Consider the following 72,089-nt stretch of genomic DNA (forward strand, 5'->3'; position numbering starts at 1 on the left):
AATGGATATCATATTGAGACTATGAATGAGGAAAATCATGAGTATTTATGTATCACAACTCATGATTCAAATAAAAAGGTTATATTAGAGAAGTTGCCCTCATTTTTATCTGGATTATATTATACTAAGATTAGTGCAATTGAATCACATGCCACTGTAAACCAGAATTTTACTAGCCCAAATGAATTCATAACTTGGCACGACTGATTGGGTCATTCGGAAAAAACCATGATGCGGAGAATTATTGAAAACTCCCATGGACATTCACTAAAGAACCAGAAAATTCTTAAATTTAGTGAACTTTGTTGTGCTGCATGTTCTCAAGGGAAGTTAATTTTAAGGCCATCACCAATAAAGATTGGATTTGAGTCCCCTGAATTCCTAGAAAGGATTCAAGGTGATATATGTGGACCTATTCATCCACCATGTAGATCTTTTAGATATTTTATGGTCCTGATAGACGCATCTTCGAGATGGTCACATCTGTGTTTATTGTCTTCTCGCAACCTAGCGTTTGCGAGATTACTGACTCAAATTATTCGATTAAAAGCACAATTTTCAGAAAATCTAATCAAAGCAATTTGTCTTGATAATGCTGGTGAATTTACTTCCCAAGCTTTTGATGCTTATTGTATGGCTAATGGAATAAGTGTTGAACATCCAGTAGCTTATGTTCACACACAAAATGTGTTATAAGAATCACTTATTAAACGCCTCCAATTAATTGCTAGACCCTTACTTATGAGAATAAATCTCCCAACTTTGTTTTGGGGGCATGCTATTTTACATGCCGCAGCACTTATTCGATTGAAGCCAACAAGTTACCATCAGTTCTCTCCTATGCAATTAGCTTTTGGCCAGCAGCCAAATGATTTCCATTTAAGAATATTCGGGGTGCGATATATGTTCTCATTGCACTACCTAATTGCACTAAAATGGGACCCAAAGAAGATTGGAGATATATGTTGGATATGATTCTCCCTCTATAGTAAGGTATCTTGAGATACAAACGGGGGATGTATTTAAAGCCCAATTTGCGGATTGTCATTTTGACGAATCAAAATTTCCAACATTAGGGGGAGTAGAGAATAAGCTTCCTGAAAAGGAACTTAATTGGAATGCATCATCGTTGATGCATTTAGATCCTTGATCAGGGTAATGTGAACTAGAAGTTCAAAAGATTATACATTTGCAAAGAATAGCAAATGAATTGCGTGATGCATTTTCCGATACAAAGAGGATAACCAAATCTTATATACCAGCGGAAAATGCCCCAATTCGAATTGATGTCCCAGTTGGACAAATGTTCACCGAAGCAAATACACGCCAGAAGTGTGGCAGGCCTGTCGGTTTCAAAGACAAAAATTCTCGAAAGTGTAAAGAGATAAATACTATTCCTGTTGAAAAAGACATAGTAAAGACACCTGCAGTTGTCCAAAATTTTGATATAGTTTTAACGCCAGAAGACGTTCAGGTACCTGAAAATTGTAAAAATGACGAGATCTCGATAAATTATGTCTTTACAGGAGAGAAATGGGACCAAAATAAGACAATTGTCAATGAAATATTTACATATAATGTGGCATTAAATATCATGCATGAAAATAAGGATCTTGAGCCAAGATCAGTCGAAGAATATCGACAAAGGAATGATTGGCCAAAATAGAAAGAAGCTATGAAGGATGAATTAGACTCACTTGCAAAATGTGAAGTCTTTGGACCTGTAGTCCGTACACCTGAAGATGTAAAACCTGTTGGATACCAATGGATATTTGTAAGAAAACGAAATGAGAAAAATGAAGTTGTACGCTACAAAACTTGACTTGTAGCACAAGATTTTTCACAAAGGCCCGGTATAGATTATGAAGAAACATATTCCCCTGTAGTGGATGCAATAATATTGCGTTATTTAGTCAGTTTATCCGCATATCATAAATTACATATGCATTTAATGGATATGGTAACAGCCTACTTATACGACTCATTAGATCGTGATATCTATATGAAAGTCCCTGAAGGACTGGTATAATCGTCTTATTGAGTGTCTGGCCAAAAATGGATTCAAGAATAATGATATCTGTTCATGTGTTTTCATAAAGAAATCTACATTTGAATTCATTATAATTACTGTGTACGTTGATGATTTAAATATCATTGGGACTCATGAAGAGATTCCAACAATTATAAAAACTATAAAAGAAGAGTTTGAGATGAAAGATCTTGGAAGGATTAAATTTTGTCTCGGCCTGCAGATCGAGCATATAAAAAATGGGATCTTTATTCATCAAACAACATACACAGAGAAGATCTGGAAGAGATTTTATATGGATAAGTCACATCCATTAAGTATTTCAATGATCGTAAGATATTTGGATGTGGAAAAGGATCAATTCCGTCCTAAGGAAGAAAATAAAAATATCCTTGGTCTTGAAGTACCATATCTTAGTGTCATTGGAGCACTAATGTATCTTACTAATAATACACGACCTGATATATCATTCGCGGTGAATTTACTAGCAAGGTATAGTTCCTCTCCAACCAGAAGACATTGGAGTGGAATTAAGTAAATCTTTCGATATCTTCAGGGAACGGTTGATATAGGATTGTTTTATCCCTATGGATCCAAGTCACAATTAGTTGGCTATGCAGATGTAGGATATTTGTCTGATCCACATAAAGGGAGATCTCAAACAGGATATGGTGGTACAGCTATATCATGGAGGTCCACAAAACAGACGATTGCAGCAACATCTTCTAATCATGCTGAAATACTAGCGATACATGAAGTTAGTCGCGAGTGTTTTTGGCTCAGGAGTCTAATCCAATATATTCTGTCATCATGTGGACTGATTGATCATAAGATAGCTTCAACTGTCCTGTTTGAAGATAATACAGCATGCATTGCTCAATTTAAGGGTGGATACATCAAAAGCGATAGAACAAAACATATTTCTCCCAAATTCTTCTTCACGTATGATCTTCAAAATCAAGGGACAATTGATGTTCAATAGATCCGCTCAAGTGACAATCTTGCGAATTTATTCACGAAGTCACTCCCAAAATCTTCCTTTAAAAGATTGGTACATGAGATTGGATGCGCCAATTTCAAGACATTAAATGATGTCGACAAGAGGGGGAGACTGTACTCTTTTTCCCTTGGTCAGGTTTTTTTCCATTGAATTTTTCTTGACAAGATTTTTAATGAGGCAGTCTCCATCACAAAGGATATTGTACTCTTTTTCCTTCACTAAAATTTTTTTCCCATTAGATTTTTTCTTTAGTAAGGTTTTAATGGGGCATAATCGTAAATGGACATCCAATGGAGAGTGTTGTGATAAGGATCAACGTGGATGTCCATTCTCAAGAAAGAATGAACTTAAATAAAAGTTGAAAAGAAAGACCCCATACATGTATAAATAGGGGCACATATCTGAACCATCATACACAAGCAATAAAACAATTCTCTCTCCTTCCTTACCTTACAAATATTCTTCTTTCTCTTTTATCTCTGTGTGGTTTTAAGCTACAATACTATAATATTAGTAAATATATATAGATTACTTATATTATAGTGAGATAAAAGCATATTTATATTTCTCTATTTTATATTTATTATATATCTTCTTTATTTATTTCACAACACAAATAAGTTATTAAAACAGAAACATAAAGAATAGAGCTAAGTTCAAGTCCAAAACACGGTCCATAATGAGAATCGTAGAAAGCATATTTAGATCTAGATCTCAGATCTAGATATCAGAAAATAGGAAAACCAGAGATAATAATCGAAAAAAAAAAAAAAGAGTAAGGATGAGAGGAGGAAGACAGGTGAGAGGAAGAAAGGGTGGTGGGAAGGTATGGACGACGAGGAAGAAAAGAGGAAGAGAAGAAAGGAAGGAGGTTTAAGGGGAAGTTTACATATTGTACACAATTTATAACTTTATTAAAATGTCAATTTTACCTCACTATTTCGGCATCACCACCGCCATTTCTACCTTTCTCACTTTTCTTTTAGAGTTATCAAAAACTACTACCATCTTCAAATCAAATCCAAATGTTTAGGGTTTAGGGTTTTCTCACTTTTCTTTTAGAGTTATCAAAAACTACTACCATCTTCAAATCAAATCCAAATCAACAAAAACTCAAATCCAAACTAAATTCAATATTATAAAATCAACAACAAAAACTCAAATCCAAACTAAATTCAATATTATAAAATCAACAATAAAAATTTCGATCACATCCCAAGTGAGAAAACAATGCACAAATCCAAATTAAATTCAATATGCAAAAAATCAACAAAAAAATTATCAATCTCATCTCAAATGAAACAAATACAGATTCAAATTTTTTAATAAAAATAAAAAATTTCACAGAGGTAAAATAAATCACAAAGGAGAGGAAGGCAACGAAGACCATATCGGAGCACAAGGATGAGACATGAGACTACAAGTTAAGGGAAGGAGGAGACAACAAAGACGCAAAGAGAGTAGGAAGGCAAATGCACTGCGGAAAGAAGACGAAGCAAATGCATACAGTACAGATCTACTTCTAGTGGCATCCAGTCCTCTTCTTTGTCGCCATAGATCTGTGGTGGTTCCTCGTGCTGTACCAACGGTTGTTCCCCATCATCGCAAAGATCTTGGAGAATAACAGAGGCACATTAGGGACGGCGGGACAGAAGAGACATTCTCCCTTCGAGAAGACGAACTAGAGAGGTGTTGGAGGGTGGTACCGTCGATGCCCGAAGTCGGTGGTGGTAAAAGGCAAAGAAAGCTACCTGCAAGAGAGGAGACAATGAAGAAAGGCTGGAGGAGAAATCAGGTGAAAGATGAAAAGAGCATGGTTGAGATTCTTGAAATATTAAGGGATAAAATTGTAAAAAAAAAAAATCAATCCCAGTTAGAAATTTGTGTCTAACATTTTAGAGAGATAAAATACAATGGATGATTGTGTATAACCATGCCCTTCATAATTTTGTGTCTCGGCAAACAAACACAAGACACGTATCACCGTGTCCATATCTTGAAGAACATGTATAGGAGAACAAACACAGCCTTAGCATGCATAGGAAAAATAAGGAAAAATTGTTGAGACATGCACAAATAACATTCAATCGTTGAGACATGTATATCAACTTCGCAGGCGTGACAGAAATAAGGAAACACCATTAACAAATAACATCCAAAAACTAATGCCAGAATCAGTTATATGAATATTGCAATCCTGGTCACCAGCGACCTCAGATTGAGGATAAGAAAATTGGTTGGCAGGATTTGCCACGTTCATCAGACATCAGCTGCGGTTAGCATTCAACGACTAAAAATATTAACATCAGAGTATGTGTACTATGGTAATTCACATCTCAAGTGTCATGACAGTCAACAACTTAGAAAACACCATTTCCTACAGGAATTGTGATCTGATGTTATCAACAACTATTCAGTGGCCTGCCCTCTGTACAACAAACAATATGGACAGTTCTGGTCTTCTACTAGTTTGTTTCCACCAAACCGGGATTGGGGGCCTGTTCCGACGACCCTGGAGTTGGAGCTGGTCCTAGCAACCCTGGAGCTGCGGCCTGTTCCGACAACCCTGGAGTTGTGGCTTGTTCTGACAATCCTGGAGTTGAGGCCTGATCCCCCCTTGGACGAGGCTTACGGAAGTACTTGCCGACGAACGATTCAGCAACATCCGGATACTTCTTCGTTATGAAGTTGCCTAAACATTTACGATAAGAAAAGTCCCTTTTTTCTCCATCCTTCAAAACCACGTAAAAACATTTGCTTTCCTGATAAACGCTGTGTTTGTCAATCTGAAAAAACAAAATATCTCAGAAATACGAAAGCATAGCGCACGCAATAATCAATTTATACACAAACGTATACATAGATAAGTAGCACATGCTTAACACCGATAGAAGATTTGGAAAAGAAATCGTCATTTAGCCAGTGCAACTACAATTCAATTATAAATGTAACTGAAAGCTGAAATGGCAACAAAGGAAGAATTTGGTTACCATGACATGTTCAATTCCAGCACCCATTTTATTTTCTTTATCTGGATGGTGTTCAAACACATTCTCAAGTATAAATGTTTGATCATCTGCTGCTAATGGATCCCCATCATTGTACCTTCAAATACAAATTTATTATAAGAAAATAAGATATAAAGGTAATAAAATGGAAACTAATAATGTAAGCTTATGTATGATGAAGAATGATAAGTTGGTTGTCATAGGCACATAGCTAGTAGCGGGTTTCTAAAAGCAAAATTAGCAAAATAGTGGTAGTGATACCACTTCCATAATATGCGCCTTGCAATCAACATACTTTAAAAACCATGGCTATAAAATAAACTAGGCATAAGACAACCCGGTACAAAAGCATCTCACATTATGCAGGGTTAGGAGATATTTGCATCAGTAAGTGATTACATAGTTTGAACCCGACCTTAAGGTCACATGAAGACAACTCAAACTAAAGTATGCCAGGAACAAACATCAACCTCAAAATATGGCCACTTACAATCATCTCTCGGCTTGTAAACTCAATGCATGATTATTTGCATTAATTTGTCAGAGAGAGAACATACCCTTCTTGTTGCATGATTCGTCTGATTGACTGCATAATGGGTTCAATATCCTTCAAAACCTCTTGCTCCTCAGATGTGTATATATCCAACCTTGATCCAGGTGTTCTAGGAGGGCGACCCTTGTTCTGCCTGTCACCAGCATTTGAACCCCAACCTTGAGAACCTTCGAAACGATTTTTCTTGAATGATTCCCTGCCTCGTTTTCCCCACTGAAAACTTTTGTCACTGTCGGCATTGGCTGAAGCAATTTGTGATTCCCACCCCTGTGAACTTGCAGCTTGATTGGATTCATTCTGGGTATTCCATGGTCGGTCTTCCTGGGACTTGGGTCTTCCCCAAGAGCTATTGTCAACAGGCTTCTTAGCATCCCAATTTGATTCAATTTCCTTACTCTGGTTCACATTCACATTCTCAGATTTATGGGCCCAAGCATTGGACTCCACCGGTATACCATCATCTCCGACCTTTGGTTCACCTTTGTTGTTATTACTTCCCCATGATGACCATTCACCAGACCTAGATGTATCATTTTGAATAACAGCTGCTCTGACCTTATCTTCAGCTTTCCACTTACGAGCTCCCCAAGAATTCTCTTGGGCTCCCTCAGATCCACCATCTTGCATTTGAGATTTATTTCCAGCCCTTGCGTGCCAATCATTTGAACTTGCTTTTGGCTGATCTGCATTCATGTCCCAAGCACCGGACTTCTCAGACTTCCAAGAATCCTCCTGAGCTTGAGATTTATTTTGGCCCCAATTGGACCAATCACTTCCTTTTGTCTGATCTGGTTTCGCACCCCAAGCACTCGACTTCTGGTTATCATTTTGAGCTTGAGATTTGTTTTGACCCCAACAGGACCAATCACTTGTCAGTGTCTCATCTGGTTTTGCACGCCAAGCACTGGAGTTAGGAGAATCATCTTGAGCTTGAGATTTATCTTGACCCCAACTGGTTTTTGTCTGATTTGGTCTTGAACCCCAGGCACTAGAAGTCTGAGAATTATCTTGAGCTTGAGATTTATCTTGACCCCAACTGGTTTTTGTCTGATTTGGTCTTGAACCCCAGGCACTAGAAGTCTGAGAATCATCTTGAACTTGAGATTTATTTTGCCGCCAATTCGACCGGTCACTTGATCTTGTCTGATCTGGTTTTGCACCCCAAGCACCAGACTTCTGAGAATCATCTTGAAATTGAGATTTATTATGGCCCCTATTTGACCAGTCATGTGATTTTGTTCTTGCTGGTTCTGTGTTGGCATTCCAAGTATCCTCTTGGGCCCTTTCAAAACCACCATCCTGAATTCTCCTAGATGACCAGTCATTTGACTGTTTCTCATCCTGTTTTGCATTCCAAGCACTGGAATCGGAAAAGTCTTTCTGGACAGATTTTAACTTCTGATTCCAGGAACCCTCTGGGGCTTTTTCAAATCCACCATCCTGTGTACCAGATTTGCTTCCACCCCATGCTGACCAATCATTTGATGGTGTTTTTTCCCGATCTGTATTTGCATCCCAAGAACTTGGCTTAGTATAGTCTCCTTGATTAACATCAGACATCAACTTCTGTGGCCTCCAAGAATCTTTTGGTGCTCTTTCAGATCCGCCATCATGTATTACAGATTTGTTTCCAGCCGATGCTGACCAATCATTTGGTTTTTCTTTGGCTTCACCTGTGCTTGCACCCCAAGCCTTGGAGGCACTGTCTTTTGTTTCAGCTTTATTCCCTCCTCCCCAGGCTGACCAATCATTTGTTTTTTCTTTGGCTTCACCTATGCTTGAATCCCAAGCCTTGGATGCACCATCTTTTGTTTCAGTTATATTCCCTCCTCCCCATGCTGACCAATCATTTGATTTTTCTTTGGCTTCACCTATGCTTGCATCCCAATCCTTGGATGCACCGCCTTTTGTTTCAACTTTGTTCCCACCTCCCCAGGCTGACCAATCATTTGACTTTGCTTCATTTTGATCTGTATCCCAACCATTGGCTGTTGAACCATTCAATAGGTCACAATTCTCTTCAAAAACAGCTTCAAAACCAGAGTTATGCTGTGGGGACACAGCAAAGTCTACATCGTCTTCGTCTAGCAAATCATCAATGTCTTCACCCAAACAAGCATTATTTTCCTCTTCGCCATTAACGCTTTTGACCATGTGAAGAAAATTGTAAACATCCATCCCTCGAATCTCCTTTGAATTTATCTGCAAAAGAAAAATTCAATATTGAAAAATATATATATAAAGAATCATAGAACTCCAACCAATAAGGTGGCTTATTAAGTCCATTAAATCAGAGTTTGATCATACTTCATTCGCATTCCATAGAATATCAAATCTTGATCCTGTACCAACTGCAACATGTTTACCCCAAGAACAGGAGGCAACTATGCTTGATAAAGAGTCCGTATGACATTTCTCAGCTGCTCGCTCAAAACATTTTCTAGGTGTCTGCATAATCATATATGCAAAGTAAGATAATTGATGACATGATAAGTCTTAAGGCTTAAAAGCTTATTAAGGTAGAGACTTACAAAGAGTGTTGCATCAGTAAAAGGTACTTGAATGTTTAATTGACGAGCAAGAGCTTTATATCCACCCGTATTGAACCCAACCAAATTTCCACCACATGTCATACTGCTAGCTAAAAGAACAAGATGCTCACGGAGAACACCTTTTGCCACCATTTTCACAGATGATGCAAGACGCTGCAAACAGCTAGAAGTGTTAAAAGAAAGGGCAAAGGTAGAGCACAAATATAGGGGCTACTGAAAAGTAGACAGGGCTACCAAAGAGTAGATTATGATCAAACAATTTGACATCATTCTACCATCAGTAGTGCAGCCATAAAGAACAGAAAGATTCTTGCAGGAAAAAATGACTTCCTCAGCAATGAGAACAGAAAAATAAGTTGGTAACAAGAGCTCTTGCAGAGCTGACAGGAAATAAGCACAATATTAAGTTCTTGAATTAATACCCTAAATATGGCCCCAATTAAAAACAAGCTTGTAAATAACTACATATAATTCAATAGTATCTACTTTACTTTCTGTTAGTTTATTAACGCAAACCTCAATCCCCAACTAAGCATAGAAATCATTATTTTAAATATAAGCATAATAGAGTAAACTCAATCAAGCAGCAACCATCAGTTAGCATTTAGACACTCAATATCACTATCTAAATAATTTCATGTACTGTTATTTAAAAAAATAAACAAAACCAAAAGCAAAGTGACCGACATATCTCATGGAACCAGCATATAAAAAAATAGTGATAAGGTTTATGTTATCTTCGCAGTGAATTTAAAAATAAGCACTATATGGTAATCCTTAGCATTAGAGAACTGTTTCAGGCAGTCATAAAATAAGTAGGAAATGATAATATAAGCAGCCACCTCTAACTCACAATGACAATGCTGCACATCTCATGAAGTACACTAGGAATAATATATAAACTTCAGAAAATAAATCAGAAAACAAGAAACTAAATGATGAAACACATGTTCACTTCATACAATATCTTTTCTTTTCATTTCTCTTTACTAGGAGTCACCCATACAATATCTGCCTTGTAATATAGTTGAGTATATAATTACAATTTGAAACTCAATGCAGAAGCTACCTTAAATTTAATATATAATAGGAACTGAAAGCAAATGGTCCGATCAGTGCCACCTTAAATGTATTCTTAATTCATTATACAAAAAGAAGCGGAGCAGAGGGAAGATCTGTAAACAGTATATTATATTATTATTCAACACAAACATCAGAATTTTACCTGAATTGCTTGATCAAAAGTACATGAGATCCCAAATAGCTCCTGAATTTGCTTGATTGCATAAGGTATCGAACGCCTTGTATCAATCAAGTGAATAACAGGAAGGCAGGAGTCAATTACAATCCTCCAAGCATCACCACTTTGTTTAACAGCTGCCTTCTCAAGAGCAATATCTAGCGCCAATTCACCATTTGGAGATTTACCGGGGTTTCGAACCCATGTGTTTGTGTCCGAATTAACCCAGATTATATTCGCCGAGCGAATTCGAGGATCACCTTTTTTCCAGTGAGAGAAAGTCAGAACAAAATTGATTAAAGAGTGCAAGTAATAATGAAACACATGACAGTAAATATATACACTTCCTATTCGAGGGTCACCTATGGTTTTTCTAGATCCTGCTTCTACCTTTAGCTATTGGACTACCCTCCATCTAATATACTGGCTATGCTGGAAGTTTTACATATCTCCTCGAGATATGACTGAACAACCCAATATGAGATTCTTCCAATTCTTTTCCCCCCCACAATAACCACTACCATGATTTCTCTATATAACGCAATAAGTCCTAATCCTTCTTTAGTGCATCCACTCATTGAAAGCAACATCCTGTACTTAACAACATTAAGCCCATTTTCTTGTTGGCTTTTGACTATCCAACATTTAATCCCAGTCTTACAAATTCCCTACAAAAGATTTTTTTTTTTTTAGCTTAAGCAGTAGTTCTTTATTATAAGAGATCTGTCAAGAAAAGCTGGAAACAAATTATGCACAAAAGATAAGGTAAAAACTCAAATTATTTTCTTTTCCACGATTCCATAATAATGGATATGGTTGCCAACCTAGAGAATGGGGAATTCTAGCTGGATGATAGAACTGCTAAACATAAAAAATTGGTAATACTGGTGCTAGGCAAACAATTAATGCAAAAAGTAGTGTTAGAGCATTTTATGGAACCAAAGCATGAATTAAATTTTCCATGTTAGCACATCCTCTTTCCCCCTTTTACATATTATTCTCGTTATGGGAGAGTTAGGAATCAGTTTGGATTAGTAGCTAACAGGTAAAGTAAGACAGCTTAACAATCGTATCAAATTTAGGGTTCTGTAGACATTATCAACAATTCCCAGTTCAATCCAAACTATTCTCCCTTTCTCTATGGAACTGCTAATAGTTCTATCACTGGTATCAGAGCCTTGAACTTGTTCTCGGTGGAGCTTCAATTGTGCATACTGGAATGGAAAAGATGAATACTAACAAAAGTTTGAGAATCTTAAGGCCAAATTTGGAGCAATTAGAAGCAGCAGGAGGAGCAAGCACGTTCCACGGCTCCTTAATAAGTTGTTTGGGTGCAACTCGAATACCTCACATAGTCACATGGTGTTTCATACGAGGCTTATATATATAGGCTGCTCTCTGGCCATTTGATTGAAGATACGATTTGGGGGAATGGCAATGTTTGCTACAATTGTTGCCTTTGTTCTTAGGCACATGAAATAGACATGAACTTGCATTAGTGAGCATGAAAGCTTGATGCAACTTGTTTACACCATCTGCCAAGGGAAAAGGCCAGAGACTTCTAAAAGTCATCAAATATTTGATAGCAACAAGGCTTTTTTTCAGGGAGCATGCACATTGGGTCAGGGTTGTCACTGAGAGGGTGGAATTCACAGTTAATACAAGTGACCAAAAATAAAAAACAATAGGTGCATTTGGTTAGTGTATAATATCAGATAAAATCAAGAACGAAATCCTAAAATAGTCAGAAATCATTCTCATATTTTTCATGTTTCCTAACCAAAACAAATTATTCCAACAAATACATAATAAAAGATAAAAGAAACATAGGACTTCTTTAAACTAAAACCAGATGAAAATACCTTTGATTATTGTTTCAAGCAGAGCTGGATAGACTGTGTCAGACAGAATGTTTGCAGTTACATTTAACTCATTCATATCATCATCTTGCCAAAGGAACGTTACACACGGTGCTGAAGAATGCGAGCAAGAGCAACACTCACTGCTAAAAATAACAGAGATATTATATTCTTAAGTCCAAGAATTTTCAATAACTTGACATTTCAATGTCAAGAGCAATGATTAGTAGAAAAAAGCACGAAATTAGAGTGTATAGAATATATTATCTCTTTAATAGTTGGGGTTATTTCTTGGGGAAGCGGGTAAGGAAACAGATATTTGAATCCCCATCAAGAAGTTTATGAGGCGAAAATCTAGTCAAATAGAAACCATTCTCAAAGTTTAAGTGACACAAAAATTTGAGAGAAAACTTAATGGGTTTCATCTCTGCAATATCGAATTGACATACGCAACAGAAAATAGAGTTGATTTTTTTAGTACATTATGATGCAATGATTCCATTGAATGTGCTGATAGCTTAAAACAGTACGAATACACTCTAATTCTTGACTTCGATAAACAAAACCACGCCAAAGCTCTCCAATTCATAGCATTTGGGATATTTGGCAGGAGGGTAACTTTTGGATCTCTAGCAACAAGCATTTTCCACAAGTAAGCTCTGTGACATTGGCTTAGGCATCTTGCTCAAAGTAGCATTGCAGTGCACAAGAAAGCACTTAACACTTGTCAATTTCAATGCTATTCAATACTAAAAATCTGAATTGAATAATCAGTGTTTAATTTAATAGTATCCGGAAGCATCATTTTTTCACTCACTTTGAGGGACAACAGATGTTTCACCTACATATCATATTGAAGGACTCGAACTGTAGAAATACCCAAACAATTGTTTACTCTATTGAATGCATTGCAAAATGTGGTTGCTCAGTCAACTACAAAAGCAGATTATAGTGCAATAGGTACAGCCAGATGAGAGCATGTACCTGGATCAAATTGAAGTTTGCATTTTTTAAAAATTATTTTTTGTTTTTTTTTTTTTTAGGCTACACTTTGATAATCATGCAGTAATTTGTATTGCTTCTAATCTAATTAATTATCACTTTGTGTAACAAAAAGACCTTTCTAAGGTAACTACCACTGAAAATGCAAGTTTCAAGATTGAAATAGTAGATACCTTCACAAATTCCAACAAGGAGTCAAGGACCTTGTATTCAACATGTTTGATACAAGCTTGGAGCATTAGATTTATATGCTCCAACTTGATGGGAAGTGTTAGAAATAATGTCAGAACCCACAGATTATAAGCAAAAATAAATGAAGTGTATTAATAACACTCCCAAGACTGATATCAGTGTAAGAGGAAAAAGATAACAATATAGGTATTGCAAAACTGATAAAATCCCAAATTAGTGCACTACAGCTCTCACTCTCCTATGTCTACTCCCAAAATGGATACTTGCCCTCTTATCAGCCCCCTCACATACAAATATCGTCACTTGACTTCCTATGCCAATTCAGGAGAACTGATTACAGTTGATGCCCCCACTAGTCCCTAATTGTCTCTGAAGGTATATTTCGACATTTACCCTTTATTTCCAAAAACTAGTAGTGTGTAGGTTAGTAACATAACATTCATGATGTCCGTATCTATTTGTCTCTTAGCCACTGTTGCCAATTCATATAGATAGTAGCTTGATGTATAAAATGCCAGTATCCAACGTGGTAGTGTAATTATTCTCAGGCTCCTAAATAAAGCCTATTGAGTGAAAAAGTGACAGCATGTACTGAAAAAATATATTTCATCAGTAAACATCTCTTTTTAGTACAACATATAAAATGGTTCAGCACATTGCCTATTAACTTATCAGGAGATAGGATTGCCAAAAAACCATATGGCCATTTGTGGGGATTGCCATTCTGCTAATTAAGGCTCGGCATGGTTCAGATTAGAGGAAGAATAAAATTTAATTAAACTTGAACTAGAAATTTGGTCGCTTATTCAAGCTAAAATGATTTTTAAAAACAAAAACTAGTTCTGATCCTCCGTCTAGTGGACACTTAGTAGACACTTCCATTTCTTTTTGGTTTTCAATTAAATAGACAAAATAGAGAACTTATAAGTCAACAACTAAGTAAATCAGACAAACATGAAAAGTGTAGCATGTCATCCAAATGCATTATGAGAGAACTGCAGATTCACCTGACATCCAGTGCAATCCTCTTGAAAATACTACTAACTTTCTTCTTCTTGTAAAAGGACATAACTCTATCTTGGCATCTTTGAAAAATTTCCTCCAAATTGATCTTCAGCTTCTTTAACATTACCTGTTCAAAAAGTTAATAGTTATTTTTATCAATAATAATAATAACAGTAGTAAGACTTAAATGAGTCTTTGGTCCTTGTAAAATACGTGTTTTTAAATTTTAGTCCCATTATTTTTCTCTTTTTCCTTTTCTTTTGGTCCTTGTAAAATTTAAAATGTTGGGTCTTGGTTGCCTTAGTAAACATTGACATGGCCAATTAAATGCTAATAGGACACATTAAATACTAAGTACTAGCTTGGCAAGATAAACCATCTCTGCATCCAACCTTCAGGCCTTAGCATTATCCTACCATGTCAGCATTAAATGGACAAAACTAAGGGTCTAAAATTTTACTAGGACCAATATCCAACAAGAGAAATGAAATAAAATAAAAAAATAAGAAATTTATATGGACCAAAACCAAAAGGCATATATTTTACAAGGATCCAAAATTCATACAAGCCAAATAATAATAATAATAAGGCGGCTATGGTTAGTTACTCTTCAATCCCTATAGTAAGTCCTTATAATTTAAAAGCTTATAATTGAATTCCTATATTAGATAAAGTTTTCAATTTAGTCCTTGCTAACTGTTTTTTGCTAAAAAATACGAAATAGTCTTGGAATATTCATTGTGTGCTTTTGTAAGATGGATTGTTAAATATTCTAGAAGAAAATAATCTAGGATTAATGCGTTCTTTTCCTAAAAGATAACTACTAGTAAGGACTTTATTCAAAATTTTCATCTAATAGAGGACCCAATTACGAACTTTTAAACGATACAAACCTAATAAAAATTTGGTAAAACTATAAAGACTAACAGAGTATTTAAACCTAATAATAATGAGGCCTACTTAACAACAACCAAGCTTATTCCATTCAATAGGATTGGCAACATAGGTCAAAGACCACTGGGCTCAATCAAAAAACAAGTTCTTATCTAGGGGTTCCACCAAAAACCTTATCTTCAGTCTACACTAGTCTCTTTAACAAACAATCTTCCATGCATCCAATTTTATAATTGGTTTTGTAGTGTTCTCATATGAAGGGAAAAAAATTCTTTCAATCTCTCGTCAGCTTTACAGATCCTCCAATTTTCCACCAACATTATTTGTTCTGAATAAAATATATGTCCCACTCATCCACCATTATACTCTAATAATGGAGCAATCATAAAACTAACATTCAAACCAAAAAGAAAAAGTTAACAGACAGGAAATAATCATTACCAAAACCCAGCAATTCAGAATTAAAAACAGACTAATCACTAAGACCAGCAGGACTAGGTAACAAACTGAATAAATCATGAATAAACTTAATGGGGAAAAAAAAACCTTTCACTAGCAAGCTATCAAAACCCTGTTTCACATTAGTGATCTTTCAATTTAGTTTAGTAGACATTTGTTCTGATTTGACAAGCTTATGGCAGCCCTACTAATAGAGAAGATCATTAGTTTTGTTACCATTCCTTCCTTAAGCTACTGAGATTGATAAAGGTATTACTTGTATAAAAATTGTATAAATTAGCTGATCTAAAATTGTAGAATTTATAGTTACACGCAGGTATATGTATGCATGCAATGGAAGGAAACAAAAGTTGCAGTATATGCATTCAAATTCAAATATGTGTAAACATTATATGATGGTGTTTCAGTGTAGAGAGAAGGTGAGAAGAAGAGAGAACAAAGAGAGAAGCAGAAGGAGAGAAATGTAGAAAGTGAGTGTTGAGTTCTCATTAGAGTATTTATACATAGATAGGAAGAGTATTCAGCACTCTAGACTAAAGGGAAAAAAGGTATTTACAAGCTTTAGTTATTTACGGACTGTTATCCTAGCAGCCATTGTTAACAGTTCTAACAGTTATAACTTAACTACTCTAACAGCTAGTAGCATCTAGTAGCTTCTAGACTCTTCTTGATCTCCTAACTCATTCTACCTCTCTTTACTCAGCTAACTCTATTATTGTAACATTTAAAAAATATATTAAAAAAAAAATCACAGAATAACAACTTTTCAAAAACAAATGCATCTAGATAAAAGAGGCACTAATTTGACCAGATTCAGCTAGTTATGGTTTTATACAAGTTTATGAAAAGCTCATGCTGCAGAATAAGTGCTTGGCAACCCCACTACATATCTGATAAAGAAAGCAAAAGAAGAAACCCCATAGAAAGAACGTCTTTGGTCATGTTTGCACATTGTAGTATAGATAGCACCGGAAAAATTTATAGTATAGTCGCCATCAACCAAAGATAAGTCTAGGGTCAGGTTGGTAGCAACATATAGGTAGGCTCAAATTTGAAATGAAAGACATCTAACATTCTAACTACCTCGTTCAAATGAATATGACCAATAAGGCCTGCACCAATTTCTGAGCTTTCCCTGAGACGCCGCTGTTGCTGATATCTGCATATGAAAAAACATGTTCCTAAAATATATTAACAGCTTTTTTAACAATACAGATTACAAATATCAGTTTGCTCAATTAATTCAAAAATTATCTTTTACACCCAACAAAATGAGGAGTCATATAACGGAGATTAGAAAGCTGCACAAAATGATTTAATATCCACTATTTTGAAAGACGAAAACATAAACCACAAAAAGGACCCAATAGGAGATGATGCAAGAAAAATAGATTATGAAGACAAGGAAGGGCTAGGTTGAAAGAGGTATCTCATATCCAACGGTCTTTCCAAAAGTTAAAATGAGACTGATCACCTACTATAAAGGAGAGCAAGGGTTTGGAAGCAGTGTAACCCTCAAAAATGAACTTCCAAGGGCTAGAATGTGTAGCAGGTATAGCAGCAATAGCATCCCACACATTGCTGTCAACAACAACAACAACAACAACACATTGCTGTCGATGGCACAAAATTCATGAGGGCAAGGTACATTTCCCCTTTTTCTAAAACCAGAATAACACAGTCACAAACTTCTACAATATACAGATCACTTTGAACTCTTCAAATTGGACAAGAACACCTGAATAATTCAGCCGAAATTAAGTCCATTTTTCCTTTTGCTTGTCCCCTTCCATACCATATACTATTTTGTGGTTCTTTCACAATCTGAAGAGCTGCTCGGTCCAAGAAAGAGAACAACTCCGAAAAGATGCAGAGAATTGGAAGACATGGAAAATAGAAATGATGTAATATGACAAACGACTGAAATTCAAGGAAAAATTTAGAGTATTAGTGATTTACGAGAGAGGAAGAGGCAGACAGTGACAACCGAGGACAAAGGAAGCTATGCCTGCTACTAGAAAGAGGGGTTAAAAATAACATTAGAGTGGTGACTCAATATATATACATAGATAAGTAGAGTGTTCAGCACTCTAGACCAAAGGGGTAGAAAGCTCTTTACCAACTTTAGTTAGTTAGGGACCGTTAGGGGGCATCTATCCTAGCTAGCAGCTCTTATAATTGCTCTAAATGTTTCTAGCTTCTAGGCTCTTTTAGATCCTTTACTCAGCTTACTCTCTTATGTCCCCTGAAACTGGGCTTTTCATAACTTTGAAAATCTGCTACAAAAAGCTTTTCTCTCAAAGAAGTGGTCAGCACATCAGCCGGTTGCTCAGTGTTAAACATGTGAGCAACAAGTAATTTTCCTTCCATAACTCTTTCTCACAAAGAAGAGATTCAGCTCCATGTGCTTAGTTCTATTATGTAGAACCGGCTTTTTGGCTAGCATGATGGCACTGAGATTGTCACAGTACACAATGGGTGCTGAGATAGGTACTTTTAGTTCAGTAAGCAGAGTTTGGATCCATATAAGCTCAGCAGTGAAATCAACCATGCTCCTATATTCTGCCTCTGGGCTTGATCAAGCAACAGTGGGCTGTTCTTTGACCACCAGATAATGAAATTTGGTCACAGGTAGACACAATCCCCGAGGTGGATCTTCAATCATCCAAATCAGCAGCCCAGTCAGCATCACAGTACCCTCACAGATTCAAACTCAGAGGGTTAGCTGCTGGTCTGAGCAGAATTCCAAACTCTTGGGTGCCAACTAGGTAACAAAGGATTCTTTTAACTGCCTTACATTGACTCTGTTGAACAGAGGACATAAATTGGCAGGCTTTATTGACAATAAATGAGATTTTGGCCCTTGTGACTGCTACAGGAGAGCTCCCACAACTAATCGGTAGAGTGAAGGATTGTCCATGTCACTGCCACTACTATGTGACAATTTTAGTCCAGAAATCATTGGAGTGCCAAGAGGTTTGCCCTTGTCCATTTTACACTTTTGGAGAAGATCCCGCATATATTTCTGCTGGGAGAGAAACAAGGAGCCATCCGGTCTTCTTTGAACTTCAATTCCTAGAAAATTGTGGAGATCCCCTAGATCCTTAAGAGTAAACTTGCCGCTGAGACAACCAATGAGTTCTTGAATGTAGGAGGGAGAGGACGCAGTGATAAACTGATGATAATATCATCAACTTACACAAGTGCATAAGTAAGATGAGCTTGGTGAGTTTTGATGAATAAAGAGGGATCACATGGTTCACTGCTGAACCGAAAATCATTGAACAAGGCTTTAAAGTGTTTCAAACCATGCCCTTACAAACTAGCCTTGGAACCATCTGAGAATCCCTCTGGCTGTTTCATATACATTTCTTCAATGAGTACGCCATTTAAGAAGGCATAATTTACATCCAACTGCCTTAGAGTCCAGCCACTTGTGACAACAATAGTGTGCACCGCCCGAATTATGGCAGGTTTCACCACCGGGGAAAATGTTTTCAAGTAATCAAGGCCTACTTTTTGCAGAAAGCCCTTGGCAACAAGATGTGCCCTAAGCTTGTTGATCCTGTCATCTAGCTTCTGTTTTACTCGGAACACCCACTTGCACCTAATAGCCATTCAGTTAGGAGGAAGAGGGACCAAGGACCAGGTGGAGGTGCGAGACAGAGCCTGAAATTCCTGTGTCATAGCAGCAACCCACTGAGCTGATGCCAAAGCTTCACTTACTGACTTAGGTTCAAGAGAGACGGCATGTACAGGGCAATAATATGGCGCTTTAGGTGGGTTTGGAGTTGGAGAATGGGGATGTGGTTGGTTTGAGCAGAGAGGATTAGTGATTTAGGTTAGGGTTGTGTGTGAGGATGTGGGGTTCATGCGTGGTAAGGGAGGTGTATTGGGGGACAGGGAGTAATCCACGAGTCACGGGTGGCATCAGATTGGAGTATTCAGGAGTAACATGAGATGTAGCACCGAAGTCAAGATACCAGGCCAAATCAGCAACTGATTCAAGTGTTCTTATGGCAGAAGAGTAATCAGGAGCCCTAGAAGGAGTATTGGTCGAAAAATGAATTGGAGATAGAGATTTGATGCAAATGCATTGTTAACATATAATGCAAGGTCTGATGTGATGGATAATTGGTGTTATGAGTAGTATGGTTTGGTGTGAGCAGATTGGTTGAGATGAAGTTTGCATAGGGTGTGGAGGTGGAAGGGTCGTTGGAAGTCTTAATCAAACCTGTACCAACAGTTAAAGCTGGAGTGGCTCCGCTTGTTGCAGAGCTGACAAACAGTGGAACTCCGACCAGTTCATCTGCCACTGCATCCCCTGCCATGTCAACAATCAAAGTGACCGCCACGATGACTACCACGCACTCCTCTAAACAACGCGGTTGACTGAGTTGCAATGTGCGCTTTAAGATCTGAAGTGGAGAACCGTTTTGCATTGCTTCGATGCATGTTTCATCAGTCATGAAATGTGCTACGACTTGAGGAACAGAACACGGTTCAAATCTTGTGTCGATGGACGTGACAAACATGTCATATTCCAAGCCAAGTCCAGGAAGGATTGCAGCTGTGTGTTCTTGTTCAACGAGTTGCGACATCTTTGCAACAGTGCTCAGCTCGGTTTTCAGCTGCTAGACGCTCACTCTTGTCTGCAATGCGAAGTAGCAGTCCAAGTTCTCCCACAATTGCCAAGAAAAATCACAGACGACCACCAGAGTGAGAACCGACTCTGTCGAAATTATCCAAGTCAGGAGCCCCAAAGTTCATACTCGCCTCGACACATGGTTATTGAGAGTGTCTTCAATGAATCGAACTTTGGAGGCTGAATCGCACATCAGTCGATGAGATTGAAGAGGCAATTACTCTTAATTGCCAAGAGCATTTGGCGCCACCAGAAACGGTAATTCCGATCATCAAGTCGAAGTGAGAGATTTGGAAGTGGACGCAACAGAGGGTGAAAAGACTCGGGCATCGGCGACTTTCCTGTGGAGGTGACGGAGGATCACTGCTTTCGCAGTTTGAAGCTCTTGATACCATGGTAGTGTTTCAGAGAGAGAGAGAGAGAGAGAGAGAGAGAGAGAGAGAGAGAGAGAGAAGATGAAGAAACTGAGAAATGTAGAAAATTAGAGTATATTCACATTAGAGTGGTGAGTCATGAGTCGGTATTTATACATATATAATTAGACCAAAGGTGTGGAAAGATCTTTACGAACTTAAGTTAGTTAGGGACTGTTAGGGGAAATTTATCCTAGTTGGCAGCTCTTATAACTGCTCTAGCAGTTTCTAGCTTCTAGCGGCTACTAGGCTCTTCTAGATCCTTTAGTCAGATTACTCTATTACATACTGTGTACAAGAGATTTTGCATACTGTGCAATAAAGTACAAAAAACTAATAAACTGTATAAGGATAAACCATGCACCAATGGATGTCAATCCCCACAAACATTAGCAATGATGGCACCATTAAGAAAAGTATTATGTAAAATATCAAAGGCATCCCAATTTAGAAAGTAGAAACTGATGACATAGACAAGGCAAAGATTTTAGAAAGCCTACATCAAACACCATAGAACAATGCAAAACAAGATGAGCCCTTGAGTCTAAACCTAACAATAAACACATACTGGGGACAAACCGGTGAGAGGCTTATGCATATAGAGCTTGTCATTTGATTTTGTTGAGTCCCACAATACCACCCATTGCCTATGGCCAAGGTAGACTCTAAAAAACCCTAAGGATGGACATTGATCCACATATTATGTTAAGTTTCATGGTTGTGAATGTTAAGCTAAGTCCAAATCTAAAGTGTATTTATCCAGGAGAAATCTTTCAAAAGAAGAAATAAAAGTTGTAGGAAAGTGAGAAGTAAATGTAATAGAGTCCAATTTCTCATCTCAGTTGTATTGGAAAGAAGAAAAGAGTTGACTAAAAGAAGAAACTAGAAAGGACTCTAATTTATTAACCTCCCCGATAAAGTTCCAAGACAGGTCATCCTGAGTATAAAAAATTAAAGAAACCAAGGTAATATGTAGAGAAAATAGGCAAAAAAACCCAAGAATTCAAATATCCTCCTTGAATCTAATACAGGAGTCATCACCCACATATAAGGACAACAGAGAACTAGCAGAAGGCATACTCTGACAGATGACTTTATAAGGATTATTCTAAGTTACTCTACTCTACTTTCAGAATTGGTGTCCCACCTATTTGAATGCAACCCCATACTTCAACATAGTTGAAGCCATAGGCCAAAAGACACCAAAGCTAGTAAATAATATAACATCAGTCACTTGTTAAAAGACTTCAAACTGCAACTTTTCAAAAACAACAAGTTAAAAATGATGGAATAACAAACTAAAAACAAACAAACAATTCAAAACCCATACTACAGTACTACCACTTTAGAACAGATTTCAAGATTTTATTGGCAAGATAAAGTCAATGAAAAGATAATAGAGAACTTTTTAACAGCTCCATAGATAATAATAAGATAATCACGAGCACCATAAGATCCAGAGGAGCAAGCAAAATCTCACAAAATAAACTACTGATTATGGTCAAAAGAATCACTGTAAGAACAGAAATATGGTTACTTAAATAACTTCAATTTGTTTATTAGAAAAAAAATGTGTATGCAGACATTTGAATTCTCAAAAAGTTGTGTTATGATTTTTATGGCCAAAACTATCCAAGAGGAACATGAACAATAATGTCAAACTCCATATCAAACATGCCTCCAAAATAGACTCTTTCATCTGGTTTCTCTCAGCAAGAAAGAGAGGTAAAACATCAAATAGATGGTATCAAAGCCATTATAAGCATACATTTAAGAATTTGACCATTAATGCCCCCACAACTCATAATTGGTCCTTACTCCTTAGATATAGATAATATTAGCATCACAGATGCAGTTTCTAGCTCTTCCATGTGTACAACTTAGACAACTCCAAGGAGAAGGCAACACATAAACCAGTTACCACTCCAAAACCCAAAAAATAATATTAGCATCTGCTGGTACATTAACTATATTGGAAGCAGATAAGCAGTTAAGCACAAACTGGCAGAATAAGCGTTGACTAAGACAACTGAAGCAACCCATGCTTAATGCATGTCTTACAAGCAACATAAAACTTCCTTAACAAAGACATATATGCAGAAAACAGCAAATTTAGCAACAACAAATAACCAAAGGATGAAACTTACTCAATAATGAACTCCACTGCTGCATCCTTGAGACTGACTTTTCCCAATTGGTTTTTTACTGAATAAGCAGCATTTTCTCGGCAATAAATCTTCCCACAGCCACAATCATTCAAGTACAAAATTACACGACGATCATTTGGTTCATTCCTAAAATTGACCTTGCAGAGCAGTATCTCCTGAAGATCAAACCCATACCAATAAATTACAAGGGGAAGAAATCATTTTTAAGATATCAAACATAGATGGAAAATATTTGCTACACAGAAATAATTACCTTCATCAATTCCCATGAAGAATTGCTGCTAGGACTGGCATCAAGGACTGCCTTATAAGCAGGATTTGACATAGAAGTTGCGGCTAAGACACCTACAGGCTCACCAGCAGGGAATAAATGTTGGGTCACATCTCCAGCTTGCTTCCCATAATCAAACTGAATGACGGAATTGCTACAAACATTTCTAACAGTCCCATCATAGCAAATCATGACATCACGGAGGATGGCCATTAAGTTCTTGAACAGTGTTCCGGGTTCAGATAATCCTCTTGAGGAACGCACAATTATTTCCCTTGTAGAAACTGAATGCACCAACTCTTCATATGGATCCAAACCATGAAAAAAGCACCCTTTGAGTAAGCCATATTCAGCAGAAGGGTAGCTATCCTCATCGTAACAACACTTTAGACGAAAATGAATGGCTATATCCTCAATTAAGCCCTTGGAATAGAATCTCCCTCTCTCAAAAAGCTGCTGGCCTAAGAAACCAATTTGTTGAACCACCTTGTCAATGGCCCCCCTACTCTTTGAGTCAATCAAATCCCCAAGTTTGCTCGACTTTAGAGCAGAATTAATAACTGGTCGTTCAAGATCCTGAATGTGTCTTTCCACTTGCTGTGCAACCAGCTCATTGTATATTGACCTGAGTTGACCCAACAATGAAGAAACTTTCCCAATATTTCTATTTATTCCTCGCTTTGCTGCCCTAGATACTGAAAAATCTTGTAAGCCAAAGCTAAAGCCTTCAGCAAATATGCTTTCCATTAAAAGGGGCTGTATCAAATCAAAGAAACTGAGTGCTTCCTTAGGGCCCTTTCCGAAGAAAATTGAAGCAGCTATTTCATTTATTGTTGTTGGCAAAATGTCCCTACTGAGATCAAATTCTAAGATCTCACTCTGCCTGATTAAGTATCTACCGCCAGTGCAATCAAAAGATGAGGGCAACGCACATTGTAATAGTTGCATGGCAGACCAGTATGAATTACCAGATCTGCGTTTGAGTAAAGCAGGCGGTGGCAGAGGTACAGAAAGAAACATTGCTAATTGCTGTGCTGTCGCTCTATTCAAAAAGCATTTCTTCATCAAAGTCTTCAGTGAGAGCAACGAATCAGAGGTCAACTGGAGGTTTAGATTACCACTGTGTGAACTAAGAAGCTGTTTCTCCACAGAGAATAGCTCCAGTACCTCAGCTTTAGCAGCAAGGGACTGTGGATAAAATAGATGGACACAGTCACCATCAAAATCAGCTCCTAGGGGCCCACAAATGAGAGGATTTATCTTAACGGTGTGGTCATTGTGGATGTACACAGCAAGTGCTTGTAATGAATGTTTGTGTGTTGTAGGTGGTCTGTTGATGAAGACAATATCACCATCCATAATCCTTCTATGCACTATTTGGCCTGGTTTGAGATATATGTGCCCCTTTGAGCCCTCCCTTAGTGAATATGTCGACATACCTTCCTTGTAAGTTAGGCACAAATTTTCATCAACTAACTTCTGTAAGTACCTCATGTTATGCATGCTAACTCTCTCCTCAAATGTTATCCTTTGTGCTACCTCAAGAGGAATCCCTATCTCATTTATCCTCTTATAACCATCTCCAGTTATCACATTGCGTGAAGAAAAGCCAGAACCCTTCCTTATAAATAAGGTCCTCATTTTTTCCAGCCATGCCTTTGTAGAAGAATCATTAAGTTCTTTATTGACACCATAATGGGTTTCAATATCACGTGCTGGCTTAGAAGTACCCCTAACTTGAAGGTACTGATCAAACAGTGACTGCAACTCATTTGCTTCCACCAAATGAGACTCAAAGTTTGGTTCACCAGATCTAGACCCTCTGATGATTTCCACCTTCCTGAGCAATTTTCTAAGAATAGTAATAGAAGGATCCTAAAAAATGAGAAAGAATGTAACTTAGCAATGCAATATAAAAGAACATTAGCATCAACCACCAATTACATTATCATTTGCTCACCGAAGACATGACACTGACTCCATCAGAAACTACTGGCACAGACAAGCAGTTTGGTGGTACAGGAAGATACTTCAAAACATATCCATCCTGGGGAAAATATCCTTTACCAGCAAGCTTCTTTTTGGTCTCTGGAGAAAACCTCTTAATCATTTCCATCACCTATTTAGATATTAAAGCTTGATCAGTCAAATATAAACTAAAACACGCTGATATTTCAACTAAAATATATAAACCACAATTAGCCTAGACTCACAATTACAGACCTCTCCAAGAGTCAACCAAATAACATTTAGGTAGAAATTCCATACACAGGGAACATACAAATGCCAATTCCAGCTCTGTAATGAAATCAGATGCTACAATTGCCACTATAGAAAAATATGCTACTACAAGCTTGGAGATTTTTGAAAGCGGGAGTTGTTCATCTCTAGAAGATACAACTAATACTAATCACTATCCTCAAAATGAAGGGGGGGGGGGGGGGAAGGATGTAGAAGGCAATGAAATGCCAAAGCCAGGAATAAAAACTATGAAAATACTTCTCTTTGGGCTTTGAAGGAAACCTATATTCATGCATGACAATATTCAAGAGCAAATATAGTTGCAAACCAAGAAATAAGGAGCGGGGAGGAACATATGCACATGAAATTAAGCACATATGGACCAGCATAAAATGATGCACCTAAGAAAAGGAATTCAAAACAGGCAATGACAAAATATTACAGACAAGTAAAGGAACAAGTCAATATAAACAGCATAGTAAGAAGGGAAGGTAGTAGAAACCAAACCTCACAAGGAAGCAAAGCTCGAGTATGATCAATCTCATAGCGATAGCCATATTTATGTAAAAAGCTCCAAAATCCAGCATTCATCTTGAATTTAGGCTTAGGTGCCTTCAGCACCAAGCCGTAAGCCCCATCTGTTTTGATCTCCCGAATAGAAACTTGAGCAGCATTCACATCCTAAAAGGGGAGAATACAAAGCCCTCTTATGTATTTAACTTTTTGAATGACTATTGATGGAAACATCATATTCTTATGTATAAAAAGTAAACACAAATGCAAAACCAAATTCAGCCAAATCCAATAAGAAAGAACAAGCTCAAGCCTAAATTCTTTATACAAAAAAATTAAACCAGATTTTCTTTTTATTATTATTATAAACGAAGAATTACATTAAGACTAACAGAATAATAATACAAGATAGAGGATAAGAATTCTTTTATACAGGAGGAAACAACCAAAAGATTATCCATATAGCGTGCTTTCGAATCTCAACATGTGTGAGTGTGAGAGAGTCCTCTATAAAGATCATCAGCTTTAAACCAAATACAAGCCAAACTTCTATTCCTATCCCATAGAACATGTTTGCCATAAAATTTGACATTGAGGTGCACAACATTGCACTACAACCAAATACTCCAAATAGTGGCGTAGACTACATAGTGCCATAAAGATTTTTCCTCTTTCCAACCTCCAAAATCAACAAATCTAGTCAATAGAAATTGATGTAAGGTTGCAGGCCACACCAAGCATTCATCAGAGATACCAAACAAATTGTTCCATAAAAACACAGCCACAAGACAGTAAAGAAAGACATGTGAATTTGATTCTGAATTTGCCCCCGCCCATAACACACATCAACGGAAATAGCCTTCTCTTCCATCGGAGACAAAGCAAATTATTTAAAACAACAAAATTCTTCTTTTGCCTTCTCCGCTATTCTGTGTTTCATTTTTTCCCTCCTCCTTTTACTTGTTCATCTAGCATTTCTATCTATGGAGCATAGCTTTCCAATCTCTAAACAAGTCTAAGAAGAGTCCTTTATAAATATCATGAGCCTTACACCAAATAATTCCCAATCGTCTAATCCTACCCCATAAAACTTGCCTATAAGTAATGTCATTCAAGGTCCATGTATTATGCTCCAACCAAATACTCCAAATTGTGGCACCTACAACACACTAACAGAACCTAACTTTCCAAAGAAAGCAACAGTTTACACGTATTATAGCCTTGAGAAATGAACTTCCAAGGCCTAGAATGAGTAGCACAGGTAGCAGCATTAGCAACACAACCATTCCTGTCAAAGCCATGCTTACTCTTGATAACTTGATGCCATAGCCAACATTACCGTGACCCCAGCCTCCTTTTTAGGACGACAACAAATGATCCCTATTTGTATCCTAAATAAGGCACCAAAGAAAGGCCCTCATAATCTTTTCGATTGGCCACTCCCACTCAAATATGGAACAAAGATAAGAAGTTTATCGGAATGCTGAAAAGGCCAAAAAGGCCCCTTTCAAAAGCCCCAAATGAAAGCAAATGATTAGGACATCCAGTTATTGATAATGAATGAGTTTAATTGTCTCTGATTTCTTATTTTTTACATTTATATATGCCATAGAAGCAGCATTATGTTACATGTATTTTCCCCAAGAGGCCATCCTGATATCCCCTATTCAGCTGTAGCATTGAGTTGGCTGCTCCACTTTGCTGTTTGGGATTCACTATTATGGTTAACATGATCAAAAGCAGGAAAGTCGTTTTTGCTTTTTGGTCAGCACATATATTTGTGTATATTTTAAATAATTTTCCATATAAATAAATAAATACACTCCGAGGTAGTACAATTTGCCTTGGGGACAAATCAACTAGACAAAACATTTGAACACTAGCAACTGGAACCTTTTTCAAATCAATAATACATGTATATCGATATATTGATTTTACACTGCTCAGATGCGAACAAACACTCTTGACCTATCAGAGTTTTAAAGAATCTTATTTTTTAACAAGTCAAATAGAAACTAAGATGATTAATGAATCAGTAGACAAATATATTACGTCTTACTTACCTGACAACATGAAGATGATAACAATTTCTGTGCCAACACACTGCTTGAACCTGGAAACTGAAAGATTGTGAGTCAGTAAGATTAAGCACATAAAGTGGCATAAGAAGAAGGTTGTATCCTTGTATCTATCACAGGGTGCATGACAGCAGTATAAGAAAATATAAAAATATTATTCTATACAAAATATAGTCAACAGTTGAAAACAAATCATTAAAATTATACCATTTCATTCTTATTAAATACGTGAAACTAAAGTACAGCAAAAACTGAAGACTGCCACAAGATCATAGCCTCTTTTGTGAGAGCTAAGCCCTAATAATAAATGGCCAGACTTAACCACCTTCTAGAACCAAATGATAAACTACTACAACAATTATCTACTACTTACGCATGAACTTTTTACTAACAGATAATAATAATAATAATAATAATAATAATAATAATAATAATAATAATAATAATAATAATAATAATAATAAGTAACAAAAAAGAACTAATAGATGACGTTAATTGCAATTATAAACATGTGTCTGACACTTCATTAGAGTTACCCGCATTCAAAATGCTACTTACAGCCATGATTGGAGAATATACATGGATAAGACGTAATTTTTAATTTTTGAAAACAAACAAATCAATAAAACCCCTCCAACCATTGGAAGATATAGAAAGTAAAAAAGCATAGCAATATATACTCCATTTGGTTAATACCTTAGTTTTCTTCAGTTTTAAGCAGTTTAAGCAGATCAAGCTCAGCATCCGTTTCAATTCAACGACATGACTGGGATGGAATATTGGAACTGGTAGCTCAATATATCCAAAGTGACCTAAACATAGATATGCCTCGAATGCTAAGTTCATTAAAAATGAAAACACAGGAAATTAGCAAACAGAATATATACCTTCACATTTTCCTGCTTCAGAAGTACCACAAGATTCACATCTGCCAAATTCAAGGGGTAGCCCAAGGAATGGATTCGACAACTGACTAGCATGACTAATTGAAGAGTCACTAATGGATGCTGTACACTATCGAAACAAGAACAGAAAATTACCCAACGAATAGAAACAAGTCAAATACAAACATGAAATGAAATAATTAAAAATTAAAAATGCTTAGTAACAAATTCTTAGGCAGAGTCTCAAAAACAATTTCTTCTCTATGCAACATGCTTAGAATTTTCAACAATGAGAGCACAATGGGTGGGGTGGGGGAAGAGTGCATGCAACCCTACATGTATACACCCAGCAGGTTCTATGTCATATGGGCTTGTGTTCATTCCCATAATTTTTTTTTTTTAAACCAAAATGAAAATGGGAATCAGACCACAACGCATAAAAACGGCAGTAACAAATTTCAGAAAATGTCAAAAACAAAACAAATGTAAAAAGAAGTCCTCAAATGAACCCAGCAGAAAATGCAAAGAAAATTATGGCGGATTTCCTGTATCCGAAGCATGCAATCAATAACTTTTCGTTTTCTTTTCTCCGCTGATCCCCATAACACTGAAAACAGATGATGCATTTATTCAGGTGAACACCACAAAGAGCTCCACTGCTCTGAGACTAGTCAAATATATCTACTTCAAAAATAAACACATCCATTATGTTCTTACAATCTCCTTGCGTGAAGCCATTGCGAATCGGATCCCAACAATCTCTCCCTCTGAAACATTTGAAGGAGGAGCATCCTCTACTGCTTCCATGGCTCTATGGTATATCCACAGTCCCTGCATACAGATAAACACAAAAAAGCCAATCAATAATTTCACATTGTCCTCAACAACATTAATTACTCACAACCAGAATCACAAATAGTGCTTATTTTCTGAAGATGAACCTTAATTGGGCACAGAACACTAACTGGGTTTACAAATATAAACACATAAAATCCACAAGTCTACTTATCTTGGGTCTCAATTCCTATAAAAAAATAAAAAAATAATAATAAACATGCAATTGCAAGTTTATCATTATCTAACCCAACTCCTTAAATTGGTACATAAAAGAACCCTCTGTTTGACAAAATTTTAGACTAAAACCCTTGCTGCTCTGCCAAAAACGTTTTTAAAAAGAATAAATAAAAAAGTTAACACTTCTTTCTGCATTTTAACGAGATGGATGAAATACACTGGAAAACACAAAACCTTGCAAAATTAACAGTTGAAGAAAAAAAATTAAGGAAAATGAAAATGTGTTAGGCTGGTTGGCGTTGTATAAACCAGAAAAACAAAGTCAAGAGGGGGAAAAGAAAATCACGGTGACTTAAAAGGTCCCCCCAGAATGTGGACCTTCAGAGAAAATGGAGCTAGTCAAATCAAAACTCTACCAAAAATAAAGTTCATAAAATTAAAAAAAGGAAAAGGAATTCAGGTTTTAAAAACTCTCACCTCAGAAGGAAAGAAGAGTGTGCGCTGTTAGCGCCTCACTGAACTGAACGCAAAACCCTAAAGAAATGACAGATTAAAAAAAAAGCCAAAAAAACTGGTGTCACCAAAAAAACCGGTGCTGAAATGCGAACGATTATCGTTTTATATACATATAATTTTTTTCTTTTTTGTTGCATGAAGCGAAAATGCAGCTCCAACACACGCTTCAAGAGAAGAAAGAAGGAAAAATATCGAAGTACCGAATTTCAGCTTCGGTTCTCTCCCTCTCGCAGCGCGTGAAACTGAAAAAAGGGTTTGAAAGAAGAAAAGAGCGAGAGAGCGAGTGAGTGAGACTGAGTATGAAAGTGAGGAGTGTGAGTGAAAAGAAATTAGAAATGTATTCAGTTTTGTTTGCCGTTGGCAACAAAAATTGGAAAATTTGTTTTGTTTTGCGTTGGCACCGATTAGGCGAAGGTGGGACGTTTATTTTCTTTAGCGAATGAGTAAATGACGATAATGCCCTTGTTGACTCTCAACTCCACGTCCTCTACTGCCGTTTCATGCTGGGTAAAAGTGGCATTTCGTTCTGCTGGGTAAGAGCCCAAAGAGAATTAGAGAAACGCCTTGCATTCTCGTTTCCTCCTTTGTGCCATGCGAAATCGAATATTGTTTCGCGTGAATGAACTTAACCGTGGTTATAGACTTATAGTATTTTTTTTACCACAGTTAGAAGAACTCCAATAAAATGTTTTTGAATTATTACTTTTAATATTTTTAAAAAGTAAACTGATATAAAATTAAAATTTATATTATAATTGATTGATAAAATAAAATTGGTCTCTTTTAAAAAAAATAACACTTTAATAAAAAAATTAATTTTAAATATAAAAAGTGTAATCATATCTGTTTTTTTATAACTATTTTATACGGTCAATGCAAAAAATAATTATTTTTTCTGATGTATCATTACGTAATTGGATACACATGTAACATTACTTTGCACTGATAGTACATTAAAATTAAATTCTAATAAAAAATTAATAAAATTTTATCACTTATATAACTATCTTAATAGAATAAATAAAAATAATATTAAATTTAAAATTAAATTGAGATCAAATATTAGAGTAATGAATTTTATTTTTAATTTTAAATTACTATTTATGACATATAATTTTATTAATACTGATAAATCATTTTGTGGCACCCAAATGAAATTGAACTTAAAACTTAGTATTTAGATTTTCTTAAGTATGTTTGTTAAGTATTGACCACAATTAATTAGGATCTTTGTCAATAATACAAAAAGAAACATAAATTTTTAATGGGATTTAATGCATTTAAACTTAGAGTAAATCATTAATTCCACAATCCAATTATCAAAACGTTGACAAAAAGACCTCATTTTTATTAACGACAAAAATATTTTCATAATATTTTAAAACACATAAAATATCTAATGTTAGATATATATTTTCAAAAAAATTTAATAATTGAATTTTATTGATTTTTTTTGCAAGTATCATTAGAAAAAAAAATATATTAAAATTTGGTGATTTAACATTAAGTAGATTTTTTTATCAATAGCAAAAATATTTTTAAAAAAAATTCTAAAGAACAAATTTTTATTTAGTTTTTTGTATATACTTTATAATAATTATCTAAATATTTTTACAAAATTTTAGATCAAATACATAAATAATTTATTAAATAAATAATATTATGTTTTGTTACTTTTGCCACATTTATAATATTTTGAGAGTATTTTTATCTTTATCAAAAGTGTGGATTATTTTTATCCGTATTAAAAAAATTGAGTACAATTGTGATAGTTTACCCTTCAAACTTATTATTTTAATGCATTTGGATTAAAATATTTTGCAATTGAATTGATTTTACCTGAACTCAATTGAATTGGAAATATACTATTTTATTTGAAAGTAATTAAGTAAAATAAAACTTAATTTCATTTAAAAATTGATGTAATAATTTTATTTTACATTCTTATCATTTATTTACCATAAAATTTTTTATCACCACTAATAACAATTGCCATTGCCCACTGTCAAATCGTCATTGACCACCATCAAATTTCTATCGGACTGCTGTTAAATCTCATCGAACCATCATTGACCGCCACCAAACTTATACCACATCTTCCCTTCTCCAAAAGGGTAAAATTATTTATATTTTTACACACCAAATTATTTTAATATCAACCAAACTATATCTAAAACGAGGAAATTTGAGTTTAATTATAATTACAAATCAATTTAATTTCTATTGTTTATCCTTTTCAAATAAAGAATTTGATTTTAAAATCAATTCTATTGTGTGCAAAATGCATTTTAAGAAATTTTCTTTAATATTCTTAACAATTGTCTAATTATTATTCATGTTATATGTTATATGGATACCAAAAATTAGCTACCAATCAACCTAGTTTTATATTTATCATAAAAATACTAAAATATAGAGATAGTAAGAGTTTGTTATTCGTAAAAAAAAATTGATTATTCTGGTAGAAAATATTTGATTTTTTCATAAAAGGTTTGCAATCAAATAGCGTGTGTATTAAAAATCATCCATCAAATCAGTAACTGATGAAAAAGTAATAGTTGAGGTAAAGCCACTCTCATCAACTCTAATGAAATAAGTTTAGATGTGAAGATAAAAAGAAACTAGATGAGAAAAAATGAAGAAGATGAAGAAGAGAAGATGAGTAGAGTAAAAGAGATGCAAGTTCTTGAAATGGAAATAAAAGAGAGAATGTGTTATTTCTTATTCACATAACTGAAAAATGGAGTTAAATGCCACTAGCAAACTCTTATATATATCTCCGATATTCACAAATTAATTTATCTATTTTGTAAGTAACTGGTCATAACAAACTTCTTAATCAGTTTCTACAACAATTACACTCTAGCTAACTGTTTTCTATCCTAACTAACTCCACGCGCTCTAGTAATTCATATACAATACATGTTGAAATATAAAACACATATTGAAAATGAATTAAACACTACATGTATTTATATACAAATATATAGTAATTGATTTAGAGGCTGATTTTTTTTGTGTATAGTATTTTTAAAAGGTTTGTTTATTTTAATGGTTGATTATTATATTAGAAAAACATGTAAAAGATGTATAAATATATACAGATACATAATGACTAATTTAACAATTTTTTTATGATAAGTACGATTTTGGTTTCTAATATTTAACTAGAAAACTGAAATCATCCCAAAGAGTTTTTGCGTTTGATTTCGTCCCTAAGATTAATTTTGATGTTAAAATCATCCTTTCACAAAAAAATGTTAACTTTTGAGCAATTTTACCCCTAATAAAAATAACAATTAAATATTTTTTAAAAAATCCCTTCTCTCACAATTTCCACCGTTAGCATTGTACAAACCCTACCCTTTAATAGTGTCGTCTACTGCAGCCACTTTGCCCTCCATGGATGATCTCTAAAACAATTTCTTTCACCACCACCAACAATAGTCTCTTTCATAATCAACAACAAAAATAACATTTAAATTTTTTGAAAGAAAAAGGAGAAGGAAAAAACAAAACTAAAGCATAGACATAGATGGAGGGGAGAGAGAGAGAGAGAGAGAGAAAGAGAGAGATATGACGATAGATTAGGATAGTGGGACTGAGGGTGGTAGAGAAGAGGCAGAGGTCCATGCCCCCTTCCAGCCCGTCGTTACTCTCGTGAAGTCCATACCAAAAGCGCTCCTCTCTTAAATTTCTTCTCAAATTTGTACGCGGGCTTGGGATGGGTGTCGTCAGAGGTAGTAGCGTTGATTGTAACATACGAAGGCCATCTTGTATGGAGGGCTCTTCATCGTCGGTGTGGAAGAAGGAGTAGGAGTGAGTACGACGGTGGAGGGTAAAGGCAGCTCTGCGACTCTTACAACTTGTTCTTTTGATTGGAGGATGGTTCCTTCATTTCTAAGTTCCGAGCAACGCTAGTGACCCCATATCTTCAACTGTGGGCATATTGCTGAAGAAAATGAAGAGGAGATGAAAATGAAGACGAAAACGCTGGAAAAGAGAGAAGACAAAAGGGGTAATGATGGAGCTTTTTTCTTACGATAATAGTGAATGGAAAGAAACTCCGCCTATGCTACACCTGCGGTACATAGCCAGTCCCAAACCCAGATAAAGGAGGAGGGTTGTGTTAGACCTTCGACAGCCAACAAAAAACTTAGTAAAATTTTTATGACATGGATCAAAGACGTTATTGCGCTAAAGTTAGATCATTACCCGGAAGCAATGTGCTGTATGGCTCGCGTATAGTATTAAATGAACCCAAGTGTAGTGTTAAATGAGTAAGGAGTTCCGCATTGTCGTAAACGGACGAGGGTAAATAAGTTAGTTCACAAAGAAAAAGGTAAAGCTAAAGGTCGGACCGACAGAAGGTTGAGATTTGGGACATGGAACATAGGCTGATGTGGTATTATGTAACTGGATACACGTATAAAATTATTTTACACTGATAGTACATCAAATTAAATTTTAATAAAAAATGAACAAAATTTTATCACTTATATAACTATCTTAATAGAATAAATAAAAATAAAATTAAATATAAAATTGAATGAGATCAAATATTAGAGTAATAAATTTTATTTTTAGTTTTAAATTACTATTTATGACATATGATTTTATTAATACTGATAAATCATTTTGTGGCACCGAAATGAAATTGAACTTAAAACTAGTATTCAGATTTTCTAAAGTATGTTTGTTAAGTATTGACCACAATTAATTAGGATACTTGTCAATAATACAAAAAAACATAAATTTTTAATGGGATTAAATACATTCCAACTTAGAGTATATCACTAATTCCACACTCTAATTATCAAAACGTTGACAAAAAGACCTCATTTTTATTAAGGACAAAAATATCTTTATAATATTTTAAAATGTATAAAAATATCAATGTTAAATATACATTTTCAAAAAATCTTTAAAAATTGGATTTTATTGAATTTTTGCAAGCATTATTAGAAAAAAAAAATCATACTTAAAATTTGGTGATTTAATGCTAAGTAAATTTTTTTATCAATTGCAAGAATACTTTAAAAAAAATTCTAAAGATCGAATTTTTATCTGATTTTTTGTATACATTTTATAAATAGTTATCTAAATATGTTTACAAAATTTTAGATCAAATGCATAAATAGTTTACTAAATACAAAAGTTGTTTCTCACTTTTTAAATAAATAATATTATTTTTTGTTATTTTTGCCAAATGTCATAATATTTTGAGAATATTTTTATCTTTATCAAAAGTGTGGATTATTTTTGTTAGTATTTTAAAAAATCGAGTACAATTTTAATAATTTACCCTTCAAACTTATTATTTCAATGCATTTGGATTAAAATATTTTTGCAATCGAATTTATTTTACTTGAAATAAATTGAATTGGAAATATACTATTGGGTTTGAAATTAATTATGTAAAATAAACTTGATTTCATTTAAAAATTAATATAATAATTTTATTTTACATTCTTATCATTTATTTACCATAAAATTTTTTTATCACCACTAATAACAATCGTCAGATCATTAGCAATCGCCACCGACCACCGTCAAGTTGCCACTGACCACCATCGAACTTCCATCGAACTGCTGCTAAACCTCATCGAACCATCACAAACCGCCACCAAACTTATATCACATCTTTCCTTCTCCAAAAGGGTAAAATTATTTATATTTTTACACAACAAATAATTTTAATATCAACCAAATTATATCTAAAATGAAGGAATTTGAGTTTAATTATAATTACAAATCAATTTAATTCCTATTATTTATCCTTTTCAAATAAGAAATTTGATTTTAAAATCAAATCAATTTCAATTCTCTTGTGTTCGAAACTCATTTTAAGAAATTTTCTTTAATATTCTTAACAACTATCTAATTATAGTTCATGTTATACATTATATGGATACCAAAAATTAGCTAACAATCAACTTAGTTTTATATTTATCATAAAAGTACTAAAATATAGGGGTAGTTAGAATTCGTTATTCATAAAAAAATATGATTATTCTGGTAGAAAAGATTTGATTTTTCCCATAAAAAAATTTGCAATCAAGTGGCGCGTGTATTAAAAATCATCCATCAAATCAGTAACAGATAAAAAAAATATTAGTTGAGGCAAAGTCACTCTCATCAGCTCTGTGAAATGAGTTTAGGTGTGAAGAGGAAGAAACTAGATGAGAAAAGATGAAGAAGATCAAGAAGAGAAGATGAGTAGAGTAGAAGAGATGCAGGTTCTTGAAATGGAAATAAAAGAGAGAGAATGTGTTATTTCTTACTCACGTAATTGAAAAAGAGAGTTAACCACAGCTGGCAAACTCTTATATATATGTCCTATATTCACAAATTAATTTACCTATTTTGTAAGTAACTGGTCATAACAAACTTCCTAATCAGTTTTTACAATAATTATACTCTAGCTAACTACTTCCTATCCTAACTAACTCCACGCGCTCTAGTCAGATAATAGTAACTCATATACAATACATGTTAAAATATAAAACACATTGAAAATGAATTAAACACAACATATATTTATATACAAATATATAGTAATTAATTTAGAAGCTGATTTTTTGTGTGCGCATAGCAATTTAAAAGGTTTGTTTATTTTAATGGTTGATTATTATATTAAAAAAATATGTAAAATATGTATAAATATACATAGATACATAATGACTAATTTAATATATTTTTTGTGATAAACACGATTTTGGTTTCTAAAGTTAACCCAAAATCTAAAGTCATCCCCAAGAGTTTTTGCGTTTAATTTTGTCCCAAAGATTAATTTTGATTTTATAATCATCCTTTCACAAAAAAAAAGTTAACTTTTGCGCAATTTTACCCCTAATAAAAATAACAATGATAATTTATTTAAAAAATTTCTTCTTTTATAATTCTCACCCTCAGCATTGTACAAACCCCACCTCCAATAGTGTCATCTACTGTAGCCACTTTGCCCTCCATGGATGATCTCCACAACAATTTCTTTCACCACCACCAACAATAGTCTCTTTCATAGTCAACAACAAAAAAACATTAAAAATTTTTTAAAGAAAAAGGGGAATTAAAATACAATACTAAAGCATAGAGAGAGAGAGATTAGGATAGTGGGACTGAGGGTGATGGAGAAAAGACAGAGGTCCTCGCCCCCTTCCATCCCAGTCGTCACTCTCGTGAAGTCCACACCAAAAGCGCTGCTCTCTTGAATTTCTTCTCAAATTTGTACGCGGGCTTGGGATGGGTGTCATCGGAGATAATAGCGTTGAATGTAACATACGAAGGCCATCTTGTATGGAGGGCTCTTCATCATCGGTGTGGAAGAAGGAGTAGGTGTGAGTACGACGGTGGAGGGCAAAGGCAGCTCTGCGACTCATACAACTAGTTCTTTCGATTGGAGGATGGTTCCTTTACTTCTGACTTCCGAGCAGCGCTAGTGACCCCATATCTTCAACTTTGAGCATCATTTCTCTAATTCGTGAATTTCTAATGATCGCCGTGTTTCGCATGCTGGATCCTCTACTATTCTATGTTCTTCCCGAAAGCATGCTAATCCCTATGTTGTGTGGAGCTGAGCATCTTCTTTTCATTAGGATCCCCTTTTGGCAGCACTTCCTCATAGGGAACCACCAAGCTCAAGCTCACTTCGCAGCATTTTTTGTCATTCCCTACTTACTGCTTGGGCCAAGACCAGACACTTAACACCACCCTTGCTCACCCCTACTGATTTAAAGGCGAAGCCAAGTTCAGTAAGTGAGCTAAGAACAAGTTCCGAGTGAAGTTGCTACAGGAAGAGCATCAAAGCCCAAGTTTCAGAGTAAGGTACAACTAGCAGCCTACGGAAAAAGGCTAGCTAGCCTACTCTTCTAGCTACTTTTAGAAAGAAGGCCTCAAGGTCGTTCTTCCGCGTATCTCACAAAACATCTTTTTTTCTATCTTCTTATTAATTTGACTAACCGCCCTTTCCCCTTTCTCTAATAAGGAAACTTCTAAAACCGTCTACAATCTATCGATTGCAAGTGTCTCCATTGGATGCTTCCATCTAGTATACCCTCATTTCTTCCGTCAACAACTACGGCTTATCCATAAGCAGCCCGAAACTGACTAAAAAGATACCGCCCTAGCTGAATAAGTATACTAGTAGAGTAGTCTCCTGTAGAGAAAGAAGATTAGATAGGCGAAGGGGAACTTATTTATTCTCTAGAATCTTTAGAAATATATATTATCATATCATTATCTCTTTCAGGAAAATACCTATAGATTACTGTAGGGATGGAACAGAACTCCCAGAAAGGAAAACTTCCACTGCCCCAGCTTTTGACCTTGACCTAACCCTTTTACAACCTATACCTAGCTATTAACCTGTTCCTGCCCTAGCCGTCTTTGATCTAGCAAGCTTGATAAAATGGAGAAATCAAATCCCAGACTACCAAAGCGGGACCACCCACAGGACTTCACACCAGGAAGCACTCGGCAGCTGTAAACATTTATGTCTATTTGGAAGGGGAACAAAAAGAGTCCTATCCTAAGAAAAGTAAACTCCTCCCCCAATAGATCGAGTTATCTCATCCCTTGCTTGACCCCCATGGGGACCAGATACTCAGACCTAGGCAGGCACCATCATTTCCGGTCCTGGAGGAGATGAGAAGCCAAAACGAATAGATGAAGCGACTTCTAAGTCAAAGGTAGCCGTAGAAGGGCTTTATGCGCCCAACAGAACAAAATCTACCTATTTCATTAATCCAGAGGCCTCGATCAGGAGTTCTCTATATAAGGATTAGCACTACTAAACCTAGTTAATCTATTCCCAAACTGGGGAATTCCCTTACTATTCCCAAGAATTCTATTACTTTTTACTATTCCCTAGATCCAGTCGGAACTCTTACAGAAAAAATGCCTGGTAAAGGAACTTTGAGGTTTTTTTACGGTTCTTCTATGTCTTTTTCAAGCCCCTGTTTCATCTTCAAAGGAGAGGGCTGCCTGGTAAACAAAGTCAGACTCTTTATCTTTTTCAGAAGGAAGAAAGTCTGAATTGATGTTTCTGGCCTTGACTTCTTCTATATATTTGAGATTTGGGTAATAGGCACTACGAACTCGAAAGAGCAGCTATACAACATCCATCATCTAAGTCCTTCTAAGCTTTTAATGGGCTCGGCCAGAAAGTCAGAATAGAAGCTTCCTCTTTCTTATTTCTGTTGTGTTACCAGCCCGACCGAGGAAGCCGGAGGTAAGTCATTCTCTTGCTGTTGCAAGAAAGTCATGAAAATAAGAAGAACGTAAGGAATAATAGCACTTTTCGATTAAGAGTCAAATTGACTTTGGAAAGCTAGAGCAGAAAGAGATAGATGAGACAGAGAGTGAAGACTTAGACTTTCCGGAGAATGAAAGGAGATTAGTCTAAGTCCGAAGCCGGGGATTTGTATGGATATTTAGTTAACGTACCAGTTCCAACCTCTTCTATGGCTGTAGACTCTGGGAAATGCCTTAGAAAAGGATAAGAAGATCCATTAACCGTAGGCTATTAAAGCCTATTCTCTAGTTCCAGAAGTCTACTAATGCCTTAAATAGAATCAGTTACTTATGAAATCGGATCAACTACTTAGTGATGAAATGCCATAGAATGAGCAGCCGTAGGCCTCTAAGGCCAAAGAGCAGAAAATCGCAACTACCAGGACCCTCCTCCCCAGATACTGTCCTCGTGTGCTAACCACTCCCGATTGCCAAATCAATCAAGCGGCTCGCGGCGGTCTCTCTCTAAGGGACTTCTGACTCTAAAGAAGAATGAAGAGGAGATGACGATGAGTTCGAAAACGCTGGAAAAGAGAGAGAAGACAGAAGGGATAATGATGGAGCATCTTTCTTAGGATAATAGTGAATGGGAAGAAACTCTGCCTATACTACACCTGCGGTACATAGCCGGTCTCAAGCCTAGATAAAGGAGGAGGGTTGTGTTAGACCTTCGACAGCCAACAAAAAAGCTTAGTCAAATTTTTATGACATGGATCAAAGATTTTATTGCGCTAAATCTAGATCATTGCCTGGAAGCAATGTGCTGTATGGCTCGTGTATAGTGTCAAATGAGCCCGAGTGTAGTGTTAAATGAGTAAGGATTCTTGCGTTGTTGTGAACGGACGAGGATAAATAAGCTAGTTCACAAAGAAAAAGGTAAAGCTAAAGGTCGGAGAGACAGAAGGTTGAGATTTAGGACATACAACATAGGCTGATGTGGTATTATGTAATTGGATACACGTGTAAAATTATTTTACACTGATAGTACATCAAAATTAAATTTTAATAAAAAATCAATAAAAATTTATGACTTATATAACTATCTTAATAGAATAAATAAAAATAATATTAAATTTAAAATTGAATTGAGATCAAATATTAGAGTAATAAATTTCATTTTTAGTTTTAAATTACTATTTATGACATATGATTTTATTAATATTGATAAATTATTTTGTGGCATCGAATGAAATTGAACTTAAAACTAGTATTCAGATTTATTTAAGTATGTTTGTTAAGTATTGACCACAATTAATTAGGATACTTGTCAATAATACAAAAATCATAAATTTTTAATGGGATTAAATATATTCCAACTTAGAGTAAATCACTAATTCTTCGCTCTAATCATCAAAACGTTGACAAAAAGACCTCATTTTTATTAACGACAAAAATATCTTTATAATATTTTAAAATGTATAAAAATATACAATGTTAAATATATATTCTCAAAAAATTTTTAAAGATTGAATTTTATTGAAATTTTGCAAGCATCATTAGAAAATAAAAAAAAAAACCATACTTAAAATTTGGTGATTTAATGTTAAGTAAACTTTTTTATCAATAGCAAGAATACTTTAAAAAAAGTTTCTAAAGATCGAATTTTTATTTGATTTTTTGTATATACTTTATAAATAGTTATCTAAATATTTTTATAAAATTTTAGATCAAATACATAAATAGTTTACTAAATACAAAAGTTGTTTCTCACTTTTTAAATAAATAACATTTTTTTTGTTATCTTTACCAAATTTTATAATATTTTAAGAATATTTTTATCATTATTAAAAGTGTGAATTATTTTTGTTAGCGTTTTAAAAAATCGAGTACAATTTTGATAATTTACCATTCAAACTTATTATTTCGATTAAAATATTTTTGCAATTGAATTGATTTTACCTGAAATAAATTGAATTGGAAATATACTATTGGGTTTGAAATTAATTATGTAAAATAAAACTTGATTTCATTTAAAATTTGATATAATCGTTTTATTTTACATTCTTATAATTTATTTACCATCACTAACCACCACCAAACTTATACCATGTCTTCCCTTCTCCAAAAGGGTAAAATTATTTATATTTTTACACACTAAATAGTTTTAATGTCAAACCAAATTATATCTAAAGTGAATAAATTTTGAGTTTATTTATAATTACAAATCAATTAAATTCCTATTGTTTATCCTTTTCAAATAAGGAATTTGATTTTAAAATCAAATCAATTTCAATTATTTTGTGTTCGAAACTCATTTTAAGAAATTTTCTTTAATATTCTTAACAACTATCTAATTATTATTCATGTTATACATTATATGGATACAAAAAATTAGATAACAATTATCCTAGTTTTATATTTATCATTAAAATACTAAAATATAGAGGTAGTTAGGGTTCGTTATTCATAAAAAAATTTGATTATTCTGGTAGGAAAAGATTTGTTTTTTTCCCATCAAAGGTTTGCAATCCAATAGCGTGTGTATTAAAAATCATGCATCAAATCAGTAACTGTTGAAAAACTAATAGTTTAGGCAAAGTCACTCTCATCAGCACCGTGAAATGAGTTTAGGTGTGAAGAGAAAAAAACTAAATGAGAAAAGATCAAGATCAAAAAGAAAAAATGAGTAGAGTAGAAGAGATGCAGGTTCTTGAAATGGAAATAAAAGAGAGAATATGTTATTTCTTATTCACATAACTGAAAAACGGAGTTAATTACGGCTAGCGAACTCTTATATATATCTCCTATATTCACAAATTAATTTATCTATTTTGTAAGTAACTAGTCATAACAAACTTCCTAATCAGTTTCTACAATAATTACACTCTAGCTAACTACTTCCTATCCTAACTAACTCCATGTGCTCTAGTTAGATAATAGTAAATCATATACAATACATGTTAAAATATAAAACACATACTGAAAATGAATTAAATATAACATGTATAAACTTATATAATTATCACTTATATAAGTATTATGTAATTAAATACACGTGTAAAATTACTTTACACTGACAGTATATCAAAATTAAATTTTAATAAAAAATTAATAAAATTTTATCACTTATATAATTATCTTAATAGAATAAATAAAAATAATATTAAATTTAAAGTTAATTTGAGATCAAATATTAAAGTAATAAATTTTATTTTTAATTTTAAATTACTATTTATGACATATGATTTTATTAATACTGATAAATTATTTTATGGCACCGAAATGAAATTGAACTTAAAACTAGTATTCATGTAACATCCTAACTTTTAGCACCTTATGATCGTACTAAAAGCGAGGCGTTACTAACCTAATTCCTTTTATTATTTATTTAATATTGAGCTTTTACACATAAAACTATCGATGATTTTACTAAAACTTATAACTTTTCCAACAAGAACAAAAAACACATATTCACATACTTAATATTGATAATACATTGTAGTATTACATACAAAAGCAATTACAAAACCTACCCCTCTGAATAAAACTCTAATTGACAAGGCGAGGAAAAAAATAAATTCTATCAACTCAACTCGTAAACATATTCCTCTGTGCTCCCGCAACATCGCAATAAGCCTTCGCACCTGTAGCTGAAAGGGGTGGAGATAGGGGGTAAGAACTGGGGAGTTCTTAGTAGGGTCAGGATTAGAAGTTAAGTTCATTATCCAAATTTAAAACTCGTATTTTCCTTATAAAAATTTCATGCAAAATGACATTTCATATATTTCACCGCTTACTAAGAAACCATTTTAACCAAAGCCTACTGCTAGTCCTTCCAATCATGGCCTTTGGCCCAAATCAAATCAACTCGGTCTCTGATCTAAATTAAATCAACTTGGCCTACGGCCCAACTCAACACGAATCACCATCAAAACTCAATCACAAAACAGAATCAATCATAGGCACAAATAATGTAAGACAAACACAAATCAGAAGGTAATTACAGAATATAGAATCCAATCACAAGCACACACAATCATGAAAACATAATCACAACAAGTATGCGCAAACAAGTATGATGCATGTCTAGTCTTATAAAGGCCATGAGCTCATGTGTCGGTTTGTTGCCCGATTCCCAACACTGGTCTTGAGATAAGTGTTTCGTACCGCCGTCCTTATCTCAGCCAACGTCCCCTCCATGAGCGTTACACATCGCCGTCTTTATGGGAGAACCTTTTTTACAGTCTCCAGTGAGCGTTACACATCGTCGTCCTCACCGAGCCGTCCTTATAGTGTCAAGTGAGCGTTACGTATCGCCGTCCTCACTAGACACTTGGCACTAAGTCCCAAACAGCACTCAATTTCTTTTCAATCTTTGCTATCTACTCTACTGTGGTAGGGATCCCTTTAATTAATACCTTCTTTTCTATCTATTCTACTGTGGTAGACGTTCATTAAAATCTTTTAGTCTTTACTCTCTGCTCTCCTATGGCAGACAGTCTTTTAATATTTTTTATCTTTAGTCTCTGCTCTCTTGTGGCAGAGATTTACTCTCCTGTGGAAGATATCCCTTTAGATAATACATTGTTTTCTTTCTCATCTTTTTTTTTATTTTCTTACTTCTTTTCTTTCTCTCTTCTTTTCTTCAATCTTTTAATTCTTTATCATAACTCAACTTCACATTCTTCCTTCGCCTTTTGACGGAAGAAAATTATCGATAAAGAATTTCACAAAAATATCGCATTGCAAGTATAGTTCTAAACCAACAAATTATCCTCGGTCAATGTTTAAATTGTTTGTCACAAATACAAACCCAATAAAATTAACCGAAGTATTCAAATCTCAGGTCATCTCTCAAGGAATTGTAGAGAAGTGTATTTATTATTGGTTATGAAAAAACATATTTTTGGATTTTGTAATAAGAAATAAGAAAGTAAAATGGCGAGAAAATAAAGTAATGACTAAGAAAGCTCTTAGCAAGGAAAGAGAATTAGAAGTCCTATCCTCATTATCATCGTCAATTGTGATGGTAAATGTGAATTGCCTTCACTTAGTTAACCTCTAACTAATGGAGGAAGGTCAACTGCATACAATTAACTTGAGTTCACAAGTCCTAGTCAACTTATAGTGAGAGACTAGCTTTGGTGAAGTTCAAGCTAACCGGCAATCTTCAATCACCAATCAACAAAAGACTTTTGATAACTCAAAAGTCTCTAATTAATCAATCCAAGTCAAAAACATAAAAATCTAATTTAAAATCCAACCAAGCATTTTATCAAACACTTAAAAGGCATAAAATAAAAACATAAAAAACTAACAAGACATAGCAAAACTTAAGACTAACAATTGCGAGAGGAAACAATAACAACAAATTAAAGAAAGTAATCATAAACATGGAAACATAAATTGCATTAATAAGGATGAAAGGAAACAAGAAGAATTCATAAACTAAATTGGCAACATAAAGAAATTAACGAGAGAAATAGATAAACTAAAGTACTAGAACAAATAAAAGTAGAAGAGAAACTAAATTAAAGTAAGGCAGAAATCTGAATTTGAGAAGGAACAAGACTAAAAATCCTAAAACCTAGAGATGAGAGAGCATCTCTCTCTAGAAACCTATATCTAAAACCTAAAATTGTGTGAATGAAAGTTAGTCTCCCTTCTAGCTCCTCTCTGCAGCCTCTAATATGTATTTTCGGGCCTAAAACTGGGTCAAAAACAGCTCAGAAATCGCCCCAGCAAATTCTGTTAATTGCAGCATGTGACGCTTGTCACGCGTAGGCATCAGCCACGCGTGCGCGTCGTATGTCTGTTGCACCGGTCACGCGTACACGTCGCCCATGCGTGCGCGTCGCTACCAGATTCTGACATCCTTAATTTCTTGTGTTCCTTCCACTTTTGTATGCTTCTTTTTCATCCTCTAAGTCATTCCTGCCCTATAAACCCTGAAAATATTTAACAAACATATTACGGCATCGAATGGTAATAAAAGAAGATTAAAATTAGCGAATTTAAGGCCAACGAAGCATGTTTTCAATCATAGCACAAAATTAGGAAGGAAAATGTAACACATGCGAATTATTTGAATAAGTGTTAGAATAATGGATAAAATCCACTCAATTCAATACAAAACAAACCATAAAATAGTGGTTTATCACCTTTCCCTAAGTATCTTATGAAAAAAAATTGTAAAGTACTTTAATTAAGTCTGCATCCTCTAAAACTTTTAAAATTACTCTGTTTACTCTTCTCTAACATATAATAATATTAATAATATCTTTACTAGATAATATTCTTAATAAAATAATAATAACAATAATATAAATAAAATATTTTAAATAGTAAATAAATAATATATTTATATCTTTTCTTAAAACTTAGTTTATAAAACCTTACTTTTAAACTTTTAATTTATCAATGACTTTCTAAATCACGAATCTTTTTAATGTTCTATTTTTTTAACTTTAATATTTTATAAAAACATATTCAAATCCTCAATTATTTTCATATTTATAAAAATAGCTTGAACTTTGTAATACCTATTTTACCCCTAAACTTTACTTATTACCAAAAATACCAAAAAACATATATAATTATAAAATTAACTTTAATTTTTTATTAAATTACTATTTCATTCTCAAATATAAATCTTAATTCCCCGATTATAACTATCAAAAAACTAAATCTCATTTCCAAAATTCTTCAAGTTTTCATCTTGAGTTTTAAGTCCATTTTTTAAGCTTTACTATTAACAATTTTTTTTTTAGTTTTTAATTTAATCTTTTAACTACTAAATTTCACCAATTTTTTCAAAAATATCATATTACAACAGTTTCAAAATTATTAAAACAACCACCGCTAAGCTATTTTTTTTTAAAGCCAAACCAACAAATCACAACCAACAGCAATAATTCAACTTAAACTTATTTAAACTCAAACAATTATCAACCAAATCAATATCCACTTATCAAATTTACATTTAATTATTATAAAATTACCAAATCCTACTTCCGTGCATAAGTCACAATAACGGAACTTTCGGAGAAGTTTTCTAACTGAGTTACAAAAATGAAAACGTCAGAAATCGTCTGTGTCTCCTAGAACTCTAATTGGCCGAACTCAAGAAGAAAGGGAACTACACCACTGTCAGTTTTCACCGAATAAAAATAATACCAACATATAGAAGAGGAGAATACGAATACTTTTATCGGATTAGATTTTTTTATTAGAGTTACGGATTAAAAGAAATCGAAGAGGAAAGAAATGGGAGGAGCTCACGATTTTACCATGCAATTTGGTTACTCTCTCTTCATTTTGAAATGCAAGTTCGGTGATTACTGAATGAATTAGAGAAAATGCTTAAATGAGTTGATGATGATTTGGCAAGGCAATGGTGGTTAAGTGTCATAATGTTTATCAAAGGAAATGGATATATATATGTGTCATTGTTATGTTAATGCATGCATAGTATATATAATATTACCAATCTTTCTTTTCCTTTTGTTCCCCCTGGCTTCGACCAAGTATTCTTCTTTTTTTTTTTAAACGTTAATAATAATAATAATAATAATAATAATAATAATATTATTATTATTATTATTATTATTATACAATTAAATTATAATAATAATGATAATAATAATAACAATAGTAATAATAGTTTTAATAATATTTATAAAAATTAATTTAAATTTTGTCTATTAAAATATTTTCTAACACATAATTTAAATTAATAAAATAAATCATAATTAAATTAAACTTTAATAATCATAAAATTTTATTTAATTATTTTTTTAAAAATATTTTTTTTAAAATAATTAATTATTTAATTTTCAAAAATTCAGGATGTCAGATTTTTTTAAGTATGTTTGTTAAGTATTGACTACAATTTATTAGGATACTTAATTGTCAATAATACAAAAAAAAACATAAATTTTTAATGGGTTTAAATAAGTGTTTTGAAAATCGAACTGGATCGACCAATTTGACCGAATTAACCGAGAACCGGCAGACCGGTGGAACCGGACGATTTTTTAACGGTTTTATAGCTCAGCATATAAGAAGGCTGAGAGCAGCATCCTTCTTAGTTCCCTTCCCTCACACAAAAACGGAACCCTAACCCACTATCCCTCTATCTCTTAGCAACCAGCAGCAGCAGCCACCGCCTCCGTCGCCGTCGAACTCTTCTCGTCAGCCAAAGGGTGCCGTCGCACCGGCAGTGACGGACAGAGGGTCAGATCGAAGTCCTTGGCCGCCGATCCTCTTTTCCTCCATGCGCGTTGCCTCTATACTTGCATGTCGAAGCTCGTTGCCTTCTTCTACTCTTCTCTACATCGTCGTCGTGGTTGTGGACATGCAGATCGAGGAGCTGTCAGTTTGAATCCTATCCTCGTCTCTGTCTCGCCGTTCTACCCTCCCCGGCAAATGAGTTCCGTTCCTCAATCGTCTTGGTCTCTGACACTGTCTCGCCATTCCTCCCTCGTCTTTGTCTCTGTCTCACCATTCCTCCTTCGCTAGCAGTTGAGTTTTGTTCCAACCTCGTCTGTCTCTGTATCTATCTCTGGGTTTTATTATTTTGAGTTTCTATTTTTGTATGATTCTGAAACCGAATAATGTTTATGATTATGAGTATGCATGGCTGAAATCTATGTTTGCTTCCATTTATGTTTGTTCATTTTGTTTTACTGATTCTGAGTTACTGTGATTATTGAGTTGCTATTCTCTGATGATTGAGTTGCTATTCTTTTGTGTTTTTTTTTCTAAGTTAGGGTTTTTGGGGATGTGATTTGCTGAACTTGAATTGTGAGTGTCCTTGGATTGTGAGCGTATCTAAATTTCAATTTCTGATGGTTGAGTTGCTGAATTTTCTGATGCTTTTGTATTTTCTGGCTTGTTTAGTTGTATGTATTTGGATTGGGAGTGATTATTTTGGGTATTTATATTGATCATTTTATTAGAATCTGAGAGTTAATTAGAAATTAAAAATTTTTAATATTTAATTATTTATGCTAATTATTATTTATGTTAATTATTTTAATTATATATTAAATTTTTAATAATTTTATTGTATATTTAATTAAACCGGTCTAACCACGGTGCAATTCTAGTTAAACCATTGAACCATTAAACCAGTTATTTGACTGGTTAATGACCGGTTCGATTTTCGCAACCTTGGTTTAAATGCATTCCAACTTAGAGTAAACTAACTAATTTCACACTCTAATTATCAAAACGTTGACAAAAAGACTTCATTTTTATTAACGACAAAAATATCTTTATAATATTTTAAAACCTATAAAAATATCCAATGTTAAATATATATTCTCAAAAAATTTTTAAAATTGAATTTTAATGAATTTTTGTAAGTATCATTAGAAAAATAAAAAAAATCATACTTAAAATTTGGTGATTTAATGTTAAGTAAATTTTTTTATCAATGGCAAGAATACTTTAAAAAAAAGTTCTAAAGATCGTTTTTTAATCTCGTTTTTTGTATATACTTTATAAATAATTATCTAAATATTTTTACAAAATTTTATATCAAATGCATAAATAGTTTACTAAATACAAAAGTTGTTTCTCATTTTTTAAATAAATAATATTATTTTTTGTTGTTTTTGCAAAATTTTATAATATTTTAAAAATATTTTTATCATTATCAAAAGTGTGAATTATTTTTGTTAGTGTTTTAAAAAATCGAATACAATTTTAGTAATTTACCCTTCAAGTTATTATTTCAGTGCATTTGGATTAACATATTTTTGCAATTGAATTTATTTTACCTGAAATAAGTTGAATTGAAAATACGATTGGGTTTGAAATTAATTATGTAAAATAAAACTCGATTTTATTTAAAATTTGATATAATAATTTTATTTTACATTCTTATTATTTATTTACCATAAAATTTTTTATCACCACAAATAACAATCATCAGATTATTATCAATCGCCACTGACCATTGTCAAATTACCACTGACCACCATCGAATTTTCATCGGGCTGCTGCTAAACTTCATCGAACCATCACTAACCGCCACCAAACTTATAACACATCTTCCCTTCCCCAAAAGAGTAAAATTATTTATATTTTTACACACCAAATCATTTTAAAGTCAACCAAATTATATCTAAAATGAGGAAATTGAGTTTAATTATAATTACAAATCAATTTAATTCCTATTGTTTATCCTTTTCAAATAAGGAATTTTATTTTAAAATCAAATCAACTTCAATTGTGTTTTGTTCGAAACTCATTTTAAATTTTTTTTAATATTCTTAACAACTATCTAATTATTATTCATGTTATACATTATGTGGATACCAAAAATTAGCTAACAATCAACCTAGTTTTATATTTATGATAAAAATACTAAAATATAAAGGTAGTTAGAATTTGTTAATCATAAAAAAAATTTGATTATTCTCGTAGAAAAAAGATTTGATTTTTTTCCATAAAAGATTTGCAATCAAGTAGCATGTGTATTAAAAATCATCCATCAAATCAGTAATTGGTGAAAAAATAGTTGAGGCAATGCCACTCTTATCTGCTCTGTGAAATGAGTTTAAATGTGAAGAGAAAGAAACTAGATGAGAAAAGATGAAGAAGATCAAGAAGAGAAGATAAGTAGAGTAGAAGAGATGTAGGTTCTTGAAATAGAAAGAAAACAGAGTTAATTACGTCTAAAAAACTCTTATATATATCTTCTATATTCACAAATTAATTTACCTATTTTGTAAGTAACTGGTCATAACAAACTTCCCAATCAGTTTCTACAACAATTACACTCTAGCTAACTACTTCCTATCCTAACTAACTCCACGCGCTTTAGTCAGATAATAGTAACTCATATACAATACATGTTAAAATATAAAGCACATACTGAAAATGAATTAAACACAACATGTATAATTATCAATTATATAAGTATCATGTAATTGAATACACGTGTAAATAGGGATGTTCATGGATCGGATCCAATTCGCATATCTGCAGTGTTTATCCGAATCCGATCCAAAAATTGCGAATATGAATCCGATACGTAAGGCTATCGGATCCGATCCAATCTCATCCGCACACTAATCGGATCCGATTGTGGATTTTGTGTAGGTATCTGCATATTTGCGTATCCGCAAAAATAAAGAAATAAATAAGTAAATATTCTTTTTATGTTTTATTTTAACTAATAATTATCTTATATGTTGTATTATTTTAATTTATTATTTAAAAAAAGTAAGTTTTATATTATTTTAAGAGTAAACATATTTAAAAGAATAGAAAAAATAAATTTTATTGATATTTTTTAATAAAAATAAGCTTTTAAAAATATTTTTATATTTTGCGGATATATCGATATCCGATCCGATCTGATTTGCAAATGTGTGGATCGGATCGAATTGGATCCAAGCTTAAAACCTGCGGATATGGGGTTCGATCCGATGATTTTAGTGCGGATCGGATCGAAATTTTGGCCATATCCGATCTGATCCGCGTTCATCCCTACGTATAAAATTACTTTACACTGACAGTACATCAAAATTAAATTTTAATAAAAAATTAATAAAATTTTATAACTTATATAATTATCTTAATAAAATAAATAAATTAATATTAAATTTAAAATTGATTTGAGATCAAATATTAGAGTAATAAATTTTATTTCTAATTTTAAATTACTATTTATGACATATGATTTTATTAATACGGATAAATTATTTTGTGGCACCGAAATGAAATTGAACTTAAAACTAGTATTCAGATTTTCTTAAGTATGTTTGTTAAGTATTGACTACAATTAATTTGGATACTTGTCAATAAAACAAAAAAAAAACATGAATTTTTAATGGAATTAAATGCATTCCAACTTAGAATAAATCACTAATTTCACTCTCTAATTATCAAAACGTTGACAAAAAGACTTCAATTTTATTAACGACAAAAATATCTTTATAATATTTTAAAACATATAAAAATATCCAATGTTAAATATATATTCTCAAAAAATCTTTAAGATTTGAAATTTATTAAATTTTTGCAAGCATCATTAGAAAAAAAAAATCATACTTAAAATTTGGTGATTTAATGTTATGTAGATTTTTTTATCAATAGCAAGAATACTTTAAAAAAAATTTTTAAAGATCAAATTTTTATCTAATTTCTTGTATATACTTTATAAATAATTATCTAAATATTTTTACAAAATTTTATATCAAATGCATAAATAGTTTACTAAATATAAAAGTTGTTTCTCATTTTTTAAATAAATAATATTATTTTTTGTTATTTTTGTCAAATTTTATAATATTTTAAAAATATTTTTATCATTATCAAAAGTGTGAATTACTTTTGTTAGCGTTTTAAAAAATCGAGTACAATTTTAGTAATTTACCCTTCAAACTTATTATTTCAATGCATTTGGATTAACGTATTTTTGCAATTGAATTGACTTTACCTGAAATAAGTTGAATTGAAAATATGATTGGGTTTGAAATTAATTATGTAAAATAAAACTTGATTAGATTTAAAATTTGATATAATAATTTTTTTTTTACATTCTTATCATTTATTTACCATAAAATTTTTTATCACCACTAATAACAATCATCAGATCATTATCAATCGCCACTGACTACCGTCAAATTACCACTGACCACCATCGAACTTTCATCGGGCTGCTGCTAACCTTCATCGAACCATCACTAGCCGCCACCAAACTTATAACACATCTTCTCTTCTCTAAAAAGGTAAAATTATTTATATTTTTATACACCAAATCATTTTAATGTCAACCAAATTATATCTAAAATGAGGGAATTGAATTTAATTATAATTACAAAGTAATTTAATTCCTATTGTTTATCCTTTTCAAATAAGGAATTTTATTTTAAAATCAAATCAATTTCGATTGTGTTGTGTTCGAAGCTCATTTTAATTTTTTTTAACATTCTTAACAACTATCTAATTATTATTCATGTTATATTTTATATGGATACCAAAAATTAGCTAACAATCAACCTAGTTTTATATTTATGATAAAATTACTAAAATATAGAGGTAGTTAAAGTTTGTTTTTCTTATTCATAAAAAAATTTGATTATTCTGATAGAAAAAAGATTTGGTTTTTTTCCATAAAAGATTTGCAATCAAGCAGCGTGTGTATTAAAAATCATCTATCAAATCAGTAATTAGTGAAAAAATAGTAGTTGAGGCAATGCCACTCTCATATGCTCTCTGAAATGAGTTTAGGTGTGAAGAGAAAGAAACTAGATGAGAAAAGATGAAGAAGATCAAGAAGAGAAGATAAGTAGAGTAGAAGAGATGCAGGTTCTTGAAATAGAAATAAAACGGAGTTAATTACGTCTAGCAAACTCTTATATATATCTTCTATATTCACAAATTAATTTACCTACTTTGTAAGTAACTGGTCATAACAAACTTCCTAATCAGTTTCTACAACAATTACACTCTAGCTAACTACTTCCTATCATAACTAACTCCATGCGCTTTAGTCAGATAATAGTAACTCATATACAATACATGTTAAAATATAAAGCACATACTGAAAATGAAAAACACAACATGTATAATTATCAATTATATAAGTATTATGTCATTGAGGAATTATTGTGCTATAAGAGATTTAGTTTTTAAATTTTAATGTTAAAAAAAATAATTTGAGTAGTGCGTAAATGAGAAAATTAATTTGTGGGGATTTCAAACTGTCACAAAAGTGATTTAAAATTGGCACAAACACCAGTATAAAACTCCCACTAAACACACACAAAACCTCCACTGAATAGATCATGGAGGTTTTTAAAAACCCCATAAAAGACCTCGTGGCACATCAAATTTTGGAGATTTTAGAAACCCCCAAAAACCATTTGGTGGGGGTTATAAACCTCCACAAATAAGAAAAAAACCTCCACAAATAAATAAAAACCTTGTAGTGACAGTGTTTATCCGAATCCGATCCAAAAATTGCGGATATGAATCTGATACGCAAGACTATCGGATCCGATCCAATCTCATCTGCACACTAATCGGATCCGATGGCGGATTTTGTGTAGGTATACGCATATCCGCGTATCCGGAAGAATAAAGAAATAAATAAGTAAATGTTCTTTTTATGTTTTATTTTAACTAATAATTATCTTATATGTTGTATTATTTTAATTTATTATTTTAAAAAAAGTAAATTTTATATTATTTTAAGAGTAAACATATTTAAAAGAATTGAAAAAATGAATTTTACTGATATTCTTTTAATAAAAATAAGCTTTTAAAAATATTTTTATATTTTGCGGATATATCCGATATCCGATCCGATCTGATTCGCAAATGTGCGGATCGGATCGGATCCAAGCTTAAAACCTGCGGATATGGGATTCGATCCGATGATTTTAGTGCTGATCGGATCGAAATTTTGGCCATATCCGATCCGATCTGCGTTCATCCATACGTATAAAATTACTTTACACTGACAGTACATCAAAATTAAATTTTAATAAAAAATTAATAAAATTTTATCAGTTATATAATTCTCTTAATAGAATAAATAAAAATAATATTAAATTTAAAATTGATTTGAGATCAAATATTAGAGTAATAAATTTTAATTTTAATTTTAGATTACTATTTATGACATATGATTTTATTAATACTCATAAATTATTTTGTGGCACCCAAATGAAATTGAACTTAAAACTAGTATTCAGATTTTCTTAAGTATGTTTGTTAAGTATTGACTACAATTAATTAGGATACTTGTCAATAATACAAAAAAACATAAATTTTTAATGGAATTAAATGCATTCCAACTTAGAGTAAATTGCTAATTTCACTTTCTAATTATCAAAACGTTGACAAAAAAGACTTTATTTTTATTAACGACAAAATTATCTTTATAATATTTTAAAACGTATAAAAATATCCAATATTAAATATATATTCTCAAAAAATCTTTAAAAATTGAATTTTCTTAAATTTATACAAGTATCATTAGAAAAATAAAAAAATTTATACTTAAAATTTGATGATTTAATGTTAAGTAGATTTTTTTATCAATAGCAAGAATTTTTTAAAAAAAGTTTTTAAAGATCGAATTTTTATCTGGTTTTTTGTATATACTTTATAAATAATTATCTAAATATTTTTACAAAACTTTAGTTCAAATGCATAAATAGTTTACAAAATACAAAAGTTATTTCTCACTTTTTAAATAAATAATATTATTTTTTGTTATTTTTGCCAAATTTATAATATTTTGAGAATATTTTAATCATTATCAAAAGTGTGAATTATTTTTGTTAGCGTTTAAAAAAATAGAGTACAATTTTAATAATTTACCCTTCAAACTTATTATTTCAATGGATTTGGATTAACATATTTTTGCAATTAAATTGATTTTACCTGAAATAAATTGAATTTAAAATATACTATTGGGTTTGAAATTAATTATGTAAAATAAAACTTGATTTCATTTAAAATTTGATATAATAATTTTATTTTACATTCTTATCATTTATTTATCATTACTAACTGCCACCAAACTTATACAACATCTTCGCTTCTCCAAAAGGGTAAAATTATTTATATTTTTACATACCAAATCATTTTAATGTTAACCAAATTATATCTAAAATGAAGGAATTTGAGTTTAATTATATTTAGAAATCAATTTAATTTCTATTGTTTATCCTTTTAATATAAGGAATTTGATTTTAAAATCAAATCAATTTTAATTCTGTTGTGTTCAAAACTCATTTCAAGAAATTTTCTTTAATATTCATAACAATTATCTAATTATTATTCATGTTATACTTTATATGGATACCAAAAATTAGCTAACAATCAACCAAGTTTTATATTTTTCATAAAAATACTAAAATATAGAGGTAGTTAGAGTTCGTTATTCATAAAAAAAATTGATTTTACTGGTAGAAAAAGATTTGATTTTTTTCCATAAAAAGTTTGCAATCAAGTAGCATGTGTATTAAAAACCATCCATCAAATTAGTAACTGATGAGAAAATAATAGTTGAGGCAAAGCCACTCTCGTCAGCATTGTGAAATGAGTTTAGGTGTGAAGAGAAAGAAACTAGATAAGAAAAGATCAAGAAAATCAAGATAGAGAAGATGAGTAGAGTACAAGAAATGCAGGTTCTTAAAATGGAAATAAAAGAAAAAATGTGTCATTTCTTATTCGCATAACTGAAAAATGGAGTTAATTACAGCTAGCAAACTCTTATATATATCTCCTATATTCACAAATTAATTTACCTATTTTATAAGTAACCGGTCATAACAAACTTCCTAATCAGTTTCTACAACAATTACACTCTAGCTAACTACTTCCTATCCTAACTAACTCCACGCGCTTTAGTCAGATAATAGTAACTCATATACAATACATGTTAAAATATAAAGCACATACTGAAGATGAATTAAACACAACAAGTATAATTACTTATATAATTATCACTTATATAAGTATTACGTAATTGAATACACGTGTAACTAGGGATGTTCATGGATTGGATCCAATCTGCATATCCGCGGTATATATCCGAATCCGATATGAAAATTTCGGATATGAATCCGATCTGCAAGGCTATCGGATCCGATCCGATCCGATTTGCATACTAATCGGATCGGATTGCAGATTTTGTGTAGATATCCACATATCCGATCAGCATATCTGCGTATCCTGAAAAATAAAGAAATAAATAGGTAAATATTCTTTATATTTTATTTTAACTAATAATTATCATATATGTTGTATTATTTTAATTTATTATTGAAAAAAGTATGTTTTATTTATTTTAAGAGTAAACATATTTAAAAGAATAGAAAAAATAAATTTTATTGATATTTTTTAATAAAAATAAGCTTTTAAAAATATTTTTATATTTACGGATATATCCTATATCTGATATCCAATCCGATCCGCAAATGTGCGGATCGGATCGGATCGAAGTTTAAAAACTGCGGATATGGGATCCGATCCGATATTTTAGTGCGAATCAGATAAAAATTTTGACCATATTTGATCTGATCCAATCCGCGTTCATCCCTACGTATAAAATTATTTTACACTGACACTACATCAAAATTAAATTTTAATAAAAAGTTAATAAAATTTTATCACTTATATAATTATCTTATTAAAATAAATAAAAATAATATTAAATTTAAAATTGATTTGAGATCAAATATTAGAGAAATAAATTTTATTTCTAATTTTAAATTACTATTTATGACATATAATTTTATTAATACTGATAAATTATTTTGTGGACTGAAATGAAATTGAACTTAAAACTAGTACTCAGATTTGCTTAAGTATGTTCTTTAAGAATTGACTACAATTAATTAGCATACTTGTCAATAATACAAAAAAAACATAAATTTTTAATGGGATCGAATGCATTTCAATTTAGAGTAAATCACTAATTTCACACTCTAATTAGCAAAACATTGACAAAAAAATTTCATTTTTATTAACGACAAAAATATCTTTATAATATTTTAAAATATATAAAAATATCCAATATTAAATATATTTTCTAAAAAAATCTTTGAAAACTGAATTTTATTAAATTTTTGCAAGCATCATTAGAAAAAAAATATACTTAAAATTTGGTGATTTAATGTTATGTAGATTTTTTTATAAATAGCAAGAGTACTTTAAAATTTTTTTCTAAAGATTGAATTTTTATGGCTTTTTGTATATACTTCATAAAAAATTTACTAAATATTTTTACAAAATTTTAGATCAAATGCATAAATAATTTACTAAATACATAATTTTCTTCTCACTTTTTAAATAAAAAATATTATTTTTTGCTATTTTTGCCAAATTTTATAATATTTTGAGAATATTTTTATTGTTATCAAAAGTTTGGATTATTTTTGTTAGCATTTTAAAAAAATCGAGTACAATTTTGACAATTTACCCTTCAAACTTATTATTTCAATGCATTTAGTTTGAAATATTTTTGCAATTGAATCGATTTTACCTAAAATAAATTGAATTGGAAATATACTATTGGGTTTGAAATTAATTATGTAAAATAAAACTTGATTTCATTTAAAATTTGATGTAATAATTTTATTTTACATTCTTATCATTTATTTACCATAAAATTATTTATCACCACTAATAACAATCGTCAGATCATTACTAATCGAAACCCGATCATTACTAATCGAAACCCGACCACCGTCAAATTACCATTGACCTCTATCTAACTTCCATCGGGCTGCTGCTAAACTTCATCGAACCATCACTAACCGCCACCAACCTTATACCACATCTTTCCTTCTCTAAAAGAGTAAAATTATTTATATTTTTACACACCAAATCATTTAAATATCAACCAAATTATATCTAAAATGAAGGAATTCGAGTTTAATTATAATTACAAATTAATTTAATTCCTATTGTTTATCCTTTTCAAATAAGGAATTTGATTTTAAAATCAAATCAATTTCAATTGTGTTGTGTTCAAAACTCATTTTAAGAAATTTCTTTAATATTCTTAACAACTATCTAATTATTATTCATGTTATACATTATATTGATACAAAAAATTAGCTAACAATCAACCTAGTTTTATATTTATCATAAAAATACTAAAATATAGAGGTAGTTAGAGTTTGTTATTCATAAAAAGATTTGATTATTCCGATCCGATCCGCGTTTATTCCTACGTATAAAATTACTTTACACTGACAGTACATCAAAATTAAATTTTAATAAAAAATTAATAAAATTTTATCACTTATAAAATTATCTTAATAGAATAAATAAAAATAATATTAAATTTAAAATTGATTTGAGATCAAATATTAGAGTAATAAATTTTAGAGAAAATGACAAATAGGTCCCTGACCTTTTGTCCCGCAGACATTTTCGTTCCTGACCATTGAAAAATACTTTTAAGTCCTTGACCTTCACAAAACTTGGACGGATCAGTCCCTGACGGAGGCATTTGGACAGATCAGTCCTTGACGGAGGCATTTGGACGGAGGGACTGATCCGTGTGAAGGTCAGGGACTTAAAAGTATTTTTCAATGGTCAGAGACGAAAATGTCCGCGCGGCAAAAGGTGAGGGACCTATTTGTCCTTTTCTCTAAATTTTATTTTTAATTTTAGATTACTATTTATGACATATGATTTTATTAATACTCATAAATTATTTTGTGGCACCGAAATGAAATTGAACTTAAAACTAGTATTCAGATTTTCTTAAGTATGTTTGTTAAGTATTGACTACAATTAATTAGGATACTTGTCAATAATACAAAAAAACATAAATTTTTAATGGAATTAAATGCATTCCAACTTAGAGTAAATCGCTAATTTCACTTTCTAATTATCAAAACGTTGACAAAAAAAGACTTTATTTTTATTAACGACAAAATTATCTTTATAATATTTTAAAACGTATAAAAATATCCAATATTAAATATATATTCTCAAAAAATCTTTAAAAATTGAATTTTATTAAATTTATACAAGTATCATTAGAAAAATAAAAAAATTCATACTTAAAATTTGATGATTTAATGTTAAGTAGATTGTTTTATCAATAGCAAGAATTTTTTAAAAAAAGTTTTTAAAGATTGAATTTTTATCTGGTTTTTTGTATATACTTTATAAATAATTATCTAAATATTTTTACAAAACTTTAGTTCAAATGCATAAATAGTTTACAAAATACAAAAGTTGTTTCTCACTTTTTAAATAAATAATATTATTTTTTGTTATTTTTTCCAAATTTTATAATATTTTGAGAATATTTTTATCATTATAAAAAATGTGAATTATTTTTGTTAGCGTTTTATGTAAACCCGCTAAAATCGGTAAATAATTAGTCAATAATTTGAATTTTAATTAGGAAAATTAAAAATACAAAACTAATATCAAAATAGGATAGAGCTCGTCAAAACGAGAATTTCGACACTAATTTCAAAGAATTCGGCCAAAAATTGGACCGAACAGACCGAATCGGTCGAACCGGACCGAACCGGGCCCGTGGGCCCAACCGTTCCATTTAAATGAAATGAGCTCAGCTCATTCTTCTTGTTCTTCTTCTTCAAAGAAGAATCGTGCAGCATGCAAAAAAAGAAAGGGGGAAGAGGGTTCTAAACCCTTGGCATAACTTCAATCCTCCGTAACTTTCAATCCGGAGCTCCGATTGACGAGCCGTTTGCGGCCACGCGTTCGTCTCAGAGTTCTCTTCAATTCTATCCAAACAAAAAGATATTTCTCTCTCTAATTCGTGCCCAGAATTCTGTTTCCCCTTTATGTACGAAATTGGCTTGAGCTTTGAGAGATTTTGATGATTTTGGTGGTTTAGGTGCAATCTAATATTGGATAATTATTGGATTATACTCCAATCATCGATGGGTAAGGTGAGGAAACTCTAGCTCAATCTTGTATTTATAATGGAAAAACTAAAATTGGAACTTGTATATGTATTAGGTGTAGATTAAGCGGATATATATGCTTCAGAATTGAATTGGGAGCACTTGGAGGCTTATTGGTGATCAAGGCTTCTTTTGGGGCTGTTTTAATTGAGCTTAGAGGGCTGTAATTTGTGTTGTGAGGCTGCCTTGGGTAAATCTAAGTGATCGGCCAAGGTATGGTTTAAGTTTCGTACGTTTAATATTTATGTTGTTGTGAAAACTTAGGTTAGAGGAACCATAAGATAAGTTGAATTTGTTAATTGCATTTAATGAGTAATTTTGCAATGTTGTTGGAATAAATTGTTGATGAATATATATTGAAATTATGAGGTATTGAGGTTATTAATTTTATGCTCTTGAACTTGCTTATGATGGGTTGCGTTGATGTTGATATATATTGATGGATTAAGATTGGTATTTGTTAACAAATAGTTGTTATGTGAGTTGATGGAATAATGTGTATGAGGGGTTGAATTATGTTAATGGAATTTAATTGTTATATGTTGATAGAGGGTTGATAAATATATGATGAAGGGTGGTATAGGTGAAGAGTTGTTATAAATAAAAAAGGGGTTATTGATGTATGAGGTAAATGTTGTTATTTAATAATGATCAAGATTTGTTGAGTTGGTTAAAGGTTATATTGGCAATGGTTGTTGATGAATTGGGTTGACATGGTATCATAATGCAAATTTTAATGGTAAGAAACTTATAAGTCGATGAAAATGAGGTTTGGTTGGGAATTGGTTAAAAACTAGTTTTTGATGAATTTTGGAAGTCCATAATTTACTCCTCAAATTTTGGATTGAGTTGTGGTTTGTTGCAAATGAAAGATGGTTTTGTAAATTTTTAAACGATATCAATTTTGTGAAAAATGAAATTTTGAGGAGAAAGTTATGGATAATGGAAATTTGATACATGAAACTGTGAAGTAGGGGTTAAAATCTGGTTGCTGCAAGCTTTCAAGGCATTCTGCCAAATTTTTTTGGAAAAACGCTCATCCACGCGTACGCGTGGCGTGGAATTTTGGCGACGCATGCGCGAGAAGCATGGGTACGCGTGTGTGCATATTCATGCGTACGCATGACTCACGCGTACACGTGACTTGATGTACGCTCCACGTGTACGCATGGCCTACGCGTACGCGTGGAAGCTGCCTACTGCAAAAACCGGTTTTGACTATTTTAAACCAAATTTTCCACTTCTAAACCTCTATTTTCTTCCCTTTAAGGCTTAAAGTATGGTTCTAGGTCTAGTAGATAAAAGAAGCTAGGAAAATAAGATAACTTGAGGGTGAAAAAAGTTGTAAATGGTGGCTTTTATGGAGAAAATAAGAATGTTAACGAAATTTAATGCTAAGGCTTGATATTTGATGATGTACTGATAATAATTTCAATGGCTTATGAATAATGATATCTGAGATACGAGTTTTCCTGGGTAAAAACCGTGGCTCGCCACCACGTGTTCCAGGTTGAACCTCGATACTATATTGACCCTACGTCGTAAGGGTGACCGGGCACGTATAAATTCCCGGGTATGAATAGCCCTCATTGAGTGATTTTATGGTAAATGAATGTGAACTCTATGCATATACTCTTGGGGATGCGCAACGGGGGACAGTCTAAGATTTTCGGACTTGTCGGGTTGGCTGGATAACCGACAGATGGGCCCCATCAGGCATAGGACAGGCATGCATCATATGCACTTGTTGTTTGTTTTGATTGCCATGTATTTCCTGGGTTTTCCTAATTGATATGTACCACCTGCTACCTGTTATATTTGCTACTTGCACTATTTGCTCATTACTTGTCCGTGAACTTGTTTGGTTACTTACTTACTTGTTTCTGCTGCATTGCGGATGATGGAGGGATGGAGGAAAAAGGGGAAATAGTTTGGTGTTAGGATAGGTTTGGAATTGAGTAAGTTAGGTATTAGGTTAAGCAGATTTAGAACACCTACCCCTGTTTATGGCTTCTGTTTAGTAATTAAGTTGGATAACTAAATAACCGAGTTCTAGGATTGCCTATGGCATTCTCAGGACCTTATTTATTATACGCGTGGCACTTTTACCATGCTGAGAACCTCCGATTCTCATCCCATATTGTGTTGTTATTTTTCAGATGCAGGTCGAGAGGCTCCTCGCTAGGCGTCTGGATCCTTGGAAGCAAAGTAGTCCTTGGGAGTATTTTGATTTTCTATTTGTATATATGTATATATGTATTGAATTAGCTTACTCTCCAAGTAACTTGTATATGCTGCTCCTCTTAGAGGTTGAGGGAGAGATAGGAGTTTATTTTAGTATATTTTGGGGATATTTATGTATGTTTATATATATATATATATATATCTTCTGGCCAGCCTTAGCTTCGCAGGCTGAGTCAGGGGCTAGTTATGCTGTTTCCTTGGCTTTCCTTTACTCTTTTGCTTATCTTTATCTTTTCTCGATTAGGTTTTTTAGCACGCAAGTAATCTCTTCTTTTGAGCGTTGCGCTTTTCATTTTGCGATTCTTGCTTTCCCATTTTGTTTCAAGGCTCCTAGTATATTATCCTCTTCTCTATTATGTATTTATTTTGCTGTTTAGAGGTCCGTAATATCACACTACCTCTATTCTACAACTTAAGCATAAAATTCTGTGTAATAGGGTGTTACATTTTAAAAAATCGAGTACAATTTTAATAATTTACCCTTCAAACTTATTATTTCAATGCATTTGGATTAACATATTTTTGCAATTGAATTGATTTTACCTGAAATAAATTGAATTGAAAATATGCTATTGGGTTTGAAATCAATTACGTAAAATAAAACTTGATTTCATTTAAAATTTGATATAACAATTTTATTTTACATTCTTATCATTTATTTACCATTACTTACCGCCACCAAACTTATACCACGTCTTTCCTTCTCTAAAAGGGTAAAATTATTTATATTTTTACATATCAAACCATTTTAATGTCAACCAAATTATATCTAAAATGAAGGAATTTGAGTTTAATTATATTTACAAATCAGTTTAATTTCTATTGTTTATCCTTTTCAAATAAGAAATTTGATTTTAAAATAAAATCAATTTTAATTCTGTTGTGTTCGAACTCATTTCAAGAAATTTTCTTTAATATTCATAATAACTATCTAATTATTATTCATGTTATACTTTATATGAATACCAAAAATTAGCTAACAATCAACCTAGTTTGATATTTATCATAAAAATACTAAAATATAGAGGTAGTTAGAGTTCTTTATTCATAAAAAAATTGATTATTCTAGTAGAAAAAGATTTGATTTTTTTCCATAAAAAGTTTGCAATCCAGTAGCATGTGTATTAAACATCATCCATCAAATCAGTAGTAACTGATGAAAAAATAATAGTTGAGGCAAAGTCACTCTCGTCAGCACTGTGAAATGAGTTTAGGTGTGAAGAGAAAGAAACTAGATGAGAAAAGATCAAGAAGATCAAGAAGAGAAGATGAGTAGAGTAGAAGAGATGCAGGTTCTCAAAATAGAAATAAAAGAGAGAATGTGCTATTTCTTATTCACATAAATGAAAAACGGAGTTAATTACACCTAGCAAACTCTTATATATCTCTCCTATATTCACAAATTAATTTACCTATTTTATAAGTAATTGGTCATAACAAACTTCCTAATTAGTTTCTACAACAATTACACTCTAGCTAACTACTTCCTATCCTAACTAACTCCACGCGCTTTAGTCAGATAATAGTAACTCATATACAATACATGTTAAAATATAAAGCACATACTGAAGATGAATTAAACACAACAAGTATAATTACTTATATAATTATCACTTATATAAGTATTACGTAATTGAATACACGTATAACTAGGAATGTTCATGGATTGGATCTAATCCGTATATTCGTGCTTTTTATCCGAATCCAATCTGAAAATTTCGAATATGAATCTGATCCGCAAGGCTATCGGATCCGATCCGATCCGATTCGCATACTAATCGGACCGGATTCCGGATTTTGTGTAGGTATCCACATATCCGATCCGCATATCCGCGTATCCGCAAAAATAAAGAAATAAATAAGTAAATATTCTTTTTATATTTTATTTTAACTAATAATTATCATATATGTTGTATTATTTTAATTTATTATTTAAAAAAGTATATTTTATATTATTTTAAGAGTAAACATATTTAAAGGAATAGGAAAAATAAATTTTATTGATATTTTTTTAATAAAAATAAGCTTTTAAAAATATTTTTATATTTACGAATATATATGATATCCGATCCGATCCGCAAATGTGCGGATCGGATCGGATCGAAACTTAAAAACTATGGATATGGGATCCAATCCGATGATTTTAGTGCAGATCGGATCAAAATTTTGGCCATATCCGATCTGATCCGATCTGCGTTCATCCCTACGTATAAAATTACTTTACACTGACAGTACATCAAAATTAAATTTTAATAAAAAATTAATAAAATTTTATCAGTTATATAATTATCTTAATAAAAAAATAAAAATAGTATAAAATTTAAAAATGATTTGAGATAAAATATTAGAGAAATAAATTTTATTTTTAATTTTAAATTTCTGTTTATGACATATGATTTTATTAATACTGATAAATTATTTTGTGGAACTGAAATGAAATTGAACTTAAAACTAGTATTCAGATTTTCTTAAGTATGTTTGTTAAGAATTGACTACAATTAATTAGGATATTTGTCAATAATACAAAAAAAACATAAATTTTTAATGGGATTGATGCATTCCAACTTAGAGTAAATCACTAATTTCACACTCTAATAATCAAAACGTTGACAAAAAGGATTTTAATTTTATTAACGACAAAAATATCTTTATAATATTTTAAAATGTATAAAAATATCCAATATTAAATATATATTCTAAAAAAATTTTTGAAAATTGAATTTTATTGAATTTTCGCAAGCATCATTAGAAAAAAAACATACTTAAAAATTTGCTGATTTAATGTTAAGTAGATTTTTTAATCATTAGCAAGAGTACTTTAAAATTTTTTTCTAAAGATCGAATTTTTATATGGCTTTTTGTATATACTTTATAAAAAATTATCCAAATATTTTTACAAAATTTTAGATCAAATGCATAAATAGTTTACTAAATACAAAAGTTTTTTCTCACTTTTTAAATAAAAAATATTATTTTTTGCTATTTTTGCTAAATTTTATAATATTTTGAGAATATTTTTATCGTTATCAAAAGTTTGGATTATTTTTGTTAGTGTTTTGAAAAAATCGAGTACAATTTTGATAATTTACCCTTTAAACTTATTATTTCAATGCATTTGGTTTAAAATATTTTTGCAATTGAATCGATTTTACCTGAAACAAATTGAACTGGAAATATACTATTGGGTTTGAAATTAATAATGTAAAATAAAACTTGATATCATTTAAAATTTGATATAATAATTTTATTTTACATTCTTGTCATTTGTTTATCATAAAATTATTTATCACCACTAATAACAATCGTTAAATCATTACTAATCGTCACCGACCACCGTCAAATTACCACTGACCTCCATTGAACTTCCATCAGGTTGCTGCTAAACTTCATCGAACCATCACTAACCGCCACCAAAACTTATACCACATCTTCCTTTCTCCAAAAGAGTAAAATTATTTATATTTTTACACAGTAAATCATTTAAATATCAACCAAATTATATCTAAAATGAAGAAATTTGAGTTTAATTATAATTACAAATGAGTTTAATTCTTATTGTTTATCCTTATCAAATAAGGAATTTGATTTTAAAATCAAATCAATTTCAATTGTGTTGTGTTCGAAACTCATTTTAAGAAATTTTTTTAATATTCTCTACAACTATCTAATTATTATTCATGTTATACATTATATGGATACCAAAAATTAGCTAACAATATACCTAGTTTTATATTTATCATAAAAATACTAAAATATAGAGGTAGTTAGAGTTCGTTATTCATAAAAAAAATTTGATTATTCTAGTAGAAAAAAGATTTGATTTTTTTTTCATAAAAGATTTCCAATCAAGTAGCGTGTGTGTTAAAAATCATCTATCAAATCAGTAATTGATGAAAAAATAGTAGTTGAGACAATGCCACTCTCATCAGCTCTGTGAAATGAGTATAGGTGTGAAGAGAAAGAAACTAGATGAGAAACTCTTATATATATCTCCTATATATAAGAAACTCTTATATATATCTCCTATATTCACAAATTAATTTACCTATTTTGTAAGTAATTGGTCATAACAAACTTCCTAATCAGTTTCTACGACAATTACACTCTAGCTAACTACATCCTATCCTAACTAACTCCACGCGCTTTAGTAAGATAATAGTAACTCATATACAATACATGTTAAAATATAAAGCACATACTGAAAATGAATTAAACACAACATGTATAATTATCAATTATATAAGTATTATGTAATTGAATACACGTGTAAATAGAGATGTTCATGGATCGGATCTAATCCGCATATCCGCGGTGTTTATCCGAATTCGATCCAAAAATTGCGGATATAAATCCGATACGCAAGGCTATCAGATCCGATCCAATCTCATCCGCACACTAATCGGATCATATTGCGGATTTTGTGTAGGTATCGCATATCCGCGTATCCGCAAAAATAAATAAATAAATAAATAAATGTTCTTTTTATGTTTTATTTTAAATAATAATGATCATATATGTTGTATTATTTTAATTTATTATTTTAAAAAAAGTATGTTTTATATTATTTTAAGAGTAAACATATTTAAAAGAATAGAAAAATGAATTTTATTGATTTTTTAATAAAAATAAACTTTTAAAAACATTTTTATATTTTGCGGATATATCCGATATCCGATCCGATCTGATTCGCAAATGTGCAGATCGGATCGGATCTAAGCTTAAAACCTGCGGATATGGGATTCGATCCGATGATTTTAGTTCGGATCGGATCGAAATTTTGGCCATATCCGATCTGATCCGCGTTCATCCTTACGTATAAAATTATTTTACACTGACATTACATCAAAATAAAATTTTAATAAAAAATTAATACAATTTTATCACTTATATAATTATCTTAATAAAATAAATAAAAATAATATTAAATTTAAAATCGATTTGAGATCAAATATTAGAGTAATAAATATTATTTCTAATATTAAATTACTGTTTATGACATATGATTTTATTAATACTGATAAAATATTTTATGGCACCGAAATGAAATTGAACTTAAAACTAGTATTCAGATTTTCTTAAGTATGTTTGTTAAGTATTGGCTACAATTAATTAGGATACTTGTCAATAATACAAAAAAAAAAAACATAAATTTTTAATGGAATTAAATGCATTCCAACTTAGAGTAAATCACTAATTTCACTTTATAATTATCAAAACGTTGACAAAAAGACTTCATTTTTATTAACGACAAAAATATATTTATAATATTTTAAAACGTATAAAAATATCCAATGTTAAATATATATTCTCAAAAAATCTTTAAAAATTGAATTTTATAAAATTTTTGCAAGCATAATTAGAAAAATAAAAAAATCATACTTAAAATTTGGTGATTTAATGTTAAGTAGATTTTTTTATCAATAGTAAGAATACTTTAAAAAATATTTTTAAAGATCGAATTTTTATTTGGTTTTTTGTATATACTTTATAAATAATCATCTAAATATTTTTACAAAATTTTAGTTCAAATGCATAAATAGTATACTAAATACAAAAGTTGTTTCTCACTTTTTAAGTAAATAATATTATTTTTTTGTTAATTTTGCCAAATTTTATAATATTTTGAGAATATTTTTATCATTATGAAAAGTGTGAATTATTTTTGTTAGCATTTTAAAAAATCGAGTACAATTTTAATAATTTACCCTTCAAACTTATTATTTCAATGCATTTGGATTAACATATTTTTGCAATTGAATTGATTTTACCTGAAATAAATTGAATTGAAAATATACTATTGAGTTTGAAATTAATTATGTAAAATAAAACTTGATTTCATTTAAAATTTGTTATAATAATTTTTTTTACATTCTTATTATTTATTTACCATCACTAACCGCCACCAAACTTATACCACATCTTCCCTTTTTCAAAAGGGTAAAATTATTTATATTTTTACATACCAAATCATTTTAATGTCAACCAAATTATATCTAAAATGAAGGAATTTGAGTTTAATTATATTTACAAATCAATTTAATTTCTATTGTTTATCCTTTTCAAATAAGGAATTTGATTTTAAAATCAATTCAATTTTAATTCTGTTGTGTTCGAAACTCATTTCAAGAAAATTTCTTTAATATTCATAACAACTATCTAATTATTATTCATGTTATACTTTACATGGATACCAAAAATTAGCTAACAATCAACCTAGTTTTATATTTATCATAAAAATACTAAAATATAGAGGTAGTTAGAGTTCGTTATTAATAAAAAATGAGTAGAGTAGAAGAGATGCAGGTTCTTAAAATAGAAATAAAAGAGAGAATGTGTTATTTCTTATTCACATAACTGAAAAACGGAGTTAATTACAACTAGCAAACTCTTATATATATCTCCTATATTCACAAATTAATTTACCTATTTTATAAGTAACTGGTCATAACAAACTTCCTAATAAGTTTTTACAACAATTACACTCTAGCTAACTACTTCCTATCCTAACTAACTCCACGCGCTTTTGTCAGATAATAGTAACTCATATACAATACATGCTAAAATATAAAGCACATACTGAAGATGAATTAAACACAACATGTATAATTACTTATATAATTATCACTTATATAAGTATTATGTAATTGAATACACGTGTAACTAGGGATGTTCATGGATCAGATCCAATCCGTATTTCCACGGGGTTTATCCGAATCCAATCTGCAAGGCTATCAAATCAGATCCGATCCGATTCAGATACTAATAGGATCGGATTGCGGATTTTGTGTAGGTATCCGTATATCCGATCCGCATATCCGCTTATCCGCAAAAATAAAGAAATAAATAAGTAAATATTCTTTTTATATTTTATTTTAACTAATAATTATCATATATGTTGTATTATTTTAATTTATTATTTAAAAAATATGTTTTATATTATTTTAAGAGTAAATATATTTAAAAGAATAAAAAAAATGAATTTTATTGATATTTTTTATTAAAAATAAGCTTTTAAAAATATTTTTATATTTACGAATATATCCGATATCCGATCCGATCCGCAAATGTGCGGATCGGATTGGATCGAAGCTTAAAAACTGCGGATATATGATCCGATCCGATGATTTTAGTGCGGATCGGATAAAAATTTTGGCCATATCCGATCCGATCCGATCCGCGTTCATCCCTACGTTAAAAATTACTTTACACTGACAGTATGTAACAGCCTACCACACAGAGCCTTATGCTTAAGTCATAAGACAGAGGTGGCAAGGTATTACGACCTCTAAAAATGAAATTTAGTACGTATAGTATTGTGAAGAATGTTTATAACTAGGAGCCTTTTGAAGAAAAAAGGGAGAAAACAAAACCGTTAAATAGAAAATCGTAACACTCCGATCGATAACGTAACAAAACAGATAAGGGATAAACCAACTCGAGAATATATATAAAGAGTGCCAAAAACACAAATATCCAAACCTCAGGATCTGGTTGTGAAGGAAGCCGGTCCGAGCATAGAAGTGTATACAAGTATATATATATAGCAAGGAACCCAAAGGAAACCCAAAGGGTGAAATACAAAACCTATTCTCCAAAGCAACCTCTAAGAGGAGTCAAACAGTATATCTATACATTATTTAGTGGAGATAAAAGTATCTAAGTAAAAACATAAGACTAAAAATCAAGTCCCGAGAACCAAGGATCTTCGCTAATCCAGAAGTCTCCAGCATGTCTCAGCGAGAAGCATCACGTCCTGCATCTGAAAACCACAAAATCCGCATGGGTGAGAACCGGAGGTTCTCAGTATGGTAACAGTACCCACATATCTAACATGTAATGTCCTGGAAAAGCCGAAGGCAATCCTAGAACTTCCACCAAATAAAATCAAAGCTTATAAACAAGCTAAACTATAAATGACAACTGACTAAAGATCTTCAGTCTAACTAACATTCCCCTTTCCAAATCCTGCAGATCTCCCAACCACCAACAGTAATATAATATGGCAAACACAATTATATCAGACAAGAAGATATACAGATAGGAAGTAGATATGACATTTAGACAATTAGCAGGTAATATGCAGTCAATTAGGCAAAACCAAACAATTCACATAGTATGCATATGATGAATGCCTGTCCTAATGGCTGATGACGACAAGTCCTGATAGCTAACCATTGGACTGTCCCTCTGTCGTGCATCCCCAACTCGAGTTATACTCAATCATAAATCATAATTCATATCCAACACCCTCACTGGTGTATATTCACGGGGGCGAGCTCATCTGGAGCTTTCACAGTGTCCGGCCACACTTACGACATAGGGTCAGGAGAGTATCGAATCTCCACCTGGAGCACATGGTGGCTAGCCACTGCTTTCTCCCAGGGAAACTCGTATCTCAGATAGTGGAAGTGCAACATTCACATTTCATTCAATACGCATATATGCAATCATACTCAGCCATAATTCAATAATAGCTCAGCCATAACTCGCCAATATCTCAGCCATTCGGCTCAAAATACAATCCACAACCAGCCAATTCATTAACAATCACAGCCCTTTGGCTCATGGCATATCAGGCACTTCCACATTCATCCCCCGTATCTCATACAATGATCCCTGATCATCATTCATCATTAATTCTCCCCTTTTTTCGTCTACAAGTTACCACATTTGCTAGCCCTTCTCATTGCTAGGCATATCATCAAGTTTTAAGACATAAGGGGTGAGATCGGAGGCTTAGAAGTATGAAATTTGGCTTTGAAAACTCAAAAATCAACTTTGGGATGAAAAAGGGTCATGCGTGCGCGTCGCCCACGCGCACGCGTGGAATGCATCAAATACAGTGACGCGTACGCGTCACTCCACGCGCATGCATGGATGGGAGAAAAACCAAGTGACGCCTACGTGTCAGCCACGTGTACGTGTGGGTGCGTTTTGTGCCCCAGGCACAAAACTGGCACAACTCAGGCACAACTCTCTGGAATTTGGCTGGGCCAATTGAATTCGCTCATCAACGCGTACGCGCGGGCCATGCGCACGAGTGTGTAGTGAAACTTTGAAAACGACGCGTGCGCGTTGGCCACGCCTACGCGTGGGAGTGCTTTCTGCCAAAAATTTTCTTCTAAGTTAAAAGCTGCAGAATTCACAGTTTCAAACTCCAATCTTCCGACGGGAATAACTTCCTTGTTTCAAATCATTTTTCATCCGTTCTTCGAACAGCATAGACATACCGGATCCAATTTCATTTCTAAATAAGTTTGGCACAAAACGGGGATCCGGAGTCCAAGTTATACTCCGTAAAAGTATGCCCAAAAACCACATTTTCATACAAAACCACAAAGTGCCATTTTTAAAAACAACCAATTCCAACCCTTTGTAAAATCAACCAAAACATACCAAAAATCAACCTCAAGCCTCCTTAACTCATACATTAATATTTTGATCAAAACCATAACCATCAACCCACTATATTGACCAATCTCATCAAATAGTCCAATTTAAAACACAATACCATGTTACATATATTTTCCTCATTCCAATTTCCAACAACACCATTTCTAATCAATCATCAATACATACAATCATCACCACCCTGATTCTCAACATGGTTTCACCCACATTTCAACCTCAACCAGGTATC

At 32.3% G+C, this 72,089-nt stretch overlaps 1 protein-coding gene and 1 long non-coding RNA gene across 9 annotated transcripts; one reads left to right on the top strand and one right to left on the bottom strand.

Moving 5' to 3' along the window:
• Positions 1 to 5,106: 5,106 nt before the first annotated feature.
• Positions 5,107 to 30,942, bottom strand: LOC112770760 (DNA-directed RNA polymerase V subunit 1). 7 transcript variants are annotated; one of them, XM_025815159.3, is made up of 19 exons: positions 30,737 to 30,935; positions 30,498 to 30,554; positions 29,724 to 29,837; positions 29,010 to 29,136; positions 28,819 to 28,934; positions 28,108 to 28,164; positions 26,039 to 26,212; positions 25,251 to 25,409; positions 23,273 to 25,165; positions 22,999 to 23,174; positions 16,877 to 16,952; positions 14,443 to 14,567; positions 12,245 to 12,384; positions 10,368 to 10,642; positions 9,122 to 9,295; positions 8,898 to 9,038; positions 6,595 to 8,792; positions 6,020 to 6,134; positions 5,107 to 5,815 (listed from the first exon to the last, which is right to left on the bottom strand). In XM_025815159.3, exons 3-19 carry the CDS (start codon positions 29,811 to 29,813, stop codon positions 5,495 to 5,497), a joined length of 6,357 nt encoding a protein of 2,118 aa, XP_025670944.1. In that variant the 5' UTR covers positions 29,814 to 29,837; positions 30,498 to 30,554; positions 30,737 to 30,935; the 3' UTR covers positions 5,107 to 5,494. The 7 variants fall into 7 exon arrangements, with proteins under 7 accessions (XP_025670944.1, XP_025670943.1, XP_072080219.1 ...); XM_025815158.3 differs by having other exon boundaries at positions 12,245 to 12,387; XM_072224118.1 differs by having other exon boundaries at positions 30,498 to 30,942.
• Positions 30,943 to 59,860: 28,918 nt separating this feature from the next.
• Positions 59,861 to 62,643, top strand: LOC112772024 (uncharacterized). Of its 2 annotated transcripts, none has more exons than XR_003187308.3 (3): positions 59,861 to 60,190; positions 60,261 to 60,418; positions 62,365 to 62,643. It is a non-coding gene; the product is annotated as an uncharacterized lncRNA (long non-coding RNA). The 2 variants fall into 2 exon arrangements; XR_003187307.3 differs by having other exon boundaries at positions 59,861 to 60,185.
• Positions 62,644 to 72,089: the final 9,446 nt, after the last annotated feature.

This window comes from Arachis hypogaea, chromosome 18, assembly GCF_003086295.3.
Source record: "Arachis hypogaea cultivar Tifrunner chromosome 18, arahy.Tifrunner.gnm2.J5K5, whole genome shotgun sequence".
Lineage (NCBI taxonomy): Eukaryota > Viridiplantae > Streptophyta > Magnoliopsida > Fabales > Fabaceae > Arachis > Arachis hypogaea.

Excerpts from the sequence above, each read along its gene's own strand:
- LOC112770760 (XM_025815158.3), bottom strand. The coding sequence starts at position 29,813 with ATGGAAGCAGTAGAGGATGCTCCTCCTTCAAATGTTTCAGAGGGAGAG. Across the intron at positions 26,213-28,107 it reads TATCATCTTCATGTTGTCAG|GATGTGAATGCTGCTCAAGT; the intron begins GTAAGTAAGACG and ends CTCCCCTTTTAG. Across the intron at positions 16,953-22,998 it reads GCAGTGGAGTTCATTATTGA|ATATCAGCAACAGCGGCGTC; the intron begins GTAAGTTTCATC and ends TTTCATATGCAG.